This window comes from Cherax quadricarinatus, chromosome 38, assembly GCF_038502225.1.
Source record: "Cherax quadricarinatus isolate ZL_2023a chromosome 38, ASM3850222v1, whole genome shotgun sequence".
NCBI lineage: Eukaryota > Metazoa > Arthropoda > Malacostraca > Decapoda > Parastacidae > Cherax > Cherax quadricarinatus.
The window spans coordinates 20130071-20202159 of NC_091329.1; the positions used below are offsets into that span (position 1 = coordinate 20130071).

The window sequence follows — 72089 nt, forward strand, 5'->3', positions numbered from 1 at the left end:
TGTGAGAATCGTGAGAATGATGTACATAGCCTATGTTAGGTCCTTAATTGATTATGCTGCTCCCATGTTGATATTAGCTAGAGAAAGTCCCCTCCGACCCTTGGAGTTAATGCAAAATGAAGCTCTCAGGATTATTCTTGGCTGTCCCAGATCTACAAAAGTTCTTAACATGAGGAAGGAGCTTGGTATTTCTAGTATCAGTGATAGGATTGTTGAGATTAACACTGTACTCGGTATTAGAATGTTGAGAAACGTACCAGACACTGTCACAATGAATTTTACCAAGTGTCTAGAGGTAAATACACACAGATCTAAATGGATTGTGAAAACGTGCAATTGCATTAAGTTTTATAACCTGCATGAACTGTATCACTGTAGGCAACAAGAGCATTTCACCCCTCTGTGGAAGATGTGTTCATTTAATATCACATACCTGCAAGTCCCTCCCAAGAAGCTCATTGCTAGTAATCCCTTCCTTAAATCACTTGTTAGAGCAACTTAGAGAAACGTCGTCGTAAGCTTGTCTCTTTTATGTGCGGGTTATTTGTGTATCGTTCCAGTCACGGTATTGTGCCTTTTTTGTTATTTAAGAAATTTCTCACCTAGCTGGTAGTAATAAGTTATCACTATTGTCCACATCGCTCCTGGGCCGTGCGGACAGGCTGCGCAGTAGCTCCTGATTCAACTGATTTCTGCACAGTTTTCACAGACCACTACAAGTCACAAGATGGCGGACCGACAAGGCAGGAGAGTTAACACGGTCTGTGTTGCATTCACACAAGGCTCCCTCAGTGTTTCTACAATGCACACATTAATGCCAAGCATTATACGAGACGTCTACGGCATCCCCAATGAAGAATTATATGGCGTAGCTTTGAATGGGATGTCAGGGATATTTATAAAATTTGTGAATGCTGGCTTCTACAGCAAGATTGTGGAAACTTTTCAAGAAAGGAGAATGGTAGTGAATTCGGCTGTGGAAGTGTGTCTACATGACGTGTCGATGTATGTCACCTGGGTCAAGGTGAGAAATGTGCCTTTCAAGGTGGAGGAGTACGATCTGTGGGATGTTTTCGGCAGATACGGAACGGTGCATGCAGCGACCAAGGGAGTGTGGAGAGAGGGTCCGTACGAGGGGTTCCCGGAGGGCTCCTTCACCATCAAAATGACGCTCCACCAGTCGATTCCCTCTTATGTACGTCTGGAGAAATATAGGACTCAGGTGTTTGTTCATTACGCGGGCCAAAGGAAGACTTGCAGACTATGCAACTCTTTTGAGCATATGGCTGCCCAGTGCCCCCGTCGACTGGTTGGCCACTCCCGGGACCATTCATCTGTGGGCCTATGGGCTGAGGCTTTCGTGACTGAGCCTGGTACCTCAGCTGGGCAAGTTCCCAAGCTTTGGAGTGACGAGATGCAACAGGAGGACACGCAGTCTACGATGTGTGCCACCCTGTCTGTGGAAGCATCGACCGTGCCCACGCTTACAGTGGATCCTGTGGAGCCTGAGGTTTTGCCACAGGATAAGTTGCTGGAAGACGTGTTGCAGGACCTTCTAGATGGAACAGAACATGGTCCTGTTGTTTCGACGGTGTGTCGTGAGTTAACGACTGAGGAATCCCCTAACATGGAAATGCAGGATAAAACCACGTTCGTACGGACGCATGAGGTGGTGGTGGAGGTTCACCAGGAGGCTTCGTCTAGCGAGGAGATGCATGTGGATGGCAGCTCCCGCAAACGTTTGGCGGGAGCGTCGGATATGGACGACGTCTTGACACCAGGACAGTGCCCGGGGAGGAAATCGTGGGCGAAAGTGGCTGAGCTGCCTGTCACAGAAGGGATAGTTTCAAGGTCCCAGCATAAGGGTAGAGTACGGGGGGAGGGGGGTCTCGAGAAGCCGAATGACAAAGACGGGCAGTCTAATGTGAGAGTGGGAACAGGAAAGACCCCAAAACATAGAGGTAAGCCACCTTTTTTTGTAAATTCAAGTGTGTTACTATCAATGCCAATGGCTTAAGGACTGAAGTTAAAAAAGTGTGGATGGAGTGGTTTTTTGCGTCGTTACGATGTGGATGTATGTTTTATGCAAGAACATAATTATAAATTTGGTAGAGAGTTATGGTTGAAAGGCTACCGAATGTATGTGAGTAATTCTTTAAAATTAAAGGGTGGGGTGGCTATAGCGGTGAAGGAGTCCAGCCATTGGAGCGTCTTGGGATGGGAGGAGGGGGGAGATGGAAGGGTGGTAAGGGTGGATGGGTATTGGGGTGGGGTTAGAGTTTGTTTTATCAGAGTTTATATGCCAGCGGACAGTAACTCTAAAGTTAAAATAGACTTTGTGAGGGAGGCTTTAATGTTTCACATCCGGGGTTTACCTTTAATTTCGGTCTTAGGTGGGGATTGGAATTGCATTGTCCGCCATGGGGATGTTGAGCCAAGGGGGGCGGGGTGCGTTCTACCTGTCCTAAGAAATCTGCTGGGGGATGTAGGGATTTATGATGTAGTGGGGAGGGGTGGGTGGGGGTGGAACATATGTTTGTGCACAGAGGTTATGCGGCCTGACTGGATGGGATTTATGCAACACAAGGAATTCGAGTTGGGCACGTGCAGACCCTTGATCTGGGGTTTTTCGATCACCGTGCAGTGCTAGCGAACTTGGACTGGGATGGAATGATCAGGGTTTGTTCAGGGTATTGGAAACTGAATGGGCGGCTCTTGGAGGGGGAAAGGGATGGGTCTGCTTTTCAGGATTGGTGGAAAAATATCTGGGAAATGCGAAGGGCTGATGAATGTTTGTTGGAATGATGGGAAACACGTGCCAAACCCAGAATAGCGCGTTATTATAAGAAGCGGGGAAAGGAGGAGGCAAGGTGGAGGTTTGGGCTACAAAACTATTTGGAGGGGCAGCTTAATGATTACTATGTGGAGGGTGGAAGTAGTAGGTATGACGACATTGAACATCTTCGTAGTCGACTTGCAGAAATTCACAATGAACGTTTTAATGCAGTTCAAGTCAGAGCAGGTATGGAAGAAGTGCTCTGGGGTGACAAACCTTCCGGTCGTGTCTTGCGCAAGTTCAGGGTCAGACAACAGGTGACGTCCCTCTTGCAATTTGAAGTATGCACGGGTTTGGGTGGTTACCTGCCGGGTCAAGTACTCCTCACCACGGACAGCATGAGTTTTTATGCTGATCTATGGTTTGGGGAAAAGCTACGGCGGGGAGTAGGGGGGGTCCATGCAGGTGGACTGGTGGGGAGGGATTTCAGAAAAGTTATAAGTGACAGGGATAGAATGGTACTAGAAGGTAGAATTCGAGTGGAGGAGGTAGAGGAGGCGATTTTTAGTATGAGTAAAGGAAAGGCAACAGGTATAGATGGCATTTCGAATGATTTTTATAGGGCGCATTGGGGAAGTATAAAGCATTGTTTGGTTGATGTATTGAATTGCATGCTCACGGAGGGGAGGTTAGGTATGTCGCAAAGTACGGGGGTAAGATAAGATAAGATAAGATTTCGTTCGGATTTTTAACCCCGGACGGTTAGCCACCCAGGATAACCCAAGAAAGTCAGTGCATCATCGAGGACTGTCTAACTTATTTCCATTGGGGTCCTCAATCTTGTCCCCCAGGATGCGACCCACACCAGTCGACTAACACCCAGGTACCTATTTACTGCTAGGTGAACAGGACAACAGGTGTAAGGAAATGTGTCGAAATGTTTCCACCCGCCGGGAATCGAACCCGGGCCCTCCGTGTGTGAAGCGGGAGCTTTAGCCATCAGGCCACCGGTAGTTGTGTTGGTGCCCAAAAAAGGAGGGGGGAGGGGTCTGAGTGCATATAGAGCTATATCTCTTATGTGCTCGGACTATAAAATCTTTGCAAAAGTTTTAGGAAATAGAATGAGGAAGGTTATGGGGTCGGTTATTCACGAGGGACAGCTAGGCATACCAGGTAGGAGCATGAGGGATGGGCATGTACGTATTAGGGAATTTTTGGAGGAATGTCAAGGGGGGGGGTGTCCTCGGGCTTGACTGGCAAAATGTTTATGACTGTGTTGATAGAGATTTATTGAGGCTTATTTTATTGAAGCAGGGTTTTGGAGAGGAGATTGTAAGATGGGTTGATACCTTGTATGTCTCGGCTATGATACGCGTGCAGGTAAACGGTAAATTGGGGCAGCCGGTCCGTATGGAACAGGGTTTGAGGCAAGAGTGCTCCCTCTCCCAGCTGCTTTTTGCTTGTATGCAAAACCCCTTTTATGAGCTGGTGGATGGTGGTTTGAGGCATGGGACGCAGAGCAGTGACCATGCAGCGTGTGTGGTCGGGTACATAGATGATACCACGATTTTGTTTAAAGGGGAGGAGGATTTGCAGATCATGGGATGGATTGTTGAGTTTTTTGGGACAGAGTCTGGCATGTGCATCAATAAAGCAAAATCGAAATTATTGGAGGTGGGTACATGGGTGGGGGGGGGGCGAAAAGTATGGGTGGTCAGTCGTGGTGCAACTTAGAATATGTGGTATCGTGTACATGGCAGATGAGAGGGAGGGCCAAAGGGTGAACTCAGAATTGGTGGTTAATAAGGCTTTAGATCGACTTCGGGGGCTAAGAGCTGGGGATGTATCTTTGCAGCAGAGGAAAGTAGTGGTTAATACACTTGTTTATAGTAAAGTATGGGGTGTGGCTGAGGTGTACCCTTTAAGGGATGTGGATATTCAGGAACTGCAGAGAAGGGTCTTGCATTATGTTTGGGGTTTCGGGAGGGCTTGGTTAAGCCGGGAGGTTGTCATGACCCATGTTCACCGTGGGGGTTTAGGTCTCCTGGCTTTGGGGCCACGGGTGAAGGCCCTCTATGTTAAGCAGCGGTTCCTCAGGGCGGACGGTGAGAAGGGCAACCGGGTGGGTCGGGTAATGATCGACATGCGTAAATGGTGGAGTGGCAGGGGATTAATCGAGTGTGAGGACATGCTACGTTTGTTATTAAAGTTGAGAAATGCGCAACGGATTCGGGTGGGGCAAATGGTCAGCATATGTTGTCGTAGGGAAATTGTACAGGGATTGTCTGTTTTTCCACTGTATAACTGGGGGGAAATATGGGACGGATTTTGTAAACTTGAGTTGGCACCAAGGGTTCGTGAATTAGTGTACAGATTTGTCATGGGGATTTTAGCATCAAAATCGGTCTTAAATAGGATGGGTTTGGTAAGGGAGGCGGATTGCTTACGTTGCAGTCTCGAAGAAACAGCTTTTCATGCAGTCTACTTTTGTGATACCTTGGACAAAGTTCGTTCGTGGTTGGGGCGGGTTTTCGATTTTCTTAGTGGGGGAACTATCTCAACCTTACGAGCCTTAACATTAAACGTTAGCGGAGTATCAAGTGAGATACGAAGAGCAATAATGTACGTGGTGGCTGATTTTCTTCATATATCGTGGGGTATGCGGGAAACCGGGGGATCAGTTAGGATCAGAGCAATTGCGGCAGGTATCTACAGAACATATTGCAGAAATAAACTCATATATGGTAGAAGTTGGGATTATAGTTTTCCTGCAAACTATCGAAGTCTTACTGTTCAAAGGTTGCTGCAACTGGGGGTGGGGTAAAGCAACGGGGGGCTGGACTTCCCCCATGGTAGCACCAAACGGTGGGTTCGGGACTTCAGGGTAGAGGGCGGGTTTTGGGGAGTGACGTGTATGTATTATGAATGGTTCCGTGCGTCTGTGTGTGTGTGGTTGTGGCGTTGTGTGGAACTGAGATCTTGGATTAATCCTAATATGGTCATGCATCTTGATAATACAGATAAAAAGCAATATTTCAGTATATGTTCCAGCCTCTGCAAGGCTGAACCAGTTCCCGACTATGGCCGGGGCTTGGTGAAGTATGTTGGGTCTTTCCTGGGATTCCCGTTAGGTTTTGTTTAGTCATTTGTAAGCGGAAGCCTCGCTGATATCACCGCTAAAAGTACACGTTATACTGCCCTTTAAGGGGAATGTTCATAAGCAGACCTTTTGTGATGGTTGTAAACTTTTGATATAGGGCAAAAAGTTTCATTGGCCTAAGATTGTTTGAATATGTAGTAGAGGTCACCTATGTGAGAGTGGGGAGGGGGGGGCGAGATGTATAATGTCCTATATTGTAATCTTTGGGCTAAATATTTAAGTTCCTTGGGCAGCAGCTTTTGTGGGATATGTTGTTCTGTCACCCAGTGATATCACATGTATTTTTTTTATCATTTATGGTGCATATAGTCAGCTGATGTTCAATTAAGCACCTTTACTAATATCACTTTATACAAGTAAGGTTTTTTTTTTTGGGGGGGGGGGTTATAATTAGTTTGAGAAACTAAATAGGGGGTTGGTCGGGGTATTAGGTGTCTTAGTGTTTCCTCATATGTAATCATACATGTTAGATCTGTAAAAGTCTTATGTTGATTAATAAAGGCCTTTTGCATATTTTGATTCCTTTTTCAATACATGCAAAACCAAAAATAAAGAACACCATGTTTCAATTTCAAGAGTCATGTAGTTTTCTGATAGTTATTTTATATAACAATAGTACTAGTGAGTGTGCAATGTATTAGTTTATATGATATTGTTTTTGTATATAAAATTTTTATATATCCATAGTACCATTGAATGCGCAATGCATTAGTTTATATGACATTCTTTTGTATATAAAATTTCATACACAATATGAATAAGACTGTCAGGTTTGGTTATATATTTATTTGGTGTTTAAGATATGTTCCGGTAGTTCTCTGTTTAGTTATATATATTGTTGTTGTCTTACATAAAGTTTTCACGGTTCTTGTTTTAAAATAAATTTTGTATACCACACATGTGTACTGTGTTTTAAGTCAATTATGTATAACATACATGTATACTGTGTTTTTTAAATAAAAATATAAAAAAAATAAGTTATCATAAGTTATATACACTTATGGATCTAAACAGGAGTCTTCTGGCAGGGCTGCATCTGCTCTTGTTGCCACCTCCCTTGTTAAGAACGATAATAAATTTGTTGAGTTAGGCATAAGAATTAACAACTGGGCGTCTACACTGCAAACTGAATTGTTTGTAATCCTAATGGCGCTAAAGCTAACCTATGACACTGAGCTTGACTCTATCATCATTACTGATTCTATGTCATCATTGAAGGCTCTTGACTCATATAATGACTCCAACAACATGCTCATTGGAGAAGCCAGGTATAGATACTCAAAAATTAGGGACAAAGGAATTTTTTTTTTATATATTTTATTTAAAATACAATACATAGCTTAACATAAAAAACCCTTAAACAAGGGTTGATACACATTTAATATAAACACATTTTGAAACACAATCCCTCAGAACGTACAATAGCAAATAACAAACACAATATTAACAAACACAAGAGGTTACACAAATATACTAGAAAATATCGCTTGTGACAAAACATAACATTAAGAAAGATGGGTAATCTTAACCCTATTTACACAAGAACAACAACAAGAACATAACATGTAGGTGACCCTTGTAGCAGGTTCAATAATATAATTAAATCCATAATCCCTTCAGGTATACACTATTTACATAATATTACTGGGACATATTGCCAATGCACAATACAATACAATAAGAAGAATATTATGATAAATATATAAATATATCGGTTACTCACAACCAACACAAATAATCAATAAATGAAAGAACCTACATCACAATCTCATGATAAAACAAAGTACATACTCTTACTCACCTAACCCCCAAGTACATAAGTTCCCTACAGTCACACATACTCGCCTTACCAGAAGTCTTACGAGTTAGCCACAAAACTAGAAAAGCCATAAGCATTCCGCATTCATCTATAGGCTATACACATTATATAATATAGCAATAAAATGCTCAGTACAAACACATAAAACCCCGTTTGCCAGGCCATAGCCGAAAGGTATATCAAGTACTTCAACAAAGAAAGAAGGCAGTAGACTCTGACATAAGACATCTATAACACATAACTGCACCACTCACACTACCACATTTACCTTAACCACGCATTACACAGATACACACAGCAACACAGCCCTTGTGCATACCCAACCCCGGAGACAAGCCCGTTCCATCCCCTGAAATTCAATCCCCCCCCTTTCACAACGTTAACAATGCTCTCACACTCATATTATGGTACCCTGCTGAAAAAGCCTGGTCCCAGCGACTTCCATATATTTCCCGATTATAACACAATGTTCGATAAATGGTCCCCGCCAACACCCTTTTGCGCACCTCCCAATCCCTATTCCCTCTCATCGCCCAGGATACAAAAACAAAATCCGCAATTATATACGTGATTGCACGTTGCACAGGCGCCTCGACGCCTCCCACGTCCAAACTTAACGCCCTCAATACTGATATCCTCCCACTGTCCTCAGAACCTTACCCATCCATTCCCTGATACTCCCCAAATAATCACAAAAATACACTACATGAAACGCCGTCTCCTCATCCCCGCACACCCGACACGCGCCCTCCACCATCAACCCTCTTTCCTTAAGTGCAGCACCCGACGGCAGTATACCATGGAGAAAACAGAAAAATACCTCTCGCACATTTGGATGCATGCGCATCAACTGTAATCTCTCCCATATATCCTTCCACGCATACATAGGGTAGATACTCTCAGCCTTCGCGACTACGGTTGCCCTTACATCACGCTCTAAAACACCCACTCGAACTTTATTAGGGTCCCGTACATGCAGCAACGCCCGCAACACGTCTTCACACACCTTCATCTCTGACCCTCCCCACCACATTCGCACATCTTCATGCAAGCCATTCACGCCCCCCCCCTGCATGACCCCGCACATGGCGTAACCCCCACTTCAAATAAATACACTTGACTCTTAACCGTAAATCAATCAACCCCAATCCTCCTCTGTTGACCGGTAAAGTAACCACACTCCTACTCAACCATTCACACCCGGAACCCCAAAGAAAATGGAAAACCCTCTTTAACAGCCTCGTAACATCCGGACCTGCTAACGGATATACCGCAGCCACGTGCCAGACTTTACTGTATAACACATTCACAACAATCGCACGCTGATGTACTGTCAAATGAGTTGGTCTCAACCCATCCAATCGCCCCACCACTCGATCCACAACAAGTCCAGAATTAACCATCCTCGCCTCTCTCGCACTACTCATATTCACTATTCCACACACTTTTATCCTGTCCACCATATTCCAACATACATTCCTTCCCCAACTCACTCTTCCTACCCAATCTCCTAAGACCAGTAATTTTGATTTTTCCACATTAACTCTTAAACCGGTAACCCCCGCGAAATTATCAATAACATCTCCAACCGCACTTAAACTCCTCTGCGTTTGCACGAGTATTGTCGTGTCATCCACGTACCCTATTATTCCCTGCTCTCCACTTCCTACTTCCCAATCCACCTCCATATACGCTTCCACCTTTCTATAGAAAGGGTCTGTTAAACAGGCAAACAACAACTGAGAAGGGGACAACCCTGCCTAATACCCCGACCCATGGATACCCACTCCCCTAACTTCCCATTTACCTATACACACACTCCCACACCTGTATACAATGTCTCTGCCCAACGCACCACCTCCTCCCCAAAACCCTGCCTCCTTAATATGTACCACAACACCTCATGTTCTACACTATCATACGCCGCCTGCCAATCTAACGCTAAGACAACCCCCCCCTGCTCCCCTCCCGACCCTTCCACAAAATTCTTTATAATACTATGCCCGTCATACATCGTCCTCCCAGACACACCATATTGTCCTCTTGCAACCACTCTATCCACCACACTTCATCCTATTTCCTAAAATTTTTGCAAAAATCTTATAATCAGCACACAGCAATGATATTATCCTAAAGTCCCGCACCGTGTCTTGTCTCTTACCTTTTGGCACTAAAACCACAACCACAGTTCCTTGCAACCTGCCCATCCTCCCCTCCCTTTTCATTGTATTCATTAGTTCTACTAAGAAGGACTTCAACACATTCCAATGGCTCACATAAAACTCACAGGACAAGCCATCCAGACCTGGTGCCTTACCTCGTGCCATCCCCTCCAAAGCCCTCCACACCTCCCCTTCTTCAATATCCCCCCCCAACGCCATGCAATCATTGCCACTTAGCACACAAGATACATTCTCCCCCAACCTCCCGAAAGCCTCCACATCCACCCCGACACTCAGTAAATTTTTGCCAAACCACCTATCCATGTAATCACTCATTGCCTCCGTTGTTCTTAACTCATTTCCCGCCCTATATCCACCTAAGTCCTCATGTACCACCAGCCTATCAATTTCCATAGCCATACGGTGCTGCCTCTGCCCCCGTAACACACAGGCCGATGGGCGGTCACCCCACACCGCCTCTTCAATTCCACCCTGCACTCTCACCGCATCAAATTTGTCATTCTGCAAATCTCGAATCCTCCCTTTTAACAACTCGATTTCCTCCATGGGATACTGCCCTGCCTGCACGCCCCTCTCATAACAACTTTGCAACCTACCCTCGAAATACTGCTGCAACCCGTACGTCATCCAACCCTGGTACTTTCCCCATCGCACATAAAACCGCCAGATCCTCTCCTTAGCTACCCCATCCCACCACCCCAGCAAGTCACCCACATCCCTACCCTCTCCCCACAAATTCTCCCACATTGTCCTAAAATCTAACCCCGCCTCCTCCACCCCAAGAAGTCTCACATTTAACTTCCAATACCCTGGATACCTCTTAGGTAAGCTGGCCCAGGTCAAGTCCGTATAAACAGCTCTATGATCCGTGTATACAGCATCTACCGTACGCACACACATCACCTGCACACTTCTCGTCACATATAACCTATCGAGCCTGGCCGCGTATCCCTGTCTATGAAACGTATGCTCAACCATTATGTCCCCACCTCCAATAAAATCCCTTAACCCCACGCCCAGCAAAAGATCCCTTAGGCTAACCAAAAAACACCCTGCCCCCCATGGCTCCACATCCTTTCTACGTACTATACAATTCCAATCACCGCCCACGATTGTTACCGAGGGAAGAGATCTCAAATAATAAACCAAAACATCATGCACAAATTCATTCTTCACCCGTACATCACGCTCTGCCGGCGCATACACACAAACCACTGCCAGTCGCTCACCTCTCCACCATCCATCTACCCGGAGTACCCTACCCTCCTCCCCTCCCTCACATCTAATTACAACAAACGGGCTCGTCTCCCGAATCAGGATCCCAACCCCACCTTTCAAACGGTCCGAATATGCCACAAACACACGATATCCATCCACATTCAAATCCCGACCCGCCTTAAAGTTATGCTCCTGCATAAATACAATATCTATGGCATGACGCCTCAAAAACCCCTGGAGCCACAAATGCTTCACATTCACACACAACCCATTTACATTCACAGTCATACACCTGAAACCTTCTTGAAGGGTTTTACACGCTGCCCTGTAACTCCTTTCATAGACACGTCACCAGCCTTCCTACTTTTCCCACCACACTCACCACAGTGAGCTCTATTCCCTCCCCGGTCAAACACCTGACCGGACACACCTGTGGCGCCTCCACTCACCACGTCGGCCCACGGTTTCTTCCCCGGTCTCTGCACCGGGGTCAAGACATCATCGGAATCAGAGTGCGTTGCCGCCCTCTTCCGCCAAACACTCTCTGCATCCATGGTCTGGTCGGGGGATGCCTCACAATGCACTTCCGCCGCCACCTCGACCACGGTCACCATTCCCGTAGAAGTGGCACCTGCAGTCAGCTGGCTGTCTCTCCTCTCGTCCTCACTCTCCTCTGGTCCTACCACCAATTGTACATCATCCCCGGCTCTCTTCGTCTCCTCTGTTCGTTCTCCACCACTCAGTTTGGTCTCCCCTTCCACCAAAGCGGAGACTGTAGATCCTACAGGCATTGATGGGCTCGACCCCACCGTCGGAAACTCTCTCTCCACCTCCTCGCTCCAAGACGAACTATGGCCCTTTACAGGCGTCCCGCTGGCAGGCCCCGCCTTCGGGTCAGGCCCTCGCTCCGTCCTTCTGTCTGCATCCTGTCGTCGCTGCTGCCTCTCACACTGTGCTGCCATATGGTCATAAGTGCCACATAGCCTGCAAGTCTTGTGCTGCCCTGCATAATACACCATCAGTTGCATCCGGAAGTCGTCCAGGATGACAAACGACGGGATGGGATGCCTCAGCATCATCTTTAGGTTGAACGTACCCTCCGGCCAGCAGGCGTATGCCCCATCCACCCAGGTATCTGCCGTTGCCAGATGCACAGTACTGTAGCGTTCAAAAACGTTCCGTATATCTGCCTCGTCAGCTTCGAAAGGCACGTTACGTACCTTCACCCAAGTGTAGTGTCGCAACACATCAATTAAACGAACTCATATTGCCGAGTTTACGTCCACACAGCCATCTTGATACTGCTCCACCAGGCGCTCATACACTGCCGTCGGTCGTAGCTTAACGAATATTCGGTAAGCCCCGTTGAGTGATACTCCATACAAATCTTGATCAGCAATGCCGTATGTGTCGCGAATAATCAAAGGTAGAAGCACCTGTGCGGACTGAGGCGCAACTACACCCCGCACTAAATCAAAGCACACGGTGTTGACTCGCCTTCTTGTAGTCTGCGCCATATTGTGAAAATCAATCTGCGCAGGAAGGCCTCTCAACCAGGAGCATGTGCGCCATATTGTGAAAATCAATCTGCGCAGGAAGGCCTCTCAACCAGGAGCATGTGTGCAGCACAACCTCACGGCAATAAAGCGATGAGGTCAATGAGGAGCCAGGTATAGATACTCAAAAATTAGGGACAAAGGAATTAATGTACAATTACTATGGATCCCATCACACATTGGATTACTCCTTCATGATAAAGTTGATAGGTTAGCCAAGAAGAGTACCCAGAAGGAGAATGTAGAATATAACTTTGGTATAACTGTGTCTAGCATTAGGAATAATATTAGGAGAGAAGTAAATAATGAAAATGATTGTTATAGGAATGCAGTTAGAAGTCTGAGTAGATCTATAACCCACTATGATAACATGAACGTAGATAAATATGTTTATGGAGCAACGTGCAATGTGAACAGACTGACTGATGTTGTGGTGGCCAGGCTTAGGCTTGGTTACAAGTACCTCTGGCAGTTTGGGAGACACACAGATTATGATCAAACTAAATGTAAATTATGTGATCAGGCATATGGTCACTCTCTTGAACACTATGTGCTTAATTGTCCACTTATTGAGGAATACAGAGACAGACAGTATAATAACCTATGTGACATGTCAAGATATCTTATTAATGAAAATAAGATACCAGATATACTAAGCAAATTTCCTAAATTTGCTTGTAACAGATAAGTGAACTATAGATATGTAGATATAAATCCATATGTATTCCTGTTAACCTTTTGGGGCCTAGTTCCTAGGCCTTTTGTGTATCCATATGCTCTTGCGCTACTGTCCACAGGATGGATATGGGGTGCACAATAAACTAGCCACTTCGATGGCAAAATCTAAATCTAAAAAAACACCAGCTCTTCATCAAACATACTAGGTATAAGTAAGTTTATTTAGGCATAGGTACACATAAGTACAATTATCATACGTAGTGTAAATTACCAAGGATAAACCAAACAAGAGTCAAAGTGATTTATTTTCATAGGGGTTCTTGATTTATTTCCGTTTTCTATAATATTGAGTATCATTGAAATGTAACAGTCTCACTATAGTGTATATTCTTCCTGATGCTGAATGCACTTATAATCTCAAAACTTTCTGATATCGTTAACGCTGCAGTCATTGGTTTACTTGATATGGATCATTTACCTAGCTGATACAAAATAAGAATATAACTTCAAGATTTTATATATCAAGTGATTTACCATTTTATATAAGGTTGGTTTAGACATATCTCTAATGGTTATATTTCCATATGGTCTGAGAGGTAGTGTCGTGTGTATGTTTAATGTGTATTCTATAGGAACATAGACACATATTTCCGTTGGTTTCCCTGAGAAAAATTATTCCTCCCCGGCGGGGAATCGAACCCCGGTCTCCCGCGTGACAGGCGGGGATACTTACCACTATACTACCGAGGAATGTGAGGGTATGGGACGATTAGTAGTCCTTTAAGGTGAGTAAATCCGACCAAAGATGTTTTCAAGTAGCAGCGTCGATGTGGCTCCTGCAGGGATTGTTAACCAGGTGGTAAAAAGTCAGACCAAAGTATATTGTAGTATGTCACTGACGTCAGCTAGGCCTGTATACCTTATACACGTACTTATATATATATATATATATATATATATATATATATATATATATATATATATATATATATATATATATATATATATATATATATATATATATATATATATATATATATATATATATATATATATATATATACATATATATATATATTTACAAGTACATATACAAGGTATACAGTCCTAACTGACGTCAATGACATATGTACTACGCTTGTTATCCGGAACATTTCGGGCAAATTAGGTCAGTTATTGTCTTAGGATACGACCCACACCAGTCGACTAACGCCCAGGTACCAATTTTAAACTGATGGGTGAACATGGAAAGGATAAAAGCGCTTCAGGCAACTCGCTCGACTCACACTGAATATCTGTGGTTCAATCCTCTGCAAGGGTAGAAACGTTGGTCATGTTTCTGTACACCCGCTGTCCCTGTTCACTTAGCAGTAAGGTACCTTGGTGTGAGTTGACTGGTGTGGGTCGCATCCTGGGGGACATGATTGAAGGACCCCAGTAGAAATAAGACAGTCCTTTGATGACGCGACACACTGACTTTCTTGGGTTATCCTAGGTGGCTAACCCCTCCGGGTTAAAAATCCGAACAAATCTCATCTTCATATTAACTTTTCTTGGCGCTGTAAAGGAAATAATAGCTGAGCTTAGGGCCTTAGGCAAAAGACTAGGAAAAAACTTTTGGACTCATTCAACACACTCCCCTGCGTAAAGAATGGAAGAGTATTAACAATAGTTAGAAAGAAGAGCAGGCTACTCTCAAATCCACTCCATGAAGCAAATGAACCAATTACGAGTTAGTCACGGGTTTATAGTTATGATATGTCAATAAACAGGGAGAATTTAGAAAGAAAATTCAATGATGTGTAAAAAAATCTCTGATAATTTATGATTAACACATCATGAGGAGTGTGATAAACTCTTTCAAGAAGGAGAGACTGGCGAAATTCCCTGGGAGGAAATTTGGATGTTCCAGGCGAATAATGAAGAGATGAGGACAAAATGGCCAAGATAGCCTTTTTGATAGTTAAAGAGTAGTGGTAAAGGCGAGCAACTTCTGTGATTACATTAGATTTTGCCACTGAAGTGGCTAGTTTATTGTACGCCCCATATCCATCCTGTGGACGGTAGCGCAAGAGTATATGGATACACAAAAGACCTAGGAACTAGGCCCCAAAAGGGCTAACAGGTATACTTTTGGATTTATATCTACATATCTACAGTTCACTTATCTGTTACAAGCAAATTTAGGAAATTTGCTTAGTATATCTGGTATCTTATTTTCATTAATAAGATATCCTGAAATGCCACGTAAGTTATTATACTGTGTATGAGTGTGTTGGAAGAGGTAAGTGTGGAACATGAGGATGGTATCGGGTGACTGGTATGGATGTGTGGAGCGTGAGAGTGGTTTGTTGGTGTGGGTTTACCTGGAGAGAGTTCCGGGGGTCAACGCCCCCGCGGCCCGGTCTGTGACCAGGCCTCCTGGTGGATCAGAGCCTGATCAACCAGGCTGTTACTGCTGGCTGCACGCAAACCAACGTACGAGCCACAGCCCGGTTGGTCAGGAACCGACTTTAGGTGCTTGTCCAGTGCCAGCTTGAAGACTGCCAGGGGTCTGTTGGTAATCCCCCTTATGTATGCTGGGAGGCAGTTGAACAGTCTCGGGCCCCTGACACTTACTGTATGGTCTCTTAACGTGCTAGTGACACCCCTGCTTTTCATTGGGGGGATGTTGCATCGTCTGCCAAGTCTTTTGCTTTCGTAGTGAGTGATTTTCGTGTGCAAGTTCGGTACTAGTCCCTCTAGGATTTTCCAGGTGTATATAATCATGTATCTCTCCCGCCTGCGTTCCAGGGAATACAGGTTCAGGAACCTCAAGCGCTCCCAGTAATTGAGGTGTTTTATCTCCGTTATGCACGCCGTGAAGGTTCTCTGTACATTTTCTAGGTCAGCAATTTCACCTGCCTTGAAAGGTGTAGTATGATGATGTGGAGTATGATGATGGTTGGGAAAGACTGAGACTGGATGACAGTGGATCCATACAACAGACTTCATAGACTACTGTACATAGGTCATATGTAATTTCTCTGCATATAGCCAAGTATAAGAAGGCACATACAATTGGAGATATCCTGATCAAGCCATAAATCCTTGATAGTGCAAAACTTTTTCTCATTGATGATGCAGCTAACAAACTGAAGCAAATCTTGTTGTCTATAAACACCATTAAGTCACGGATAGATAAGGTGGCTCACAACCTTGGTGCCCCATGGCCTGGTGGCAAAAGCTCCCGCTACACCCGATGAGGTACCTGGGTGTTAGTCGACTGGTGTGGGTCGCATCCTGGGACAAAACTGACCTAATTTGCCCGAAATGCCCAGCATAACAAGCGGCTTTCTATACAGTATTATGTCATTGATGTCAGCTAGGCCTGTATACCTTGTACATGTACTTGTAGTATTTAAAAATATTATTATTATATTATTATTTAACTTTAAAGATCACGTGATGCCAAATCTTTCTCATCTTCCCGTTTCGGTCAGATATTTTTATGGTCGAGACGTCCAGGAGGATCTCTTGTTTTGTTGTCGATTGACACGACAACAAAGAGAGAGGAAATTATGGAAGTAATTTCAACTTTCATTGATAATGAAGGACTACTATGGGAAGATATAATCGAAGTGTGTACAGATGGTGCCCGCAATGATATGAGGCTCGATCGGTATGGGATGCATAATAAAGATATTAAACTGACTAATTAAACATATGAGCCCAAAACACGTTTTTTTTCTGTGAGCTGTGTGAAAACATAGATGCCGAACACCAAGCACTGTTGTTCCCCACTCAAGTCTGTGGCTGTCACAGAGCAAGATGCTCATTCAGTTCTACGATCTTTGTGAATCAGTGAAGACTTTCCTGGTCATTCACATTAAAGATAAGCTACTAATCAAGATAAGCATGACAGAATTTCAGGCACATTTTGCACACTTGGAAGACATCTCTGAAGCTCTAAATGAACTTAGCTGGAAATTGCAGGGCCGTCAGAACACATCAACGATCATGTAAACAATATCAATGCATTCATTGTAAAACTGCAGTTTTGGGAAAGGCGACCCAATTCCACCGACTTTCTGAAGTCATCAGAGAAAAGGACATTAGCCTGGTGCTCAAAGCTGAGATCACAGAGCACCTTAACTCCCCCATTAATGAGCATCATCAGCTCTAACATGGCATCCATTCAAATGCCATGTAGATGACATCAGATCCGGGAAGAAATTCTGAATTCAAACATAACTCTTCAGCGTTAGTTTAATGTCTTCATCATGCACCCCATACCTATCCTGTGGGCGGCAGTCAAAAGATTACAGAGGTACATAATGGGTCCTGGAACTGGGGCCCAAAGTCTTGATAGCTGAACACAGACCGGGCCGCGGGGGCGTTGACCCCCGAAACTCTCTCCAGGTAAACTCCAGATTTGCTGAGCTGGAGGACTTAGAGAGTACCGTCTTCAGATACATGATAGAACTGATGAATTGGCTAAGTTATATGCTTTCAAAGAGTAGATTACAACCTTGGCTTGTCAGTCAGCAGTTTGAGAACAATAATATGTAAAGAACTTCAACTCTTCAGCGAACGATAAATTCAACTTCTTGGGTCTAAGTAAATTCAAAGTGACATTTATCCTGGACTTGGCAATAACGTTTTTTGTGTACTGATCCTATTTTCTTCAGTATCAGTGCGAATCAAGCTTGTCTTCCCTTTCGACCGCCCACAGGATGGGTATGGGGTGCATAATAAACATATTAAACTAACTAACTTCCCTTCCGTCAGTGAAGTAAAAAAGTCGTAACAAACTTCAGGTTGAGTGTGATCTAAGGTGTGCTCTCCAGACCCACAAATAGCAGAGTCAGTAGCAAGAAAATAGGTGCAGGGAACACAGTGAGTTGTGTCACACACAGACATAGCCAGGGCATGAAGTGGTGCTGCCACATTTCACGACAATGTTGCAGTGACAATATTTGTTTGAAACGTAGCTGTCCAGTGCTTTCATTTACCCCTGAATTAATTTTTATCAACTTAGTCTTACATTCCCATTCTTTGAGTGTTATGACTCACTAATAAAATCATTATTGCCAAAATTTGTTTTAATTTAACCTTTTGTAAATAAATGAAAACACCATGGTTAAGAGTGACATTCATGGGGAGGGGAAATTTTTTGGCAAAAGTGGGAATGACCCGAAAAAGGTTGAGGACCCCAGAACCAGATGCAGCTCTCACCAAGAGCAAGACCGCTGCCTCTGAGAAAGACGGTATCACGAATGAATATGAGGTTCAATGATGTGAAAATTTGTCTAGACTGCCTCCATGTGAGTTGCTTACCCTAGCCAGCTCTGTTGACACCGAGCTCCGAGGTCGGCACCTCAGCCTCATAAGTGGCTTACCTAGAGAGAGTTCCGGGGGTCAACGCCCCCGCGGCCCGGTCTGTGACCAGGCCTCCTGGTGGATCAGAGCCTGATCAACCAGGCTGTTACTGCTGGCTGCATGCAATCCAACGTACGAGCCACAGCCCAGCTGGTCAGGTACCGACTTTAGGTGTTTATCCAGTGCCTGCTTGAAGACAGCCAGGGGTCTATTGGTAATCCCCCTTATGTATGCTGGGAGGCAGTTGAACAGTCTCGGGCCCCTGACACTTATTGTATTGTCTCTTAACGTGCTAGTGACACCCCTGCTTTTCATCGGGGGGATGTTGCATCGTCTGCCGAGTCTTTTGCTCTCGTTGTGAGTGATTTTCGTGTGCAAGTTCGGTACTAGTCCCTCTAGGATTTTCCAGGTGTATATAATCATGTATCTCTCCCGCCTGCGTTCCAGGGAGTACAGGTTCAGGAAATTCAAGCGCTCCCACCAATTGAGGTGTTTTATCTCCCTTATGCGCGCCGTGAAGGTTCTTTGTACATTTATATTACAGATTTCCACAAATGACTGATGTTGCAAGAAAATCTCGCCTACATTCACGAATAAAGGGCTAACTTACTTGGTGTTGGAGAATATATTCTGGTCTTCAACCTCCCTAAGCTTTAACCCCTCTGGACTTCCCCTCAGAACCACGTGCAACCAGGAGCCTTAATTCTTGCAATATTCAGTCGATATTAGTGACCTGCCTGCACATCAGAAATTCCTGTTTCCAAGGGGGTGTGTATCCCCTAGTATAACTATGCAGAAAGTGACACTAGCTTCTAAGGCTTTACCACGTGGCCCGGTGGCCTGGTGGCTAAAGCTCCCGCTTCACACACGGAGGGCCCAGGTTCGATTCCCGGCGGGTGGAAACATTTCGACACGTTTCCTTACACCTGTTGTCCTGTTCACCTAGCAGCAAATAGGTACCTGGGTGTTAGTCGACTGGTGTGGGTCGCATCCTGGGGGACAAGATTAAGGACCCCAATGGAAATAAGTTAGACAGTCCTCGATGACGCACTGACTTTCTTGGGTTATCCTGGGTGGCTAACCCTCCGGGGTTAAAAATCCGAACGAAATCTTATCTTATCTTATCACGAGGAGACACCGGCATGTACCGCTCATTGGCTGTCCAGCTGCACAAAGATCCACAGTTCAACTCGCTCGCAAATTCCCCCCAGAACTGGCCAGAAACTGAGAAAGAACGGGAGGTCTCGTCTTACTGTATGGGCCTGACAGAGGAGGACATCTACAGTACTTCAAAGTGTCTCCACCAGATTTCCCCAGGGTCTAGTATGTGTAGACACGTGGGGCGCCGCCCTGATGTTCACGGCACTTGTTACTTGGTTGGTGTCTGATCTTAGAAGAAAGGGCACTGCTGTTTCAAACCCGTGCCCCAGTATTCAAACTTGGGCTGCCAGTTCTCTCTGGCTAACATAACCTAGTGTTTGCCTACAATATCAGCCTATTACTACCTACATTAAGGTCTTAGGTCTACATTATCATCTACAGTTGCCTCAATAATCCTAATATTAGTGTACTAACAGTATAAACTACCTACTTCTTCCCTGAAGGGTAAATCTATCAATTAAAATGTACCTTCCAACCACCTTCGCCAACCCGGGTGTGTGTGTTTTGGGTGGGTGTAAGGGCCACCCGACCCAGCCGTTCATCCGTGTCATGTTGGGATCTTTGTACAACGTATCTGCCCTGTGGAACTTTAGGACTGAATAAATTTCCACAAATGAAGACAAATTTCATTTACTCCACTATGGAAACCTTGAGGAAATAAAAATTGTATCGGAGTATAAAACAAATTTCAGTCACACAATAGAGCAAAAAACTAATGTGAAAGACCTGGGAGTGATAATGTCAGAGGATCTCACTTTCAAAGACCATAACTTTGTATCTACCACATCTGCTACAAAAATGACAGGATGGATAATGAGAACGTTCAAAACTAGGGATGCCAAGCCCTTGATGACACTCTTCAGATCGCTTGTTCTATCTAGGCTGGAATAGTGCTGCACACTAACAGCGTTTTTCAAGGCAGGTGAAATTGCTGACCTAGAAAATATACAGAAAATCTTCACGGCACACACGAGTACGATAAAACACGTAAATTACTGGGAACATTTAAAGTTTCTCGACTTGTATTCCCCGGAATGCAGGCGGGAGAGATACATGATTATATTCACTTGGAAAATCCTTGAGGAATTAGTACCAAATTTGCACATGAAAATCGCCCCCTACGAAAGTAAAAGACTCGGCAGACAGTGCAACATCCCCCAAAAAGCAGGGGTGTCACTAGCGCTATAAGAGACAACTCAATAAGTGTCAGGGGCTCAAGACTGTTCAGTTGCCTCCCGGCATACATAAGGGGGATTACCAATAGACCCCTGACTGTCTGCAAGAAGGCTCTGGACAGGCACTTCAAGTCAGTACCTGATCGGCCGGGCTGTGGTTCGTACGTCGGTTTACGTGCGGCCAACAGTAACATCCTGGTTAATGAGGCCCTGATCCACTATGAAGCCTGGTCACGCACCGGGCCGCGGGGGCGCTGACCTCCGAAACCTTCTCCAGGTATACATAGTTTTTACGGTTTTAATTAGCAGCCAGTTACTTAAGTTAGGTGAGCTGCCATTCTGCTGGGGCTTGAGCAAGGGGAAGGGGAGGAAGTTCACCTGATGGTATTGGGAACTTCTAGTTTATATTTCTATTTGCACGTGAGACTCCTTTTTCCTGCTCTTTTATCTTCCAGTTTTGACAATAACAGAACGTGTTACGTTCACGAACCCCTATGAAAATAAGTCGCTTCGTCTGACTCTTTTGTGGGTTATCCTAGGTAATTTACACATGTTACTATGTATGAGAATTATAATCACCTAAATTAGTGTAATTGTATTATGTGTACCCATACCTAAATAAACTTACTTTGTTATATATGCCTAGTATTAAGTAGTCTGTTAAACATTAGGTTTAGTATGGCCGAAATGCCCCGGCATTATAGTGGCTTTCTTTGTACTTAACAAATCAAAATTGTAACTACACATTGTAAACTATGCAAGAAAATTCTTAATCCTTAACGTGATACGTCGAGAGCTGACAGTGACCCTTAACACCCCAACAACAACAACAACAACAACAACGGCTGGGAGTAACTGTGTTACTGCTATTTTGTGCTTTTTGTCATTTATTGCTGGGATTTTTTTTGATCATACCACAAAAATGACGGCTCCACCTGCTGCCCTCCTTAATAAAAACAAGAAAAACTTCATTGGCATGCCAGCGCCATTAGGATATGTTGCAGGTGTTGGCAGGGGGTGAGTAGCGCCTTCCTATAAACTAACAGTTTGTGATTATTACTTAAGAACACTGCAGTAGGCCTACTGGACCATGCTAGGTAGGTCCAACTCACACCCACTCATGTACCTTATTAACCTACATTGAGAGCTACCCATGGTTTTTGACCAAGTGGCGCTACCTGGTAGTTTGCCTCCCATTTCCCAGGCTATGTATGGCCCCCAGTGGGTTTAATGCTGCCCCCTAAATAAAATATATTAGTAATTGGTAATAGGACACTAGGTGACTTTAAATATAGGCTGGACAGGTGTATGAATTGGATCTGCCTAGCATGGACTAATAGGCCTACTGCATTCCTTCATTCTCATATTTGTATGTTTTTATAATAATAATCCACTTATCTATATCGCTGTTGCCAAACCAATTTTTCTCTATATCTTTCTAAATGTAAATTTTTCTTGAATCCATTGCTTGGAGGCCCATCATGGTTAAATATCATTTTTTGCATGTTATTTATATTCTCTTTATTTTTTCCTGCTTTCCATTTGTACACTTCAGTTATGTGCCCCCTAATTCTATGCCTCTCTGAAGTAAGTTTTTATTCAGGTCCAGGCACACATAAACGCAGTTACATAAATTATCATACATAGCAGCATGTGTGTAGATTACCAACAATAACCCAAAATGTCATTGGGGGTCCTTGAAGAGTGCAAATTCAGTGCCTTCAGTCCCATGACTCTGTTGGCAGCGCACTCACCTCGCATACTAAGTGTCCGTTGTTCAGTCCCTGGCATGGGTGGAAACGTTGGTCCCTGTTCATGTAGCAGTAAGTAGGTACCTGGGTGTTAGTCGATTGTTGTGGGTTACATCCTAGGGGACAAGATGTAAGGACCCCAGTGAAAATAATAGTCCCCAATGACACACTAACTTTATTGGGTTAGCTTGGTTGGCTAACCCTTCAGGTTAAAAATTTAAACAAATCTTATATTTGTAAAGAAAGGTTTTTGATACCTGGGTTCAACTTTGTTATTATCTGCATATTTTCCAGCACATTCATGTCCATTCTCTAATATGGAGAACAGAACTGAGTAACATAATCCAAATGAAGCCTTATTAAAAGCATAACACATGTAAAGTTGAAATATAACCTCTTCTTGATATGAAGCCAGCAATCCTATTAGCCTTATTGCAAACACTTATTCAGTTACCTTGGTTTTTAATTCCTGCTAACCAGTTCTCCATTTTTTTTACATTTAGCTTAAGAAAATATCTATGGCACTTATAAGCTTCATTATGTAGCTTATAAATGCCATGATTATTTTTTTTTTTAAATTAGAATTTTACATTTGTCCAGATCTGCTACTTTGTCAACCACAACATTAGCCTATCTAAGTCACCTCAGTAGAGTACAGCCTACCACTGTTTTCATGGAAAAAAGGAAATTGCATTACAGAATCTTACCCTATCTGGTCTGTCTTATGTGATCTACTTTGTGTAATCAACATTACCTAACTTCAAACTGCATTTGCCCAAAAAGTATTGCCAAGCACCCAGATTTTTCAGCTTTTTTGACAAGTCTAAAGCAAGTCTGCTGCTAGTGTTTGTTTAAAAAGTGAGATAGCTGCTGTAAAAGATACTATTACTAAATTCAATTTTATCTAGTCAGTTGTAGCCAAGCTATTGCTAAAATAAAGAGGAAAAAGATTTTGTTTATATAATTAGTCCAGAGGGTTAATAACATAGGATAATCCAATAAAGCCATGTCATCAGACTGCCTGGCTTCATTATACTGGGGTCCTTTAATCATCTTCCCCAGGATGTGACTTCAGTAAGCAGCTAACACCCAGGGACCTACTTACTTCTAGGTGAACAGGGCAGCATGTGTAAGAAAAAATGCCCAGTTTTTTCAGGTGTTCAGGCACTGAACCCTGGTGTGTGAGTTGAAGCCACTTTTATTGTCCATTCTCCAATATAGCAGAAAGTCTAGACTTTGGGTTAGTTTATAATCATTGTCATGTTGAATTCATCACTGTGATGACATGGTTAAAAATACTTAAACAAAAGCTTATGACATGTTAGTTTTGAAATGTTTTGGTCCTGGGTCCTTCTTCACTCCATGGAATGAACAAGGTCCCAGGACCAAATTATTTCCATAATAATATGTTCTAAGTGTTAGTTCATGTGTCTTTAACCACAACTTGTCAGTATTATGCACCAGGCTCCTCCACATCGCATCACTAGTCACTTAAAAAGACGTAACATTATTTGGATTATAGCCTTCATTGGAGGAAGTGGTGCATTGATGCTAGTGAAGTGCTCTTGATTCAAGGAACTGGAGCTGCCATCCCCTTTCTCAGGTCAAACCTGATTACATCCCATTTCCAACACAGCATGCCCCCTCTGGGTTTAATGCTTCATTATGACTATTTAATAATATCATAATAGTAATACAGTGGAACCTCTACTTGCGAGTGTGTCCACGTGCGAGTTTTTTCAAATACGAGCAGTAGATGGGTTGATTTTTTGCTTACTTACGCGAGCAAAATTTCCACAAGCGAGCAAACCTCAAGGCAGGTTCCTTGACACTGGTGAGGGACTTTTTGCTCTTGATCTCGGGAATTGTATTTCATTTGTTTGTTGGACAATCTTATTGAAACTTGGGCAATGTATGATGGGAAGATGCTTCTTAACGTACACCAAAAATGAAAGAAATCTAAGCATAAATAATGAAGTTCACTTCTTAGCAATTAGCCACCCCTTTGCGGTAATTTCGAATGGTTTTTATGGTTGTATTCTCATTCTTTTGGTCTTGTTTGATAGAATGGAGATATATTACAGAAATAGATATGATTTTAATCGCTTTCATGACGAAAAGTACCTTGAAATGGTCCATTGCTTGGCTGCTTCAAAGTAAACAAATGACGTCACTGTCCATTCCAATATGCAGCCGTGAATGGGTTGACATTATTTATACAATTATTGCAATAAGGAATAACAGTAAATCTTATATTTTTTGTGTGAATAAAAATTACAAATTATTTATATAATTATAATAATAATAATAAATATAATAATAATATGTAAAATAATAATACATATAATAATAATAGTATAATAACATAATACAATAATAATCATAATAATAATATAATATGTATAACTATACATATATAATAATCATCGGCACCATGCCCAGCCCTTTTAGGGTAGGGTAGGTGCCTGAGCCCGAGCTTGCAGCTCACAAGCCTGTCATTCCCGTTAGGCTCCTTGGGGCGGGGATGGCAGACCAGAGAGGCCTAGCTTGTGGCTAGGCCTGGGGACAGTTGGTCCTAAAGATGAGGAGATACTTGTGCCTCCGGCCACCAGGCCACCGGGCGGCTGGCCCGGTGGCCTGGTGGCTAAAGTTCCCACTTCACACACGGAGGGCCCGGGTTCAATTCCCGACGGGTGGAAACATTTCGACACGTTTCCTTACACCTGTTGTCCTGTTCACCTAGCAGCAAATAGGTACCTGGGTGTTAGTCGACTGGTGTGGGTCGCATCCTGGGGGACAAGATTAAGGACCCCAATGGAAATAAGTTAGACAGTCTCCGATGATGCACTGACTTTCTTGGGTTATCCTGGGTAGCTAACCCTCTTGGGTTAAAAATCCGAATGAAATCTTATCTTATCTGACACTCCCTAAAGAGGGAGCCAAGGCCCAGGCCGGGAGAATACCGGCGAATTTTTAATAATAAAATAATAAATATAATAATAATGTATACTACATATAATAATTATAATAATAGATGGCTTCAAAAGGCCGTCACTAGATGGCAGTGTTTACCACAACAAAGAGGGAGCGGTTGTGGCCACCTCCACCTGTTACATAATGACATATTTTATTCATTCTAGAGTATATATCATGTTTCTATGTTATTTATATTGTTTGTTATGTCATATTAGATGAACTGTGATACGTATATAAATAAGCCGTATACACCTACCATCCGACTTACGACCAAGCTTGGTTCCGACCAACCGGTCGTAAGTCAAAATGGACGTAAGTCGAACTTTTGAAAATTTCCGACATACTGGGTAGGGCATGTCGAACTTTTCCTATATAAACTACCTACATAATACTGTAATGTAATGTACAATCATTATTTAATTTTTTTTACGTAATTTACTTCTATTGTTATATTTTAATTATTTATTTACTGTATACATGTATAATGTATACATGGTAGTGAACTGTATTGTAAATTTTACATCGCATACAGTATCATATGTTACTGTTATCTTTATGTATTGTCGACACAGTGGAAAGGGAGAATACCACTGGTAGTGTCATCCTGCCAGAATGTAGTATAACCTATACCCTAAGTAAAGAGAAACAACTCTGGAACATGTGTAATACTTAGCTGGCTGGCTGGCCGGGTGGGTGATTGGCTGACTGAATGTGGCTCTCTCTCTCTCTCTCTCTCTGTATCTCTCTCTGTATCTCTCTCTGTATCTCTCTCTGTATCTCTCTCTGTATCTCTCTCTCTCTCTCTCTCTCATATATATATATATATATATATATATATATATATATATATATATATATATATATATATGCAATAAGATCACAGTAAACAGGTGATTTCAGAATATGCAAAACAACCACTCTGAAAGAATAGAGAAATTCCAAGCGCTTTCGTGACTACTCACATTATCAAGGAACTATGAAAGTAAGGCATCCAAGGAAGCTATATAAGGGGTCTGGCCGGCACCTCACTGTTCCTATGTCCACTATTATTCCTCGCATCAAGATAGAGTCAAACTGTCTGTTTTCTCATCAATGTTTTTGAGAGCTTTACGAATTTGTAGTCCTGAGTTCATAGATGAGGAAATATCCAAAATTTATGAAATAGGTAATGATTTAAAATACCCAAGAAATGTAATTGATAAATCTTTTAAAGTTGCTAGAAATACTTTTTACAATCCAAAAAGGGACAACCAGCCTTATTCAACTAAAAATATGTTGGTTCTCCCTTACCATGAAAACTTGGTTGATATGCCTTCTCTTCTTAAGACTTTTAATATTAAAGTTGTATTCAAAAATCTTGATACAGTAAAAAAACTTTTGATAAAGAATTCCCCCCAAAATGCTGATGGATGTGTGTATAAGATTCCTTGTAAAATTTGCGATAAAGTTTATTACGGTCAAACTGGTAAAAATCTCGAACTAAGATTAAAACAACATAAATATAGCATTAGAACTGGACAAGATTCCAATGCTCTATTTATTCATGTAAGGGATTTTAACCATCCAATTGATTTTCAAAAAGTTGAGAAAGTAGTATCAAGCAAGTCCATGGTCGACAGGAATATAATTGAATCTTGTTTCATAAAAAGCAGTTTTGACAATAATATGAATATTTCCTTTGGTTTATATAAATTAGATCCATTTATAATTGATAGAATTTGGGAAGAATTTAATAATACACTGGACAAATAATCTTTAAAATTTCTTATTTCTTGGGTAGAATAGTTTGTGGGGTGAGTTGTGCCAAGGACCTATCCAAGTTGGCTCGCCGCGCGTCACGTGTTTAACCGTTGTGGGATCTGATAGTGAGGTGCCGGCCAGACCCCTTATATAGCTTCCTTGGATGCCTTACTTTCATAGTTCCTTGATAATGTGAGTAGTCACGAAAGCGCTTGGAATTTCTCTATTCTTTCAGAGTGGTTGTTTTGCATATATATATATATATATATATATATATATATATATATATATATATATATATATATATACACATACATACATACATACATATACATATCTCACAGGTACACGTAAGTAATCATACATAGTATATATTACCTAGGATAGCCCAAATAATCCAGACAAAGTGCTATACAGTGGATCTGTGCTCCAGTGCCCTAAATTAATAATAATAATAATTATTATTATTATTACAATAATACATATATACTAATATTAATAATATTATTTTTAAACTATAATATAGAGACCATAACATTGTATCAATCGCATCTGCTAGAAAAATGACAGGATGGATAATGAGAACCTTCAAAACTAGGGAGGCCAAGCCCATGATGACACTCTTCAGGTCACTTGTTCTATCTAGGCTGGAATATTGCTGCACACTAACAGCACCTTTCAAGGCAGGTGAAATTGCCGACCTAGAAAATGTACAGAAAACTTTCACGGCGCGCATAACGGAGATAAAACACCTCAATTACTGGGAGCGCTTGAGGTTCCTAAACCTGTATTCCCTGGAATGCAGGAGGGAGAGATACATGATTATATACACCTGGAAAATCCTAGAGGGACTAGTACCGAACTTGCACACGAAAATCACTCACTACGAAAGCAAAAGACTTGGCAGACGATGCACCATCCCCCCAATGAAAAGCAGGGGTGTCACTAGCACGTTAAGAGACCATACAATAAGTGTCAGGGGCCCGAGACTGTTCAACTGCCTCCCAGCACACATAAGGGGGATTACCAACAGACCCCTGGCAGTCTTCAAGCTGGCACTGGACAAGCACCTAAAGTCAGTTCCTGATCAGCCGGGCTGTGGCTCGTACGTTGGTTTGCGTGCAGCCAGCAGCAACAGCCTGGTTGATCAGGCTCTGATCCACCAGGAGGCCTGGTCACAGACCGGGCCGCGAGGGCGTTGACCCCTGGAACTCTCTCCAGGTAAACTCCAGGTAATAATCGTGTCCACTCATTACTTACCTTAAAATATCTGTAGTCTTAATGTAAATTGAGAGGTGAGTAACAAGATTAAATGAATAAACAAATGAGTGTGTAGAAGGTTGGCGAGTTATGTAAACAAACGTTGTTGTTGTTACCAGCCCAGACACGAATGATTCGTGTTCACTCTGTCAAGCCGACCAGAAAAACATCTCGTATTTAGTAAGTAAGTAAGTAAGTTTATTCAGGTATACACAAATACAGTTACATAGAATTATCATACATAGCAGCATATGTGTTAATTTATATGTTTATATGTTATGTAGCATGTTTATTATATAATTTTGAAAAAGAAATCATAGATGGATTAAGCAAAATGTCTATATCAACGTTTTATACACATTTAATGCGCCTCAGTGATTATTATTGTTATTATCGTTATTAATATGGCATCTTCAAGACCAATTACACTCTTAATGAGTGGCTCTGAGACAGACAAGCAGACAGAAAGACACAGACACAGGTAGACATGACTCTTAGGTAGACAGACAGACACACAGGTAGACAGACACACACACACAGGTAGACAGACAGACACACACAGGTAGACATAAAGACACACACAAGCAGACACACAGGTAGACAGAAAGACACACACCGGTAGACAAACACACACAGGTAGACATAAAGACAGACACACAGGTAGACAGACAGACACACAGGTAGACAGACAGATAAACAGACACACAGAGATACACAGATATATAGGCAGACAGATACAGACAGGTTTATGTGCAACAGTGAAAAATAGAGAGTTCGAGAGTAAGAGCCTTTCTTGCCACAGACTTCATCTTATGGGCCATGGTGAAATTTACTGTCCAGTTAGTACAGTTAATACAGTATGATGCTGCTGAAAGGACAGGGTTACTCAAACTGATGCTGCCTGCATGACGCATTGCCGCCGCGAGTATTGTCAAATATTGTACAGTGGTGTGCATCAGCCGGCCCAGCCCAGCTGCCAGATGCACGGTCGTAAGTCGAGTGGACGTATGTTGAGCAGGTCGTAAGTCGGATGGTAGGTGTAGATGATATTAGCGAAATTATTCATGAAGTATTTTGCCCGGTCTCCTGACAAACTCTCGTCCACCGCCGACACTGCCCATTTCACTACATGAATGACATACGGTGGACCCCCGACATTTGATACTAATCCGTTCCTGAGAGCCATTGAATGTCGAAAATATTGAAAGTCGAATTAATTTTCCCCATAAGAAATAATGGAAATAAAATTAATCTGTGCAAGACACCCAAAAGTATGAAAAAAAAAAATTTACCACGTGAAATATTAAGTTTAATGCAATAGAATAATTACAATAACAACAATAACAATAGATTAATAACAATAGAATAATTGACACTTACCTTTAATGAACATCTGGTGATGATTGATGGGATGGGAGGAGGGGAGAGTGTGGATGGTGTTAGTGTTTAGAAGGGGAATCCCCTTCCATTAGGGCTTGAACTGGCAGCCTCACCATGCCTTACCACACTGTGTATGCCACTACGATTCTCAAACCAACCTTTGCTGGCCTTAAATTCACTCACATCACCACTAGTTGCATGCAATTTCTTTACCAAATCATCATGCAGCTGCCTAACCTTTTCACAAATGATCACTTGAGAGATGCTATCTCCTGCTATCTGTTTTTCATTTATCCACACCAATAACAGTCTCTCAACATCTAACACAAGCGATCTGTTTCGAAAACAAAGTTGCACCTTTTGCAACAACAGCTTCCTTGATTGCCGTTTTCCTGCTCACTATAGTAGAGATGGTTGATTGGGGTTTACTATACAACCTGGCCTGCTCTGACACACGCACTCCACTTTCGTACTTTGCAATTACTCTTTCTTCATTTCAATAGTCATTAGCACCTTTTTTCTCGAAGGCTTGGCACTAGAAGCTTTCTTGGGGCCCATGGTTACTTACTTTGCAGAAACAAGCACCAAAAACAGTGATAATATGGAATGTACCAAATGTATCCTTAGATGCGCGTACACTGGCTGGCTTGTAAACACTGGCACACACGGGACAGCTCAGGCCACACGTGGACACGTCTCGTACGAATCGTATCGAATATCGGGTTTTCCATTGAATGTCGAGGCGTTAAAATGCATCGAATGTCAGGGGTCCACTGTATGTATTTTATTCATTCTAGAGTATATATCATGTTTCTATGTTATTCATATTGTTTGTTATGTCATATTAGATGAACTGTGATATATAAATAGGCCGTATAAATGATATTAGCGAAATTATTCATGGAGTATTTTGCCCGGTCTGCAGACAAACTCTCGTCCACCGCCGACACTGCCCATACCCCTACATGAATGAAATATTTTAGTCATTTTAGAGTATATATCAGGTTTCTATGTTATTTATGTTGTTTATTATGTCATATTAGATGAAGTAAGATGGATAAATAAGCCAAAGAGTTGATATTGGCGAAATTATTGGAGTACAGAATTCCACTGGAACGGATTAATTGCATTTTGATTAATTTAAATGAGGAAAATTAACTCTGCAAACGAGCAAATCCAGTTGCAAGCAAGGTCATGGAATGGATTAAACTCGCAAGTAGAGGTTCCACTGTAGTACCATATGTAACACACATACAGTACATTATGTGCTAGATTTGAGTAATGGACAGTTTTGGTTTTGAAAAGCCTTGCATCCATATTTTAAGCTTTAACATTGATCTGGGGTAAATACCAAGGCACATAAGTCACTGTAAAGAATAAATTACAAAGTATAGTGTTTGGTGTTTACAGTATATACAGTGGACCCCCGGTATTCGATACTAATCCGTTCCTGAGAGCTCATCGAATACCGAAAATATTGAAAAGCGAATCAATTTTCCCCGTAAGAAATAATGGAAATCAAATTAATCCGTGCAAGACACCCAAAAGTATGAAAAAAAAAATTTTACCACATGAAATATTAAGTTTAATGCAATAAAATAATTACAATAAAAACAATAACAATAGAATAATTGACATTTACCTTTAATGAATGATCTTCTTAGTGTTTAGAAGGGGAATCCCCTTCCATTAGGACTTGAGGTAGCAAGTCCTTTTCCGGGGTTAAGAACATAAGAACATAAGAACATAAGAACGAAGGAACACTGCAGAAGGCCTACTGGCCCATGCGAGGCAGGTCCAAGTCCCTACCGGCTTAAGCCAATGCACCCAACCTAGTCAGGTCAGGTCACATTGACTCAAGGGAGGAACACGGCAACCGACCCGTTAGCACAAGCTATCAGGTCTAACTCACACCCACCCACATCTACTCATGTATTTATCCAACCTATTTTTAAAGCTACACAACGTTCTGGCCTCTATAACGGTACTTGGGAGTTTGTTCCACTCATCCACAACTCTATTACCAAACCAGTACTTTCCTATATCCCTCCTGAATCTGAATTTTTCCAACTTAAAACCATTGCTGCGAGTCCTGTCTAGGCTAGATATTATCAGCACACTATTTACATCCCCTTTATTTATTCCTGTCTTCCACTTATAAACCTCAATCATATCCCCCCTAATTCTACGTCTTTCTAGAGAGTGCAGTTTCAGGGCCCTTAGTCTATCCTCATAGGGAAGGTTTCTGATACATGGGATCATCTTTGTCATCCTCCTTTGTACATTTTCCAGAGAATTTATATCCATTCTGTAATACGGTGACCAAAACTGTGCAGCATAATCTAAATGAGGCCTAACCAAGGATGTATAGAGTTGAAGAACAACCTGAGGACTCCTATTATTTATGCTTCTTGATATGAAGCCAAGGATTCTATTAGCTTTATTGCGAACACTTATGCACTGTTGTCTTGGTTTCAGATTACTGCTAACCAGAACTCCTAAATCTTTTTCGCAATCCGTAATATTAAGATCTACATTATTTAGTTTATATGTGGCATGGTTATTGTCCTGTCCAACATTTAGAACTTTGCATTTGTCTATATTAAACTGCATCTGCCACTTCTCCGACCACTGCATCAGTCTATTCAAATCTTCCTGGAGTGCTCGAATGTCCTCGTCAGAATGAATTCGACGGCCTATTTTGGTGTCATCGGCAAACTTGCCGATGTCGCTCTTTATGCCCTCATCTATGTCGTTTATGTAGATTGTGAACAGCAGGGGGCCCAACACTGACCCCTGTGGAACACCGCTCGTGACGCTTCCCCACTCTGATTTCTCCCCATTTATGCAAACTCTCTGCTGCCTATTTGTCAACCATGCCTCTATCCAGGAAAAAATTTCTCCTCCTATTCCATGTGCTTTAATTTTCCTCAATAGTCTCTGATGTGGGACCCTGTCAAAAGCCTTACTGAAGTCCATATACACAATATCATATTCGTTACCATGATCTACCTCCTCAAATACCTTAGTGAAAAAAGTTAATAAATTCGTAAGGCAGGAACGTCCCTTTGTAAAACCATGCTGAGATTCGTTGATTAATTTATGCTTTTCAAGGTGGCTACGAACTGCCTCGGCAATTATTGATTCCATAAATTTTCCCACTATGGAGGTTAGGCTTATTGGTCTATAGTTCGAAGCTAAGGACCTGTCACCTGTTTTGAAAATAGGTATCACATTTGCCATTTTCCACTTATCTGGCACCATGCCAGTTTGTAGTGATATGTTGAAAAGATTAGCCAAAGGTGTGCTAAGCTCCTCTTTACATTCCTTTAGAACCCTTGCATACAGTTCATCAGGGCCTGGGGATTTGTTAGGTTTTAATTTATCTATTTGCCTAAGGACCATGTCACTTGTGACCCTAATAGTGCACAGTTTATTATCGTCCTGTTCTACATAATTTATCATTACTGGAATATCACTGGTATCCTCCTGTGTAAAAACTGAGAGGAAGTATGTGTTAAAAATTCTACACATTTCCTTATCACTGTCAGTGAGCTGACCCGAGGAACTTTTGAGTGGGCCTATCTTGTCCCTGATCTTACTTCTGTATACCTGAAAGAATCCTTTTGGGTTAGTCTTCGATTCTCTTGCAACTTTAACCTCATAATCTCTTTTTGCTTTTCTAATTCCCTTTTTTATTTCTCTCTTTAACTGAATATATCGATTTCTTAATTGCCCCTCTCCTCTTTTGATTTGCCTATATATGCCTCTCTTTTGACCAATCAGATATTTTAATCTATTGTTCATCCATTTAGGATCATTTTTGTTTGATCTGATTTCCCTATTTGGAACATAATTTGACTGAGCAGCTAGAACTATGCCCTGGAAAGCATCATATCGGCAACCATCACCACCTACCTGACCCCTAGTCAGGTCATTCCAGTTCAGCCCACCTAAGTAATTTTTCAGTCCTATGAAATCAGCCAAGCGAAAGTCAGGGACGGAGACTTGATTGCCATTATTAGGGGAATTCCATGATATGTTAAAACTGAGTGATTTGTGATCACTCTCCCCAAGCTCATCATTAACCTCAAGATTATTAATTAGTGTTTCCCTACTGGCAAGAACCAAGTCAAGGAGGTTATTTCCCCTAGTTGGCTCTGTCACAAACTGTTTTAAAAAACAATCCTGGATCGTATCAAGAAAGTCACCCGACTCTAAATTTCCTGTCAAATTGCTCCAGTCAATCTGTCTATAGTTGAAATCTCCCATTAGCACTTCCCTTCTTCTTTTAATGCCACTAGGACTAGCTTGAGAGTCACTGGACTTCTGTCGCACAACATATCTGTCCATAGAGGCCTGTACCTCCCATTCCTTTATGACATTCCTAAAGTGTTTCACAACATTGTCAGTGTAATAGTTGCCAGCATGGCTTGCAATAGCTGTGTTAGGGTGATTGTCATCAAAAAAGGTTTGCACTTTAAGCCACATTGCACACATTTCCTTAATCTTTGAAATAGGCAACTTCATCAATTTCTCTATCCCCTCCTCCGAAGCAGTTTCCTCAGGTCTGGCCTTTTGCTGTTGAAGATGATCTAGCAGCTCATCAGTGGTTAGTTCATCATTGTCCTCCTTCACCAACTCTTCCACATCCTCCCCATTAACCTCCAACCCCAAGGACTTCCCCAATGCCACAATGGATTCCTCAACTGGCATAGGCTTCTCAGGGTTAGCCTCAAATTCTTCAAAATCCCTTTTGTCTACACATTCTGGCCAGTTTTTTCCAAGCATAGTTCAAGGTCCTCTTAGTCACTCCCTCCCAAGCCGTACCTATAAGGTTTATACAATTGAGGATATTAAAGTGATCCTTCCAAAACTCTTTTAGAGTCAGTTGAGTTTCTGTGGTCACTACAAAGCACTTTTGAAACATAGCTTTTGTGTACAGTTTCTTGAAGTTGGAAATGACCTGCTGGTCCATGGGCTGCAGGAGAGGAGTAGTATTAGGAGGCAAAAACTTGACCTTAATGAAGCTCATGTCCCCAGAAAGTCGCTCTGCCAAGTCTGTAGGATGACCAGAGGCATTGTCTAATACCATGAGGCACTTAAGGTCTAATTTCTTTTCAATTAGGTAATTTTTCACAGTGGGGGCAAATGCATGGTGTAACCAGTCATAGAGAAAGTCCCTAGTGACCCATGCCTTACTGTTTGCCCTCCACAGCACACACAAATTAGCCTTGAGGACATTGTTTTCTTGAACACTCTGGGAGTTTCACAGTGATACACCAATAAAGGCTTCACTTTGCAGTCACCACTAGCATTGGCACACATCAACAGAGTAAGCCTGTCTTTCATAGGCTTATGTCCTGGGAGTGCCTTTTCCTCCTGAGTAATGTAGGTCCTGCTTGGCATTTTCTTCCAAAACAGGCCTGTTTTGTCCCAATTAAACACTTGTTCAGGTTTAAATTCTTCACTGTCTATGTAATCTTTGAATTCCTTCACATATTTTTCAGCTGCTTTTTGGTCCAAACTGGCAGCCTCACCATGCCTAATCACACTATGTATGCCACTACGATTCTTAAATCTTTCAAACCAACCTTTGCTGGCCTTAAATTCACTCGCATCAGCACTAGTTGCAGGCAATTTCTTTACCAAATCGTCATGCAACTTCCTAGCCTTTTCACAAATGATCGCTTGAGAGATGCTATCTCCTGCTATCTGTTTTTAATTTATCCACACCAATAACAGTCTCTCAACATTTTCTAACGCTTGCAGTCGCTGTTTCATAATCACAGTTGCACCTTTTGAAAGAACAGCTTCCTTGAGTGCCGTTTTCCTGGCCACTATAGTAAAGATGGTTGATTGGGGTTTACTATACAACCTGACCAGCTCCGACACACGCACTCCACTTTCGTACTTTGCAATTATCTCTTTCTTCATTTCAATAGTCATTAGCACTTTTTTCTCGAAGGGTTGGCACTAGAAGCTTTCTTGGGGCCCATGGCGACTTATTTTGTAGAACCAAGCACCAAAAACAGTGATAATATGGAATGTACCGAATGTATCCTTAGATGTGTGCACACTGGCTGGCTTGTAAGCACTGGCACACACGGGGGCAGTTCAGGCCACATGTGGACACGTCTCGTACAAATCGCATCGAATACCGGGTTTTTGATCGGATACTGAGGCGAAATTTTTGCGTTAAAATGCATCGAATACCGATGCCATCGAATACTGGGGGTCCACTGTACTGTGCTGTAATTATTTAGTTATTTATTTTGTACTTTTTAAATTCATATTGTAGTAAACTTTCCAAGTAAACAAGATGATGCAAACTACTTGTAGCTATGCAAAATTTACATTAATCATTTGAAACACAGATTTCATTTTTACATTATGACTATGCTAGTCGTACTTGGCAGGTGCAAATTTTAAGCTTATCACCAAGTAATAATTTTAGATCCCAAAATGAAATAGTACTGATCAAAACACTTGACATAGGGAGATTTAAAAAAAATACTTTTAAATAAAAGTCATTAGTTTATATTATACTGTATTATATATGTACCACATAAAGGAAGCTTAAGAGAGTGTGTATGTCAGAGATCAAATTAAGGAGTCTTTGGACACGCACGCACTCACGCACGCACGCACACAGTGAGATGGATTAAAAGAGGATGTAGTACATGCTACAACCATTTGAGATTTCATTAAAAAAATATGTTGTACAAATTATTGAAGATGGGATACCACAAAAATAGTTCAGCTCCCGTAGCTACAAATAAGTAATTGCATGCATGCCTGCAGAGTATATTGATAGGTAAACAAAATGGAAGAATGATCTATCATTAATGTCTTAAATGTCTGATATTATTCCTAAGTATAATGTTGTATCCCATTTCAGAGCAACAGGATTCACCACTCGTTCTGATATTGGTCCTGCACGTGATGCCAATGATGTCTCAGATGATCGACATGCACCACCTAGCAAGCGCAAGAAAAAAGATGATGATGATGATGAAGATCTCAATGATGCCAATTATGATGAGGTAAAATTACTTTATGACCATCACTTAAAACATTTAGTTGTTCAAAACTTCTTTTTAGCATGGTAGCTCTCTTATTATTTGCCTGTAAGATCCAGTTTGCCCTCCCCATCATGCCGTTTCATATTTAAAAGTGCATGAACCTTTGTTATTTATCCAATTAATATCTTCCAAGTGAGGTTTAATTTTTTAATACATACAGTAACCCTCGATATAATGGACTTTCGAAATTACGGGCAAAATCCACTAAGTAATTTGTACTTTTAACTCTTATTTTGAATGTTTATTGTAGTGTATCTATAAATTGAGTATCCACTACTATATTAGGTATACTGTAAAGTACTTTATGCATTTTTTTGCTTTTTTTAGACATTATTCTGACTAAATGGACGCTCAGACAATCCCTCCCTGTTGGTCCATTATATCAAGGGTTTACTGTAGCTATTTGTAGGTGTGTTGTTTGTGGTCTCAGTCCTTCATTTCTTTTGAAGTTTAAGATTAAGCCATTTCATACATCAGCATGTGCAGGGCTCTTACATATTTTCTTCATAAATACCTGATAAATACTAAACTAACTTAACCATTGCTGTAGTCATTTTCTTTTTCTTGTTTTTTTTCTTTAGAAATCTTTCTAGTTTCAGTCTTTAGAAATTTCTCTTTAAAATACCTGTACAGATATCAGAATATTTCCTCTTTGTTTATTATATTTATAAAATATGTAGAAATTAAATAGTACAGCCTCTCCTCACTTAATGACGGAGTTCCATTCCTGAATCCATGTCGTTAAACGAATTCGTCACTAAGTGAGGAGCGTACTATAATGGTACTGAGTTTGTGTCAACTATTTTTGATATTGTTTTAATGTCACCTTTGCACCATTTATAACATTTCTGGTATATTTTTGAATGTTTATACAGTAGTGTACTGTATATTGAAATAAACAGAATAGATGAAATCAGCTCTTATATACAGTGGACCCTCGACCAACGATGGCATCGATTAATGATAAATCCGACCAGCGATACATTTTAACACAAAAATTTTGCCTCGACTAGCGCTAAAAAACTCGACCAACACTATTCGTTCCGTCTGAGACGCGTCCACTTCTGGCCAGTGTTTACAAGCCAGCCAGCCACCGTGGTAGCTTCCAAGCATACAATTGGAACATTTCATATTATCACAGCCTTTTTAGTGATTGCACCTGCAAAATAAGTCACCATTGGCCCCAAGAAAGCTTCTAGTGCCAACCCTACAGCAAAAAGGGTGAGAATTACTATGGATATGAAGAAAGAGATCATTGCTAAGTTTGAAAGTGGAGTGCGTGTCTCCAAGCTGGCCAGGCTGTACACAAAACCCCAATCAACCATCGCTACTATTGTGGCCAAGAAAACGGCAATCAAGGAAGCTGTTCTTGCCAAAGGTGCAACTATGTTTTCGAAACTGAGATCGCAAGTGATAGAAGATGTTGAGAGACTGTTATTGGTGTGGATAAACGAGAAACAGATAGCAGGAGACAGCATCTCTCAAGCGATCATATGTGAAAAGGCTAGGAAGTTGCATAAAGATTTAATTACAAAAATGCCAGCAACTAGTGATGTGAGTGAATTTAAGGCCAGCAAAGGTTAGTTTGAGAGATTTAAGAAGCGTAGTGGCATTCATAGTGTGATAAGGCATGGTGAGGCTGCCAGTTCGGACCACAAATCGGCTGAAAAATATGTGCAGGACTTCAAGGAGTACATAGACAGTGAAGGACTGAAACCTGAACAAGTGTTTAATTGTGACGAAACAGGCCTGTATTGGAAGAAAATGCCAAGCAGGATGTACATTACTCAGGAGGAAAAGGCACTCCCAGGACATAAGCCTATGAAAGACAGGCTTACTCTGTTGATGTTTGCCAATGCTAGTGGTGATTGCAAAGTGAAGCCTTTATTGGTGTATCACTCTGAAACTCCCAGAGTGTTCAGGAAAAACAATGTCGTCAAGGCTAATTTGTGTGTGCTGTGGAGGGCAAACAGTAAGGCATGGGTCACTAGGGACCTTTTCTATGACTGGTTACACCATGCATTTGCCCCCAATGTGAAAAATTATTTTATTATCACACTGGCCGATTCCCACCAAGGCAGGGTGGCCCGAAAAAGAAAAACTTTCACCATCATTCACTCCATCACTGTCTTGCCAGAAGGGTGCTTTACACTACAGTTTTTAAACTGCAATATTAACACCCCTCCTTCAGAGTGCAGGCACTGTACTTCCCATCTCCAGGACTCAAGTCCGGCCTGCTGGTTTCCCTGAACCCCTTCATAAATGTTACTTTGCTCACACTCCAACAGCACGTCAAGTATTAAAAACCATTTGTCTCCATTCACTCCTATCAAATACGCTCACGCATGCCTGCTGGAAGTCCAAGCCCCTCGCACACAAAACCTCCTTTACCCCCTCCCTCCAACCTTTCCTAGGCCGACCCCTACCCTGCCTTTCTTCCACTACAGACTGATACACTCTTGAAGTTATTCTGTTTCGCTCCATTCTCTCCACATGTCCGAACCACCTCAACAACCCTTCCTCAGCCCTCTGGACAACAGTTTTGGTAATCCCGCACCTCCTCCTAACTTCCAAACTACGAATTCTCTGCATTATATTCACACCACACATTGCTCTCAGACATGACATCTCCACTGCCTCCAGCCTTCTCCTCGCTGCAACATTCATCACCCATGCTTCACACCCATATAAGAGCGTTGGTAGAACTATACTCTCATACATTCCCCTCTTTGCCTCCATGGACAAAGTTCTTTGTCTCCACAGACTCCTAAGTGCACCACTCACCCTTTTCCCCTCATCAATTCTATGATTCACCTCATCTTTCATAGACCCATCCGCTGACACGTCCACTCCCAAATATCTGAATACATTCACCTCCTCCTACCTAATTGAAAAGAAATTAGACCTTAAGTGCCTCCTGGTATTAGACAATGCTCCTGGTCATCCTTCAGACTTGGCAGAGCGACTTTCTAGGGACATGAGCTTCATTAAGGTGAAGTTTTTGCCTCCTAATACCACTCCTCTCCTGCAGCTCATGGACCAGCAGGTTATTTCCAACTTCAAGAAACTGTACACAAAAGCTATGTTTGAAAGGTGCTTTGTAGTGACCTCAGAAACTCAACTGACTCTAAGAGAGTTTTGGAAAGATCATTTTACCATCCTCAATTGTGTAAACATTATAGGTAAGGCTTGGGAGGAAGTGACTAAGAGGACATTGAACTCTGCTTGGAAAAAACTGTGGCCAGAATGTGTAGACAAAAGGGATTTTGAAGGGTTTGAGGCTAACCCTGAGAATCCTATGCCAGTTGAGGAATCCATTGTGGCATTGGGGAAGTCCTTGGGGTTGGAGGTTAGTGGGGAGGATGTGGAAGAGTTGGTAGAGGAGGACAGTGAAGAACTAACCACTGATGAGCTGCTAGATCATCTTGAACAGCAAGAGGGCAGACCTGAGGAAACTGCTTTGGAGGAGAGGGGAGAGAAATTGAAGAGGTTGCCTACTTCTAAGATAAAGGAAATGTGTGCATAGTGGCTTGAAGTGCAAACCTTTTTTGATGAAAATCACCCTGACACAGCTACTGCAAGCCGTGTTGGCAACCTGTACACTGACAATGTTGTGAACCACTTTAGGAAAGTCATAAAGGAACGAGAGGTACAGGTATCTATGGACAGATGTGTTGTGCGACAGAAGTCCAGTGACTCTGAAGCTGGTCCTAGTGGCATTAAAAGAACAAGGGAAGTAACCCCAGAAAAAGACTTGCTGCCTCAAGTGCTAATGGAAGGGGATTCCCCTTCTAAACACTAAGAAGATCAACGCTCTCCCCTCCTCCCATCCCATCAATCATCGCCAGATCTTCAATAAAGGTAAGTGTCATGTAACTGTGCATGTAATCTTCAGTTTGTGTGTATTAAAATTAATATTTCATGTGGTAAAAATTTTTTTTTTTCAATACTTTTGGGTGTCTTGCATTATTTCTTATGGAGAAAATTAACTTGACTAACGATAATTTTGACTAACGATGAGCTCTCAGGAACGGATTAATATCGCTGGTTGAGGGTCCACTGTACATTATTTAGGTATGAACACAGGTCAGAGAGCTCGTCATAAATCCGAGGCATCGGTAAACGAGTATGTCGCTGAGTGAGGAGAGGCTGTACTGTATAGTACATGATCAGAATTTCCTCTTTCTCTTGTCCTTTGCTTCGTATACTGTATAGAGTACTGTATTACCATATACTTTCTCTTGAGATACCTCATCCTTCTCATTTTCTTAATTCTACTCCTTTCATTACATCTAGTCATGAAAACCACCTGTCTTTAATCTGATCTAATGCATTCACAGAAACGTGTGGAATGCTCAAGCCTCTAGCCCTCAAAACCTTATTTACTTCTTCCCTCCAGCCCTTCCTGGAATGACTTCTATACAATTACAGTGATACCTCGCATATCTAGCCTGTCATTATCCAAACCTCGCCAATATCCAAACAGGCCCTGGGAAAGGGCAAAATTCTAAAATTATTACCAAAACATCCAAACAGCCGTTCGAATACAGCAGAAGGCTGAATCAAACTTGACGCACACTTTAGTGTACCAGTTGGCCACTAGGAACCATGCTCTTCGCCACCTCCACCACCCACTGTTCTCAGTCCCGCTATTGTCTTCTAACCGAACAGGTGCACATAATGGCAGTGCAGTCCAGAAGTGAGTTTGTGGCCTTCATGGGGGTTACATTCCTCCTTTTAGCATTACTACTACTGTGTTTTGTCCTAGCTGTCTTGTTTATGGCACCAAAGAGGGCCAGGAATGTGCTTACTCTAGAAAAAAGAGAGAAATATTGTCGCACGTGGATGCAGGTTGGTCCAACGCGCGACTTATGGCTTAGTATAATTTGGCAAAGTCGACTCTCTGTGATATCAAGAAGGCTCGTGATAAGATTATGAACTACACAAATGATTTTCTGCCATCTCAAAAACTGGAAAAAGGACTGAAAGAAAAGTGATGGCGAAGTCATAGAGCTTGGAACTCGATCAGTGTGTGATGAAGTGGTACCTACAGCAACGTGGTAGTGGTATGATGGTTCGGCACGCTGTCATTCGTAACCTCGCCCAGGCCTTGAATGATGTCCTGCCATCAACTCTTGCCAATTGCTGGAATTGGCTCCTTCACGGGATTGATTTCGATGGATTCAAGGCAAAAGATTTCCATTGCCAGTTACTCAAGGCTGGGGGAAAAACTACGAAAGGCGACATGCAAGACTGGCTAGAGTGTGACAAAGATGACCCTGGTGTGCAGTCTCTGACAGATACAGAGATTGCAGAATCAGTGTTGCAACCAGAACATTCCGAAAGTGACGACGACGACAGTAACCCAATACCTTCAAGACCAAGAACTTCAGCAGTGAGGGCAGGTGTCGAAACACTTTTGGAGTATTTGGAGCATCCACTGTCCACAGCCCATTTGAAAAGTTATGGTCCTGTGGTCCATGAAATCTGGGAGACAGTTATTCGAGCCCAGAGTGTCTGGTCCCACCACCAGATGACGTTGGACTCGTTTTTTAAACCTACAACGCTGTCACCTATGGCGATATGATTGGGTACAGATGGCGATATGATGGTACAGATGCACATTTTTTATCTCTCACGTATCTGGAAACTCCGTATTTCCAAACCAGTCTTGGCCCATGTAGTAGTTCGGATATGAGAAGTATCACTGTATACAGTCATTAAAAAAAAAAACCATACCACGGGCGGGGATAGAACCCGTGATCAGAGAGTCTCAAAACTCCAGACTGTTGCGTTAGCCACTGGACCAGCTAGCCACAATAAGATTCATCTGTAAAAACTTGCATTTGTGGTCACAGTGGTGCCTATGCTAACCTTCCTATTGTGTAGAAATATACCTAGTTGGATGACTCTTATTGTGGCTAGCTGGTCCATTGGCTAACGCGACGGTCTGGAGTTTTGAGACTCTCTGATCGCGGGTTCTATGCCCACCCATGATATGGTTTGTTTGCAATCGTGTCATTACGATTTCGTGAGTTAAGTACAGTCATTAATCCTGGATTTTATATCTCGGTTGCTCTTCAGCATACACTTGTTCAGTCTGGTGCTCACAGTTAAATATTATTACATTCAGTACTAAGCGCTAAACCCACAAGGATCATACTGTGTTGCTCATAGTTAAACAAGATAAGAAAAATCAGTAAATAAATATAAAAAGCAATAATTTTTTTACTGGCATAAATGTTCTAGCTTTGATGGAATTACCACTGTTATTGTTGTCATTTGTTTTCATTAATTTTGTGACTGACTCCTTTATTGTGACAAGCAATTCATTATTACTGTGACTTACTTAACCAACAGAGAATTGGAGCCCAGTCTTTGGACTTATTATGTGCCTCTAATCTTTTGAGCCTGTCACATAAGTGTAGGCAAGCTTTTTTTTTGTTGTTGTTTTTGTTTTCATTGCACTAAAAGATACTGAATATTCCTATTTGTTTTCTCTCTCTCACAGTTCAATGGATATGGAGGATCTCTATGTAGCAAAGATCCTTATGACAAAGATGATGAAGAGGCAGATGCCATTTATGATGAAATCGACAAACGCATGGATGAGAAGAGAAGAGAATATCGTGAACAGCGCTTGAAAGCAGAACTTGAGAATTATCGTCAGGAGCGCCCAAAGATCCAACAGATGTTCACTGACCTTAAACGAGAATTAGCAAATGTATCGGAAGATGAGTGGAGCACAATTCCAGAAGTAGGTGATGCCAGGAACAGGAAGCAGCGTAATCCAAGATCCGAAAGATTTACACCCCTACCTGATAGCGTTCTTTCTCATAACCTAGGAGGGGAGAATGTAACTACAATTGATCCAGGCTCAGGACTTGCTTCTATGATGCCAGGGACTTCAACCCCTGGAATGCTTACCCCAAGTGGTGACCTTGATTTACGTAAAATTGGTCAAGCACGAAACACTTTAATGGGAATGAGATTGAACCAAGTGTCAGATGCTGTTGGTGGTCAAACAGTAGTGGATCCCAAGGGTTATCTGACTGACCTTCAAAGTATGATCCCACAATATGGAGGTGATATAAATGATGTAAAGAAGGCAAGATTGCTGCTGAAATCTGTTCGAGAAACAAATCCTAACCATCCACCTGCTTGGATTGCTTCAGCACGTCTTGAAGAGGTGACAGGCAAGATTCAATCTGCTCGTAATCTCATTATGAAAGGGTGCGAAATGTGTCCGAAATCAGAAGATGTATGGCTGGAAGCAGCTCGACTGCAACCTCCAGATATGGCTCGGGCTGTGATTGCTCAAGCTGTCCAGACATTACCACACTCACCCAGAATATGGATTAAAGCCGCTGATCTGGAATTAGAGTTAAAGGCAAAGAAAAGAGTTTATCGAAAGGCTCTGGAACAGATCCCAAATTCTGAGCTTTTGTGGAAATTGGCTGTGGAACTGGAAGAGGAGGAGGATGCTAAGATTCTTTTAAGCAGAGCTGTTGAATGCTGCCCTACATCAGTAGATCTCTGGTTAGCTTTAGCCCGATTAGAAGTTTATGAAAATGCCAGGAAAGTCCTTAACAAAGCACGTGAAAATAACCCTAAAGATCGTCAAATTTGGATTACTGCAGCAAAGCTTGAGGAAGCAAATGGCAATAATACCTTAGTTGGCAAGATTATTGAGCGTGCTATCTCCACACTGCAAGCCAACATGGTTGATATTAATCGAGATTTTTGGATCAAGGATGCCATGGAAGCCGAGCATGCAGGGGCTGTCCTGACTTGCCAGTCAATCATCAAAAATATAATTGGTTATGGAGTTGAAGATGAAGATCGGAAGCACGCATGGATGGAAGATGCTGACAGCTGTGCTAGCCAGGGTGCCTTTGAGTGTGCCCGTGCCATATATAGCCATGCACTTTCTGTATACCCAAAGAAAAAATCTGTTTGGCTAGCTGCTGCTCACTTTGAGCGTAGCCATGGGACAAGGGAATCATTAGAAACACTACTGCAGCAGGCTGTAACACATTGTCCTCAAGAGGAAACACTCTGGCTTATGGGTGCTAAATCAAAATGGCTTGCTGGAGATGTTCCAGCAGCTCGGTCCATCCTTGCACTAGCATTCAAGGCTAATCCAAACTCTGAAGAAATTTGGTTGGCAGCTGTCAAACTGGAGTCTGAGAATAACGAATATGAACGTGCACGGCGTTTACTTTCGAAGGCTCGCTCACAGGCAGCCACTGCCAAGGTGATGATGAAGTCTGCTCATTTGGAATGGGCATTGGGTAATTTGGAATTAGCCAAAACATTGCTGGATGAAGGTATCAAAGAGGTAGGTGACTTTGCTAAATTATGGATGATGAAAGGTCAGATCTTAGAACAACAAGGTAAGAAAGATGTTGCATGGGAAGTTTATAGGGATGCTGTTAAACGATGCCAATCCTCAATTCCTCTCTGGAGGCTACTTGCAACTTTAGAGGAACAGCAAGGTAAATTAGTTACAGCAAGAGCCACGCTAGAGAAATCGAGAGTTCGTAATCCAATGAATGATGAGTTGTGGTTGATGGCAATTCGTCTAGAGCTTAGAGCTGGTCAGCGTGAGGTGAGTCGGTCATTAATAGCACGTGCGCTTCAAGAGTGTCCTTCATCTGGCATCCTGTGGGCCCAAGCTATATTCTTGGAGGACCCAGCACAGAGAAAGAGTCGCAGTGTAGATGCTTTGAAGCGTTGCCAGGATGATGCGCATGTTGTTCTAGCAGTTGCAAAAATGTTCTGGATAGAGGGTAAAAAGAACAAGGCCCGGGAATGGTTTAATAAAACAGTTAAAATTGATCCTGATCTGGGTGATGCTTGGGCATGGTATTACAAAATGGAACTATTATTTGGCTCAGAAGAGCAACAGCATGAAGTGAGGAAAAGGTGCATGGCAGCAGATCCACGCCATGGTGAGCATTGGTGCGCAGTTTCTAAACATATTTATAACTGGAGAAAAAAGACCCCAGAAATTCTTCAACTAGTAGCAGATAGACTTCCCATTCCTGTGACTAGCAGAGAAGTTTACTGAGATGAACTTTTTAAATAATATGTCACATTTTCTTTTATATAAATTTGGGTGATTTTTCCCTTTAAAATTGTACGGTGTGAGATTTTGTTATTCACCATTTCATTTTATCGCTTGTTTCACCTCATAATTAGTAAATTAAAACAGCGCTGTATGACCTTAGTGGGTTTAGCGCTTCTTTTCAATCATAATAATATTAAATTAATGACTTGTAAAGTTTTACATAGAGCAGTACATCCTCACTACATAAATTTGCATAATGTATCAAGTTTAACAGGTGGGGCTCAAACCCATGGCAAGTTAGTCTTCAACCGGGCAGGCCCAGTGTTCGCTGGCTCATGAATTTGAAGACTGGTTTGCCGTGGGTTCCAGCCCCACCCAGTCTGCAATATTTTTTGTCATGTTATTATGATTTTGAGTGTCAAGATTTCCATTATGTGTTGGTAAATAATAACTTGCGAAATTGTAGCGACACGATTGCAAACAAACCATACCACGGGTGGGGCTTGAACTTGCGGTCAGAGAGTTGTAAAACTCCAGACCAGCCAGTGGATAATGCGTCGGTCTGGAGTTTTAAGACTCTCTGACCGTAAGTTCAAGCCCCACCCGTGGTATGGTTTGGTAAATAATATTTTGGTAAAATAATAATCTTACTTAATTATGTTTTCTTTGTAATGCAGAATGAGCATTTATATGTGGAGCATCTTGTATAAACTAAGATAAAAATAAGTGACTTATGGAATTAAGAGATTTCTGGATTTATTAGTACCTGTGGTAAAAATTTTATTTTATGGTTATCAGTGATATCTTTTATACTAATTTATTTAAGGATTTGCTATACATACAGTATTTACTATACTGTACAGTACAGTACTTGTGATATAAAATACTTGATGCCTTTATACTTTGACTGTTAAAACTAATATGATACATTATCAAATATCTACTTATGCAGCCATCAGAGGAAACTTTTAAGCTCATTAGGTATACTATTTTTTTTATTATTATCACACTGGCCGATTCCCACCAAGGCAGGGTGGCCCGAAAAAGAAAAACTTTCACCATCATTCACTCCATCACTGTCTTGCCAGAAGGGTGCTTTACACTACAGTTTTTAAACTGCAACATTAACACCCCTCCTTCATGTACTAGTATATATTATTGTAATGGGAAAGTGATCAACTGGTAAAGGTCATACAGCACTTGAGGAATGGCAGGGTAGCTCTAGTTCTTTGTATCACGAGCCTTTCATCAGCAACAAGACACCTTCCTTGAAGGGTGCTTGCTGGTAGCAGGATATAGGTGTTATGGTTTTTGCCTTGTATGCCAGAGAGGCCCTAAAAATAGACAGTTTTGAGTTAGTGAGCACATTAAACAGATTGCAAGTGAAGTTAATTAAAAGTTTGATGCAGGTAGGTCAGCAGCCCTTGTACCTATGCTTTTAAACAATATTAAAAAAAAAAGATAGTCTTCTTCTTTCAACAAACCGGCCATATCCCACTGAGGCAGGGTGACCCAATAAGAAAAACGAAAGTTTCTCTTTTTAAATTTAGTAATTTATTCAAGAAAAGGCGTTACTAGCCCCTTGCTCCCGGCATTTTAGTCGCCTCTTACAACACGCATGGCTTACGGAGAAAGAATTCTGTTCCACTTCCACATGGAAATGAGAGGAAATAAACAAGAACAAGAACTAGAAAGAAAATAGAAGAAAACCCAAAGGGGTGTGTGTGTATATATATGCTTGTACATGTATGTATGCACCTGGAGAAGAGAGAAGTGTAGAGGAGAGAGAGAGATTCTGGGAAATGTTGAGTGAATGCATGGGGAGTTTTGAATCAAGTGTGAGAGTAATGGTGGTTGGGGATTTCAATGCTAAAGTGGGTAAAAATGTTATGGAGGGAGTAGTAGGTAAATTTGGGGTGCCAGGGGAAAATGTAAATGGGGAGCCTTTAATTGAGCTATGTGTAGAAAGAAATTTGGTAATAAGTAATACATATTTTATGAAAAAGAGGATAAATAAATATACAAGGTATGATGTAGCACGTAATGAAAGTAGTTTGTTAGATTATGTATTGGTGGATAAAAGGTTGATGGGTAGGCTCCAGGATGTACATGTTTATAGAGGGGCAACTGATATATCAGATCATTATTTAGTTGTAGCTACAGTTAGAGTAAGAGGTAGATGGGAAAAGAGGAAGGTGGCAACAACAAGTAAGAGGTAGATGGGAAAAGAGGAAGGTGGCAACAACAAGTAAGAGGGAGGTGAAAGTGTATAAACTAAGGGAGGAGGAAGTTCGGGCGAGATATAAGCGACTATTGGCAGAAAATTGGGCTAGTGCAAAGATGAGTAGTGGGGGGGTTGAAGAGGGTTGGAATAGTTTTAAAAATGCAGTATTAGAATGTGGGGCAGAAGTTTGTGGTTATAGGAGGGTGGGGGCAGGAGGAAAGAGGAGTGATTGGTGGAATGATGAAGTAAAGGGTGTGATAAAAGAGAAAAAGGTAGCTTACGAGAGGTTTTTACAAAGCAGAAGTGTTATAAGAAGAGCAGAGTATATGGAGAGTAAAAGAAAGGTGAAGAGAGTGGTGAGAGAGTGCAAAAGGAGAGCAGATGAAAGAGTGGGAGAGGCACTGTCAAGAAATTTTATTGAAAATAAGAAAAAATTTTGGAGTGAGTTAAACAAGTTAAGAAAGCCTAGGGAAAGTATGGATTTGTCCGTTAAAAACAGAGTAGGGGAGTTAGTAGATGGGGAGAGGGAGGTATTAGGTAGATGGCGAGAATATTTTGAGGAACTTTTAAATGTTGAGGAAGAAAGGGAGGCAGTAATTTCATGCACTGGCCAGGGAGGTATACCATCTTTTAGGAGTGAAGAAGAGCAGAATGTAAGTGTGGTGGAGGTACGTGAGGCATTACGTAGAATGAAAGGGGGTAAAGCAGCTGGAACTGATGGGATCATGACAGAAATGTTAAAAGCAGGGGGGGATATAGTGTTGGAGTGGTTGGTACTTTTGTTTAATAAATGTATGAAAGAGTGGAAGGTACCTAGGGATTGGCGGAGAGCGTGTATAGTTCCTTTATATAAAGGGAAAGGGGACAAAAGAGATTGTAAAAATTATAGAGGAATAAGTTTACTGAGTATACCAGGAAAAGTATACGGTAGAGTTATAATTGAAAGAATTAGAGGTAAGACAGAATGTAGAATTGCAGATGAGCAAGGAGGCTTCAGAGTGGGTAGGGGATGTGTAGATCAAGTGTTTACATTGAAACATATGTGAACAGTATTTAGATAAAGGTAGGGAAGTTTTTATTGCATTTATGGATTTAGAAAAGGCATATGATAGAGTGGATAGGGGAGCAATGTGGCAGATGTTGCAAGTTTATGGAATAGGTGGTAAGTTACTAAATGCTGTAAAGAGCTTTTATGAGGATAGTGAGGCTCAGGTTAGGGTGTGTAGAAGAGAGGGAGACTACTTCCCGGTAAAAGTAGGTCTTAGACAGGGATGTGTAATGTCACCATGGTTGTTTAATATATTTATAGATGGGGTTGTAAAAGAAGTAAATGCTAGGGTGTTCGGGAGAGGGGTGGGATTAAATTATGGGGAATCAAATTCAAAATGGGAATTGACACAGTTACTTTTTGCTGATGATACTGTGCTTATGGGAGATTCTAAAGAAAAATTGCAAAGGTTAGTGGATGAGTTTGAGAATGTGTGTAAAGGTAGAAAGTTGAAAGTGAACATAGAAAAGAGTAAAGTGATGAGGGTATCAAATGATTTAAAGAAAAATTGGATATCAAATTGGGGAGGAGAAGTATGGAAGAAGTGAATGTTTTCAGATACTTGGGAGTTGACGTGTCGGCGGATGGATTTATGAAGGATGAGGTTAATCATAGAATTGATGAGGGAAAAAAGGTGAGTGGTGCGTTGAGGTATATGTGGAGTCAAAAAACGTTATCTATGGAGGCAAAGAAGGGAATGTATGAAAGTATAGTAGTACCAACACTCTTATATGGATGTGAAGCTTGGGTGGTAAATGCAGCAGCGAGGAGACGGTTGGAGGCAGTGGAGATGTCCTGTCTAAGGGCAATGTGTGGTGTAAGTATTATGCAGAAAATTCGGAGTGTGGAAATTAGGAGAAGGTGTGGAGTTAATAAAAGCATTAGTCAGAGGGCATAAGAGGGGTTGTTGAGGTGGTTTGGTCATTTAGAGAGAATGGATCAAAGTAGAATGACATGGAAAGCATATAAATCTGTAGGGGAAGGAAAGAGGGGTAGGGGTCGTCCTCGAAAGGGTTGGAAAGAGGGGGTAAAGGAGGTTTTGTGGGCGAGGGGCTTGGACTTCCAGCAAGCGTGCATGAGCGTGTTAGATAGGAGTGAATGGAGACGAATGGTATTTGGGACCTGACGATCTGTTGGAGTGTGAGCAGGGTAATATTTAGGGAAGGGATTCAGGGAAACCAGTTATTTTCATATAGCCGGACTTGAGTCCTGGAAATGGGAAGTACAATGCCTGCACTTTAAAGGAGGGGTTTGGGATATTGGCAGTTTGGAGGGATATGTTGTGTATCTTTATACGTATATGCTTCTAAACTGTTGTATTCTGAGCACCTCTGCAAAAGCAGTGATAATGTGTGAGTGTGGTGAAAGTGTTGAATGATGATGAAAGTATTTTCTTTTTGGGGATTTTCTTTCTTTTTTGGGTCACCCTGCCTCGGTGGGAGACGACCAACTTGATGAAAAAAAAATAAAAAAAACATGTATGTGTAGTGTGACCTAAGTGTAAGTAGAAGTATCAAGACATACCTGAAATCTTGCATTTTTATGAGACAGAAAAAAAAGACACCAGCAATCCTACCATCATGTAAAACAATTACAGGCTTTCGTTTTACACTCACTTGGCAGAACGGTAGTACCTCCCTGGGTGGTTGCTGTTTACCAACCTACTACCTATTTATATACATATATATATATATATATATATATATATATATATATATATATATATATATATATATATATATATATATATATATATATATATATAATTTTTTTTTTTTTTTTTTTTTCTCTCTCTCAACAAGTTGGTCGTCTCCCACCGAGGCAGGGTGACCCAAAAAAGAAAGAAAATCCCCAAAAAGAAAATACTTTCATCATCATTCAACACTTTCACCACACTCACACATTATCACTGCTTTTGCAGAGGTGCTCAGAATACAACAGTTTAGAAGCATATATGTATAAAGATACACAACATATCCCTCCAAACTGCCAATATCCCAAAACCCCTCCTTTAAAGTGCAGGCATTGTACTTCCCATTTCCAGGACTCAAGTCCGACTATAAGAAAATAACTGGTTTCCCTGAATCCCTTCACTAAATATTACCCTGCTCACACTCCAACAGATCGTCAGGTCCCAAGTATCATTCGTCTCCATTCACTCCTATCTAACACGCTCATGCACGCTTGCTGGAAGTCCAAGCCCCTCGCCCACAAAACCTCCTTTACCCCCTCTTTCCAACCCTTTCGAGGACGACCCCTACCCCTCTTTCCTTCCCCTATAGATTTATATGCTTTCCATGTCATTCTACTTTGATCCATTCTCTCTAAATGACTAAACCACCTCAACAACCCCTCTTCTGCCCTCTGACTAATGCTTTTATTAACTCCACACCTTCTCCTAATTTCCACACTCCGAATTTTCTGCATAATATTTACACCACACATTGCATACATACATACATACATACATACATACATACATACATACATACATACATACATACATACATATATATATATGTGTATATATATATATATATATATATATATATATATATATATATATATATATATATATATATATATGTGTATATATATATATATATATATATATATATATATACAGTGGACCCCTGCATAACGATTACCTCCAAATGCGACCAATTATGTAAGTGTATTTATGTAAGTGCGTTTGTACGTGTATGTTTGGGGGTCTGAAAGGAATAATCTACTTCACAATATTCCTTATGGGAATAAATTCGGTCAGTACTGGCACCTGAACATACTTATGGAGTGAAAAAACATCGTTAACCGGGGGTCCACTGTATATACATGTATATATATATTTATTTATTTATTTTTTTATTTATCTATTTATTTATTTATTTATTTATTTAACAAGTCGGCCATATTGTTTCCTGACCAGCAATCCAGAACTCACATGGAGATAATACTCCAGCTAACTTATACAGTATTGACTGTTTAATGAACATTCAGCAGGGGGACCTGTTTTTCAACATAAGGTCAGAGAGGTGTCACCAATGGGTTTAGCACTGTGACAGTAATAGCAAGAAGGGGTGTTCTGCCCATACTATTGGTGTTAATGAGAACAATGATTTTCCATCTTTCTCTGTTTATGTTTTAATAATGTAAGTATTTTTTACAGTTTTTGTTTAAGTTCAGCAGGCTTGCAATCTTTATTTACAGAAATGTGAATTCAACATTGATATATACATAGGATCTGGCTTATATTTTATTTATGGTTGTCTTACAAATAGTTAAATGCAGTTAAATGCAGAAAGGTATCGGTTATGAAGCTTATATTATTCATAATTTATGAAGCTTAAACTATTTTGTTATAATCACCTGTACAGTACAATAAACTCTTACACAACACAGAAATTGTGTTCCTGAAAATTAATGTGCAGTGTAAATAGAAAACATGGGGTTAAGCTCCCAAAATCTTCAGGGTACAGCCACTAAGTTTCGAGAATTTATAATACAGTAATGTACAATTGATCTCACGGTTTGGCAGCCTTCTCAGTTCAGCAGGGTAACCTTCAGCAACTACATGGCCAGTGATGCACTTCTGAAAATTTAATATTGTGGAAGCACTGAATGACTATGTGGGTTTACCGTTTTCTTTTGTGACTATCATAATACTCAAAATTAAAACTAGAATTTGTTGTGCTTAAAATTGTCAAGCCACCCAGTACTAAAGCCACTAAGAGCAGTACTTTTTTTTTTCTTCAGTCAAGATAACTGACAGACATTTCCGTGTTCGAGTCAATATTGTTCTTTCCCCGGACTTTGTCCAAGCTGAAGGTGTCCCTCAGGGATGTGTTCTAAGCACAACACTTTTTCTCCTTGCTATAAATGATTTGGCCTCTGTTCTTCCACCCAATATTTGGTCATCACTCTATGTTGATGACTTCGCTATTGCTTGTGCAGGCGCTGACTGTCACCTTATTGCAGTTTCTCTCCAGCATGTGGTCAACCGTGTTTCCACTTGGGCCACCACGCATGGGTTTAAATTTTCAAGTACCAAAACTCACCAAATTACTTTCACTAGACGCTCTGTTATCTCCGATCATCCTTTGTATCTCTATGGCTCCCGTATCCCCGAACGTGATACAGTCAGGTTTCTAGGCCTTCTCTTTGACCGTCGGTTATCCTGGAAACCTCACATTACCTCTCTGAAGGCAACTTGTCACAGCCGGCTAAACCTTCTTAAAACCCTTGCTCATCTTTCCTGGGGAGCTGATCGTCGAACTCTGCTTCGCCTACATTCAGCCCTCGTTTTATCAAAACTCGATTATGGTGACCAGATTTATTCCGCGGCCTCTCCTGCTACTCTCTCTAGCCTTAACTCTATCCATCACCAAGGATTACGTTTATGCCTTGGTGCTTTTCGCTCTTCCCCTGTTGAGAGCCTCTATACAGAAGCAAATGTTCCATCCTTGTCTGATCGCCGTGATGCCCATTGCCTTCGCTACTATGTACGCTCTCACGATCTACACAATCCTTCCATTTATAGAATGGTCACCGATATTAGTAGACATTCTTTATTCGTTCGCCGCCCCTGTTTGCTCCGTCCCTTTTCTCTTCGCCTACATTCACTCTTGTCTTCCCTTCAGTTACCACCTTTATATGTTCATGTATTATTATTATTATAATAAAAAAGAAGCGCTAAGCCACAAGGGCTATACAGCGCTGCAGGGTAGGGAAGGAAGCAAGGGAATTGGATGGCAGAAGGGAGGGGGGATGATCAGCAGGTTACAGAAAACAGCGGGGCAGGGGATAGTACGGGGGTAGAGGGTAGCAAGAGATTCAAGTAGAAAGGGCTGAAAGTATCAGAATTTGTGAAGTAAGTCAGTCGTTGTCAAAAAGTCAATGAGAGAGTCCGGATGAAAGGTGGGTCCATCAGCGAGAAGGGAAGGTAAAGAGAGAGCAGCGGGGCGAAGACGACGACAGAGGTAAATTCTGCGTGCTCGTTGATAAAGTGGGCAGTCCAACAGAATGTGGCTGACTGATAATGGAGCTTGGCAATTCTCACAGAGAGGAGCAAGACGCCTCTCCATGAGATATCCATGAGTAAGACGAGTATGGCCAATGCGAAGACGGGAGAGAGTAGTCTCCCAACCTCGACACTGGTGATAAGAAGACGGCCAGTAACCTATACTCGGTTTAATAGACTGAAGTTTGTTGCCGAGCATAGTAGACCAACGTTGTTGCCAACGGGTGTGAAGGTGGGAAGATATTACAGCAAAATAGTCCGTACATGGAATACCTCTATAAGAAACTGGTAGGTCATGTACTGCTGACCGCGCAGCAGTGTCTGCCTGTTCATTGCCCTGTACGTCAACATGACCAGGGACCCAACAAAAAACAATATCTTTATGCTTGGTAAAGATGCGGCGTAGCCAAAGTTGGATACGGAGGACTAAGGGGTGAGGTGTATCAAATTTTTGTATAGCCTGTAAAGCACTAAGGGAGTCTGAGACAACCACAAATGATGACACAGGCATAGATGCAATACGGATAAGTGCTGTAAGGATGGCATATAATTCAGCAGTAAAAATATTAGCCGAAGATAGTAAATGCCCTTGTACGACGCTGTCCGGAAACACTGCTGCGAATCCTACGCCGTCAGAAGACTTAGAGCCATCTGTGTACACAGCAATGGCATGAGAATGAGAGTGAAAGTGGTCAAGAAAAAGAGAGCGGGAAGCGACCGTAGACAGTTGGGCTTTCGAGCAAGGGAGGGAGAAAGAACAGACTCGAACAGCTGGAACTTCCCAGGGGGGTAGGGAAAAGTGAGATGCTACATGTACATAGAAAGGTGGTAGTTGAAGAGAAGACAAGAGCGAATGAAGGCGAAGAGAGAAGGGACGGAGTAAGCAGGGGCGGCGAACAAATAAAGAATGTCTACTAATATCAGTGACCATTCTATAAATGGAAGGATTGCGGAGATCATGAGAGCGTACATAGTAGCGCAGGCAATGGGCATCACGGCGATCGGATAAGGATGGAACGTTCGCTTCTGCATAGAGGCTTTCGACAGGGGAAGAGCGAAAAGCACCAAGGCATAAACGTAATCCTTGGTGATGAATGGGGTTAAGGCTAGAGAGAGTAGCAGGAGATGCCGCTGAATAGATCTGGTCACCATAATCAAGTTTCGATAAAATAAGGGTGGAATGTAGGTGAAGGAGGGTTCGACGATCAGCTCCCCACGAAAGATGAGCAAGGGTTTTAAGAAGGTTCAGCCGGCTGTGACAAGTTGCCTTCAGAGAGGTAATGTGAGGTTTCCAGGATAACCTACGATCAAAGAGGAGGCCCAGAAACTTGACTGTATCACGTTCAGGGATACGGGAGCCATAGAGGTACAAAGGATGATCGGAGATGACAGAGCGTCTAGTGAAAGTGATTTGGTGGGTTTTAGTGCTGGAAAATTTAAACCCATGCGTGGTGGCCCAATTGGAAACACGGTCGACTGCATGCTGGAGAGAAACTGTAAGGAGGTGACAGTCAGCGCCTGCACAGGCAATAGCGAAGTCATCAACATAGAGTGATGACCAAATATTTGATGGAAGACTAGAGGCCAAATCATTAATAGCAAGGAGAAAAAGTGTTGTGCTCAGAACACATCCCTGGGGGACACCTTCAGCTTGGATAAAGTCCGGGGAGAGCACAGTATTAACCCGAACACGGAAATGCCTGTCAGTTAAAAAGTTCTTAAGGAAGGATGGTAGATTGCCTCGAAGGCCTAAGGAGTGGGCTTGGGCTAAAATATTATACCTCCAAGTTGTGTCATATGCCTTCTCAAGGTCAAAAAATATGGCAATAACTGAGTGGTTATTCGCAAAGGCATTATGAACATACGTATCCAAGCGCAGTAAGGGGTCTATGGTAGAATGTCCCTTACGAAAGCCATATTGACGAGTGGAGAGACTGTTGTGTGTCTCTAAATACCACACTAAACGTCTATTTACTAGACGTTCCATTACTTTGCAAACTGCACTGGTAAGAGCAATGGGACGATAGTGGGAGGTTTCATGTCCCGTAGTGCCTGGTTTGCGGAAAGGGAGAACAATGGCAGATTTCCACAGCTGTGGAAGAACTCCTTGTGACCAAATAAGATTGTAAAGGCGTAATAGGACTGCAAGGGCTGACTGATGTAAATGTTGTAGCATACGAATATGAATGTCGTCGGGCCCAGCTGCCGATGATCGACAAGCTGAGAGTGTTGCCTCCAGTTCTTGAAGTGTAAAAGGCACATTATACTGTTCTTCTCTGAGAGAAGAAAAGTCCAAGGGTGCTAACTCTCTGGCAGACTTTGAGGAAAGAAATGAGGGGCATAGATGGAGTCCCTGAGAAATACGGACCAGATGATTGCCAATTTCATTGGCAACATCTAGTGGGTTTGCTATATCAACACCGGCAACCCGCAGAACAGGAGCCGGGTCAGGAGAATATTTACCACTCAGTTTTCATACTTTTTTCCAGACTGCACTCATAGAGGAAGCAGAGGTGATGGTGGAGACATAATCTCGCCAGCAAGTGCGTTTAGCGTCACGGATGACACGGCGAGCGATCGCACACTTCTGTTTAAAATCAAGGAGTCGCTCTGTGGTTCTATTGTACCGGTACCTGCCCCATGCAGCGCGTTTCAAACGTACTGCACGAGCACAAGCAGGAGACCACCAAGGCACGCATTTCTGAGAATGCCTGCCCGAAGTTTGGGGTATAGAATGAGAAGCTGCGGTGAAAACGGAGGACGAGAAGAGGTGTAAAAGCTCATCGATGGAGGACGAAGAAGGAACCTCTTTAAAAACAGTCAGGTGTGAGTAAAGGTTCCAATTTGCCCGATTAAATTGCCAGCGTGGGGTGCGAAGAGGTGGCGAATATGAAGGGGAAGTAAGAATGATTGGGAAATGATCACTGTCATGTAAGTCCGGGAGAACAGACCAAGTGAAGTCTAATGCGGCGGAGGAAGAGCAAACTGAGAGATCGATGCAAGAGAGAGTATGAGTCCAAGGATCAAAATGGGTGTGAGTACCTGTATTTAAAACATGGAAGGGGTGGGTGGCAAGAAAAGCCTCTAACTGAATTCCACGGGAATCACAGTGAGACCCCCCCAGAGGAAATGGTGGGCATTAAAATCACCAAGTAACAGAATCGGTGGCGGTAATGACGAAACAAGGAAGGCAAAATCCGGAATAGATAATGCCCGAGAAGGAGAGAGATACATGTATAAAGAACAGAGCGTATACCACCTATGTAAGTGGATACGGGCTGCTGTGTAATGCAGCGAAGTATGAACAAATAGCTGATGGTACGGAATATCAGTGCGGAGAAGAAGGGCACTTTCATTAAAGGTCCCATCAGGAAAAGGATCTGAAGAATACAATAAATTATAGCCTGAGATGTGAGAAATAACAGCATAGTGTAATTTTGGTTCCTGTAAGCAAACACCAACAGGGGCAAACTGGGAGAGTAACATCTGAAGCTCACCCCGATTACCCCTGAGGCCGCGTATATTCCACTGTAAAAAGGCCATGATTGGCAATGATAAAGATACTTGAAATCCGCAGGTAAGGGTTCCTACGGACTAGAAGGGTTAGAAAAGTCCACATGCGGAGGCAGTGGAAAATGTTCAAGCAGCGAAGGAACGGTGCGCTGTGAAGAAAGGAGTTGCGCAGATGGAGCAGAGGAGAGAGAAAGAGCGGAAGGTGGATCAGTGTCCATTGATGGTTTGGTCTCTGCAATATATTCAGAGATTGCTTCAAGTGTTTCGGAATTCAGAGATGTCGTATGGGAGACAATATTGGGAATGGTAGGGGGAGGATGAGTAAAGATTGGAACTGTATTGGACTGTACCAAGGTAGGGGGGGGCGAAAGGGTGGAGGGAACTGGAGAAGCGTGGCAGGGGACAGAAGAGACAGGAACCTGGGAGGTGGCAGAAGAGGAAGAAACTTGGGAGGGAACAGGGGAGGAAGGTACATTACGAGGAGGAGGGTGAACCTCTGCATTTGTAACTGAGCCAGTGAGAGGGGAAGAACTAGGGACAGAGACAGGGAGGGTAAAATGAGGAGGTGGAAGATGGGTAGGAGGTGTTACCGGACCTTTTTTTGACTTTTGAGAAGTAGAGGGACGATTGGGAAGAGGTGTCGTACGAGGTCTCGTCGATACTGAGGCTTGTAAGAGAGAACTCGAAGAAGCGAGATTAGACTGAGGCGTTGAAGTAGGGACGTCTGAGCCGAGGACAGCAAAAGGATTAGATACAGGAGTGATTATGGGAGAGGTAACCACAGAGGTGGGTGTAGAAGATGGGATACCAGAAGTGGGGGGACGTTTTGAAACACGGGAATAAGAAACACGTGGGAGTCTCCCTTGGAGGCGGAGATGAGAAACTGCCATGGCATAAGGGAGACCTTCTGTCTCTTTGAGGTAACGGATTTCCCGCTCGTTTAAATAGACCTGACAACGGCGAGAGTACGAAGGGTGAGCCTCATGACAGTTAAGGCAAGAGGGAGATCGATTGCAAGACGTATTAGAATGGTCATCGGCACCACAGACTGGGCATTCGGCGATAGATCTGCAATATTTCGCTGGATGGCCAAATCGCCAGCAATTTCTACACTGTTGTGGTGTAGGGATCACCTTTCGAACTTGTAACCGATGTCCTGCTATATAAACTGAGGATGGGAGTTCTCGGCTTTCAAAAGTTAAACGAGCCACATTGCTAGGGTATCATCTCCGCCCACGGGCAGGAAGAACGTAAGTGTCTACCTTGAGGATTGGGAGATCTTGGAGTTCCAGCTGTTCTAGAATGTCGGTGCCACATGTCTGGAAATTTTGTTGAACTATGGTATGGGGCAGAATGACGGTACCACTACAAGAATTGAGGGAATGATGTTTTTCAAGGGTGACAGGAACAGTATCTATATGGGAAAGACGAGAGAGCTCACGAGCCTGGGTAGCATTCTGTACGGTAATGATGCGCGTACCGCTCTTAAGAGCATGAAAAGAAATATCTTTACCAACATGGCGTAGGAGTGCCTTGCCAATACTATGGTCAGAAAGATAGGCAGTAGAGGAAGTTGGTCGTAAAGTGAAGAATTTAGTCCACTGTTCAGTCTGAAACTGAGCGTGGAAAGGTAGTGAAGGACGTGTCGATCGTTTCTGAGAAGAACGAGAAGGTGAAGGTGGAGAAGTATCATCAGCAGGTAATTGTCGTTGACGTTTAGGCGTGGGACCAGAGTTGGTCCGACGTGGAACGGGTCGGCGATTTGAAAATTGCCGCACCGTAGAGGGAGAGGCCGGAAGCATAGTCAGAGGAGAGCGAAGGTCTGATAAATCGAAGGAGTCAGTCGAGGCCTCAGTACCTGAAGCGGGTGAGGAAACAGCACCGGCAATAGGTACAGAGGTATGAGGAATGTCTGAAGAGTGGTCCAAAGACGAGGCGGGGTCAGAACGGGGTGCGGTATCAAGAAGGGGCCCGGGGGTACCAGGTTCATGGACTAGGGCTGCCATGGTTAGGTTACTTCTTTCTTTTTGTTTTTAAGAAAAAAAAAGAAAGAAGAAAAGAAAATAAAAAGAAAAAAAAAGGGGGGACCGGGGAGGGATAGGTCCTAGGAGGAATGAAAGGGCCAGAAATCTCCCTCCACGCCCAAGAGGACCTCAGCACCGCAAGTAGCGCAGATGCAGCATGGAACCCGTGCCATACCCTACCCATCATGCTAGTAAACTAACAATCCGGGATAGCAACCTCACATCTGCCGAGCTACCTCGGTGGACAAAAGAGAGGGCGGCCGGATATCCGCCACAAAGCATACCTCCTTCGGCCACCACCCCCGGAATCCGAAAGGTGGCTTCCAGAGATACACTCGTCGCCCGAAAGACACCCAAAGCTACTCCGGGATACCGGAGAGGGATCGGGACATCCCCAGGCAATCCAGATTCCACGGCAAACTACGCCACCGCTAAGAACCTCAACGGAATGGGATGGACCCCGGTATCCTTTCTCCTACCCAGGAACTAGCGCGCCTGTGGGAGAAATCCCAAAGGACAAAAAGAGGAAGGGCAAAAGGGAGGAGTGGGGAGGGGGAGGAGGAAAGGAAAAAGGGGAGGATGGGATAGGGGAGGGGAGATTGGGGGGTAATTAGGTTCGGTCTGAGGAAGAAGACCGATAGGTCTAATTCCTCAGACCAAGAGCCTCTTCACCACGCCAAGGAGCCCCCCTTGAAGAGGATATGTTCATGTAGCTTCTCACTTTTCCCTACCCCCCTGGGAAGTTCCAGCTGTTCGGGTCTGTTCTTTCTCACTCCCTTGCTCGAAAGCTCAACTGCCTACGGTGGCTTCCCGCTCTCTTTTTCTTGATCACTTCCACTCCCATTCTCATGCCATCGCTGTGTACACAGATGGCTCTAAGTCTTCAGACGGCGTCGGATTCACAGCAGTGTTTCCGGACAGCGTCGTGCGGGGGCATTTACTATCTTCAGCTAGCATTTTTACTGCTGAACTGTATGCCATTCTTGCAGCACTTATTCGTATCGCATCTATGCCTGTGTCATCATTTGTAGTAGTCTCAGACTCCCTTAGTGCTCTACAGGCTATATGAAAATTTGATATATCTCATCCCCTAGTTCTCCATATCCAACTATGGCTACGCCGTATCTCTACCAAACATAAAGGTATTGTTTTTTGTTGGGTCCCTGGTCATGTCGACGTACAGGGCAATGAACAGGCAGACACTGCTGCGCGGTCAGCAGTACATGACCTACCGATTTCCTATTGAGGTGTTCCATTTCTGGACTATTTTGCTGCAATAGCTACCCACCTTCGCACCCGTTGGCAACAACGTTGGTCAATTCTGCTCGGTAACAAACTTCATTCTATTAAACCGAGCATAGGTTACTGGCCGTCTTCTTGTCATCAGTGCCGAGGTTGGGAGACCACTCCCGCCTTCGCATTGGCCACACTCGTCTTACTCATGGGTATCTCATGGAGAGGCACCCTGTTCCTTTCTGTGAGCAGTGTCAAGTTCCAGTATCGATTAGCCACATTCTGTTAGACTGCCCTCTCTATCAACGAGCACGCAGAATTTACCTCCAACGTCGTCTTCGTTCTACTACTCTCTCTTTACCTTCCCTTCTTGCTGATGGACCCTCCTTTAATCCTGACTCTCTCATTGACTTCTTGACAACGACTGATTTACTCCACAAACTCTGATGATACTTTTCGCACTCCCCTCAGCCCTTTCTAGTTCAGTCTCTTGCTGCCCTTTACCCTTTCACCATCCACTACCCCGCTGTTATCCGTAACCTATTACTCATCCATCTCCCTTTTTCCATCTGATGCCCTCGCTTCCTTCCTGCCCTGCAGCGCTGTATAGTCCTTGTGGCTTAGCGCTTCTTTTTGATTATAATAATAATAATAATTCAGTCAAGATATTCAACAACAATTCTGTCTTATTAAGCTGCACAGGCACAGCTGTACATTCTTTGAACAATTTCCTACTGTACTATAAAGTGCTTAGCTCATAGGCATCTTGGAGAATGGGAGCAGTCAGGGTAGCTCTATCCCCTTGGATCAAGATCCCTTCAGCATCAGAGCACTGAGTGTCCAGTGCCACTCTGTGAAGATTATCAAATCATCCTGACAAGCCAACATCTTTTGGTTGATCATGACATTCTTTATGAATTAATTTCAAATGCCACCTTCAGTCTCACCTTTATTGCATACTGTCCCCTCGAGGCAAGTTTCTTGATGCTGGTGAGGGGTTCTTGATCCAAGAAATTGAACCTGCCCATTCCTTCCTTGGATTGAGCCCCAGTGCCTTCCATTTCCCCAGACACTGTGACCCCTACAAGTTTAGTGCTTCCCATGAATGTAATAATTGTAGACTGATTTCTTAACCAGCACCAATTTGCTACATCAGTTGTGACCCCCCATTCTTTCAGCTGATGTCCTTTCCTTAGCAACCCTTCTGCCACACCACCATCTCTCTGAACCCTTGCTGTGCAGCATTGAATGATCATAACCCACTGAGAAGGCATGGTGAATAATACGGCAATGCCAGTACAGTACCTAGAATTTGAGTGTGTTGAAGTGCTTGTAACCACTTAACCAAAGATAACAAAAAAAAGGCACAATACCGTGACTGGAATAATACACAAATAACCTGCACATAGAAGAGAGGAGCTTACGATGACGTTTCGGTTATTTGTGTAACTTAACCAAAGAGTGGTAGCATCATACCTAATGAGATTTATCTGAGGTACAGCACCGAAATAACCCTTATGGATTTAGCACTTTTTATGAATACTGTACAATAGTAATATTTTAATATAATTAGCTATCAGTACTGTACTGAACATAAAACAGTGAGGGCAAAAATACTTCGAGAAAACCTGCAGTACAGTAGGACCTCTGAATCTGCAGGGGATGGGTTCCAAGTCGCTACTGTGGATACCTGAAACTGTGGATAGCAGCAAATCCTGTACTATTTAAATAATTTTTCATTTTCATACATACCTATGATAAAGTTTAATTGATAAATTATGCACAATAAGTCGAGAGTTACCACTTTTTCACTGATGGGAAGCACTTCATGACTTCTCTTGGGCTTTGAATTTGAAGAACTGTTACCATCACTACTTTTGCACTTTGATGTCATTGTTAAGCAAAATTAAGGGTTATTTTCAGGGTAAACCGCGGAAACTAGACCTTCGGATACGGTGGTCCTACTGTATATTCATTTTCTCTATTGTACAGGGTTCCAAATTACAGTATGTATTTGCTTAAAATTGCCATATACAATACAGGAACAGCACCAAAGTAAAATACATAGCCAACATTTCTTAATAAACTCACTGAAAAATAAGTCAGGAAACTTAGCTATGGTTCAAAAGAGCAGCTAGTGCACTTTCATCACCATTGCAATACTGTTCAAATCATTAGAAACCAACTCATTCCCGAGATAGCAGGGGTTACCCCAGTGTAAAGAGGAGGACACCCAACCAATGCAAATAACTACAGACCTATGTCTAACCTGCTGTTATCTAAAATTTTTGAAAAATTAATCCATAAGAGATTATACTCTTTTATTGTGGCAATAAAAAGTTCTCCAGGAGCTTTGTCAAGCCATTACTATTTTCTAGCATCACTCAGCATGCTCAACCTGCCAGTTTGGTTCCAGATCAAATAAAAGTACAAACGATGCAATTATAAAAATGCTAGACTTCAATTGTGCAGCTCTTGAGAATCATATCCACTAGGTCTCTTTATAGACCTTAGGAAAGCATTCAATACAGTAGACCACAACATCCTCCACCTTAAACTTGAACATTATAGCATATATAAAGTCCTACTTTAACAACAAACACCAATACCTCTCCATCAAGGGCATAACCTTGTGACATGACGTATCACTATAGGAGTGCCGTGCTCTGTATGACCTTTGTAGGTTTAGCGCTTCATTTTTTATTATAGGAGGTCATCAAGGCAGTGAAGACACTGCAAGAGTCCAGGACATCAACCAAATCTTTAAATGGGCTGCAGAAAACAATATGAAGCTCAATGATGAGAAATTCCAATTACTCCGATATGGAAAACATGAGGAAATTAAAATTTCATTGGAGTATAAAACAAATTCCAGCCACACAATAGAATGAAAAACTAATGTCAAAGACCTGGGTGTGATCATATCAGAAGATCTCGCCTTCAAGGACCATAACATTGTATCAATTGCATCTGCTAGAAAAATGACAGGATGGATAATGAGAACCTTCAAAACCAGGGATGCCAAGCCCATGATGACACTCTTCAGGTCGCTTGTTTTATCTAGGCCGGAATATTGCTGCACAATAACAGCACCTTTCAAGGCTGGTGAAATTGCTGACCTAGGAAATATACAGAGAACCTTCACGGCATGCATAACTGCGATAAACCACCTCAATTACTGGGAACGCTTGAAGTTCCTAAATTTCTACTCCCTAGAATGCAGGAGGGAGAGATACATGATTATATACACCTGGAAAATCCTAGAGGGACTAGTACCAAACTTGCACACGAAAATCACTCCCTATAAAAGCAAAAGACTCAGGAGACAGTGCAACATTCCCCCAGTGAAAAGCAGGGGTGCCACTAGCACGATAAGAGACAACACAATAAGTGATATGGCCCCCAAGACTGTTCAACTTCTTCTCAGCATACATCAGGGGGATTACCAATAGACCCCTGGCTGTCTTCAAGCAGGCACTGGACAGGTCTCTAAAATCAGTACCTGACCAGCCAGGTTGTGGTTCGTACGTTGGATTATGTGCGGCCAGCAGTAACAGCCTGGTTGATCAGGCCCTGATCCATCATGAGGCCTGGTCACAGACCGGACCGCGGGGGCATTGACCCCCGGAACTGTCTCCAAATGTACTCGGCCCTCTACTTGTCCTCGTGTACATCATTGATCTTCTAAATGCATCTCAATAACCTAGACCTGTTCTGTTTGCAGATGATGCAATTTTTATCTCCCACCCATAACTGGACTTTCTCAGTAACACTGTTTATGAGGAGCTCATGAAGATCTCTACCTGAATGACTACCAACAAATTCACTCCAAACATTAACAAGACCTTTTACATAATGTTTGGGAACAGAGCTACAAAACTAAATGTTATGATCAACGGTTCTCTTATTGCAAGACAAAATATAAAATATAGACAGACAATGGTTATAAATGACCATAATTTTTAAAGGGGTGGACCGGTAAGCCAGCGGAAGGCCTCGGTCAGATGACCAAAAGCTCCAAAGGCGGGTCATCATCTGACTAAGACCCGCGTCAGGAAACATTTGTCCTGTTTCCTGACGAACCTTACCTAACCTAACCTAACCTGCAAGACAAAACGGAGGAACATTCTTAGATCTGTACCTTGACAGACACGATAACAAAAACAAGTATCCAAATCAGTTACCATGCTATTTATGATGTTTATATGTACCTCAAACAGCACTATATTATACTATGTACTATAAAGTGTCCCTACTTCATCTATGCTATTTGTGCCTGGCAATCCACTACAGCATATCACCTAAAGCCAACAATAACTCGACCAAAAGCAGCTGTATGAATGATCACCCAGTCTAATGCCAGACAACACACTGCCCCACTCTTCAAAGTCTAAACTCACTTAATATACATAAAATTCACTCATACTACTGTGCACACTACATATACAGGACAATCAATTCTAATATTAATCCTGCTCTGAAACTCTTATTTTTGATAGCTGTAACAGAACTCATGTGTATAGTACCATACACAAAAATATTTTAAGATATTAAATGTATGTATCTGTCTCAACCTGTGTAAAAACTCAATGTGCCTGAAGATTCCAGAGGCTCCCTGTCTGCCAACCACTTTAATAATAATAATAATAATAATATCCTTATTTCTACAAGTACATATACATGTACATGGTATACAGGCCTAGCTGACATCAACGACATACAGTTGACCCCCGGATATCAGCCGATGCGGATATCGGTCAAATGGGATTTTGGCTGCTTTTTTGGCTGAAATTCTATCCTGGATTTCGGCCAGCAACTCGGAAATCGGTCATATTTGACGAGTCTGACCGCCACGCCGCGTGCGCGAGTCATTCTGGCTGTGTCTCTTGGTGAGTGAGCAACACTTTACACATTCATCCAAACATTTCGTTATAATCCATTGTTTTTTGTGGTTGTTTATTGAGTGCGACTGCAAAATAAGCCACTATGGGCCCCAAGAAAGTTCCTAGTGCCAGCCCTTTGGTAAAGAAAGTGAGAAACACGATAGAATTCAGTGTTCAGTGACAAAACCTTGTCCCACTAAAGGCAAATTTTAAAGAGATACGAGAAACAGACCTCTGAATGATACACAAATAACCCGCACGTAGAAGAGAGGAGCTTATGACGACGTTTCGGTCCGACTTGGACCATTTACAAAGTCACACAGTGTGACTTTGTAAATGGTCCAAGTCGGACCGGAAAAGAATAACAGAGCGGCTAAAAGAGGTCAATATATCTGAAATGCGCAGGGAGACACTGGTCAGAGAAATAGCAAGCATCGAACTTAAGCTAAAAGAATCCTTTAGGAGTCAGGAATCGCGGGAAGAACTAAAAGCTATAAATGAAATCAAAAGAAACCCAAAGTATTTCTTCTCCTATGCCAAATCAAAATCGAGAACAACGCCCAGTATTGGGCCCCTACTTAAACAAGATGGGTCCTACACAGATGACAGCAAGGAAATGAGTGAGCTACTCAAGTCCCAATATGACTCAGTTTTTAGCAAGCCGCTAACCAGACTGAGAGTCGAAGATCAAAATGAATTTTTTATGAGAGAGCCACAAAATTTGATTAACACAAGCCTATCCGATGTTATCCTGACGCCAAATGACTTCGAACAGGCGATAAATGACATGCCCATGCACTCTGCCCCAGGGCCAGACTCATGGAACTCTGTGTTCATCAAGAACTGCAAGAAGCCCCTATCACGAGCCTTTTCCATCCTATGGAGAGGGAGCATGGACACGGGGGTCGTCCCTCAGTTACTAAAAACAACAGACATAGCCCCACTCCACAAAGGGGGCAGTAAAGCAACAGCAAAGAACTACAGACCAATAGCACTAACATCCCATATCATAAAAATCTTTGAAAGGGTCCTAAGAAGCAAGATCACCACCCATCTAGAAACCCATCAGTTACACAACCCAGGGCAACATGGGTTTAGAACAGGTCGCTCCTGTCTGTCTCAGCTACTGGATCACTACGACAAGGTCCTAAATGCACTAGAAGACAAAAAGAATGCAGATGTAATATATACAGACTTTGCAAAAGCCTTCGACAAGTGTGACCATGGCGTAATAGCGCACAAAATGCGCGCTAAAGGAATAACAGGAAAAGTCGGTCGATGGATCTATAATTTCCTCACTAACAGAACACAGAGAGTAGTCGTCAACAGAGTAAAGTCCGAGGCAGCTACGGTGAAAAGCTCTGTTCCACAAGGCACAGTACTAGCTCCCATCTTGTTCCTCATCCTCATATCCGACATAGACAAGGATGTCAGCCACAGCACCGTGTCTTCCTTTGCAGATGACACCCGAATCTGCATGACAGTGTCTTCCATTGCAGACACTGCAAGGCTCCAGGCGGACATCAACCAAATCTTTCAGTGGGCTGCAGAAAACAATATGAAGTTCAACGATGAGAAATTTCAATTACTCAGATATGGTAAACATGAGGAAATTAAATCTTCATCAGAGTACAAAACAAATTCTGGCCACGAAATAGAGCGAAACACCAACGTCAAAGACCTGGGAGTGATTATGTCGGAGGATCTCACCTTCAAGGACCATAACATTGTATCAATCGCATCTGCTAGAAAAATGACAGGATGGATAATGAGAACCTTCAAAACTAGGGAGGCCAAGCCCATGATGACACTCTTCAGGTCACTTGTTCTATCTAGGCTGGAATATTGCTGCACTCTAACAGCACCTTTCAAGGCAGGTGAAATTGCCGACCTAGAAAATGTACAGAGAACTTTCACGGCGCGCATAACGGAGATAAAACACCTCAATTACTGGGAGCGCTTGAGGTTTCTAAACCTGTATTCCCTGGAACGCAGGAGGGAGAGATACATGATTATATACACCTGGAAAATCCTAGAGGGACTAGTACCGAACTTGCACACGAAAATCACTCACTACGAAAGCAAAAGACTTGGCAGACGATGCACCATCCCCCCAATGAAAAGCAGGGGTGTCACTAGCACGTTAAGAGACCATACAATAAGTGTCAGGGGCCCGAGACTGTTCAACTGCCTCCCAGCACACATAAGGGGGATTACCAACAGACCCCTGGCAGTCTTCAAGCTGGCACTGGACAAGCACCTAAAGTCAGTTCCTGATCAGCCGGGCTGTGGCTCGTACGTTGGTTTGCGTGCAGCCAGCAGCAACAGCCTGGTTGATCAGGCGCTGATCCACCAGGAGGCCTGGTCACGGACCGGGCCGCGGGGGCGTTGACCCCCGAAACTCTCTCCAGGTAAACTCCAGGTCTTCTATGTGCGGGTTATTTGTGTATCGTTCCAGTCACGGTATTGTGCCTTTTTTTGTTATTTACTCTCTGAATGTTTTTTTTGTGCGACGGGTGCAGTGAATCTCAAGCTGGTCCAAGTGCCAGTAAAAGGCAAAGAAGGGAAGTAACCCCGGATAGGGATTTGATACCTGAAGTCATTATGGAGGGGGGATTCCCCTTCCAAACACTCCCATCACTATCCCAGAAAATGTCAAGGCTATTATGACCCAGCCTTCTCATAACAGGAAGTATGTACCATACTCTACATCTAAAAATAAGCCTAAGTCATCCCTGGCCCAGGGATCGCCCACCTCGCAAACCCAGGTTGCCAACTCCCCTCAACCCGATAAGTCAACAACTGAACATAACAATGCCCCAGAAATTGGCGCCTACTCTCCCGCTATAGAAGCTGATCCTGTTGAACAGGAACTTTCCCAAGGTAACTCACCTTGCCTACCTAATATTCCCTTGGAGCCTCCACAGTCTCCCATTAACTCTCACGAGCCTCTGCTTCCTGTAACTGGGAATAGCATACCTCAGTTTTCTGATGATGACTCTAACGATTCTAATGAGTCTGTTAATATTACTACCTCTAGTGAAGATGATGGCATTTTTAATACACAGGCACCCACGCAAAAGTTCCCTCTTCCCCTTGATGAGTCCAGCAGGGATAGTGTGGATACAACACGTGACTTTACTTGCAGGCGTTCAGACCGCAGTACACGAGCGAAGTGCAAGAAATAATGGGGATTACAATTTTCCAACTTAATGTTCAACATTTCTTTAATAACCGTTACCTTCTTGAGGTTGAACTACATAACTACAATCCCGATGTTATACTTTTGAACGAGACAGCTGCAAGAGTTGATCAACATATTAAATTACGTGGTTACTCTACTGTGGAGAAATCGAGAGGACCCTTTAGTGGTGTAGCCATCTTAGTTAAATTAGGCTATACATTTAAAAATATTCATGTTGATGAAGATAACATTCTTGCAATAGAAATGACAACGTCTCATGGACAACTAGTGATAGGAACTGGATATTTTCCCCCGAGACAACCATATATAGAGTCAATTCCTCTACATAGGATATTAAGCAGAAATATTCCAACAATTCTAGCGGGAGATTTTAATGCTCATCACCCTGCCCTCTTCAACTGTGGAGCTGGTGTTCCACTGGGTGACTTAAAAGGAAAACAACTCTTTAATATCATGACAGCTAGAAACTTGTCATTTCAAGGCCCATTCTTTAAATCGTACATTGGACCTCATCCAGGGACACCAGATATAGTACTGACAAACAGAGACTGTGACATTTTTCACTGTCGTATATCTCCTGGTGGAAATGTAGGATCTGACCATATCCCTGTTATAATAAAACTACAAACTTCTCCATTTAGAATACCTGTACCTCCTAAACCCAATCTTAACACCCTAGGATTTGACCCCTTCAGGGCATATCTGGGTGAGGATGAAATTGTGTCATTGGATAATCTACCTTCCAATGCAATTGATGATGCAATCAGGTCCCTGCATAATCGAATTATTGAAGCTACTAATGCAACTTGCCAATTAGCTTCCACAAAGATATACCAACAATATAAACCTACTAGGGAAATTAGAGACAATTTAAGAAATTATCAAGCAGAATGTCGAAGGCATCTTCAAACGCGACAACCACCAGCAGCTACACTGCACCGATTAAGGCACGAATTAATTAACATGATTAGTCAACACAAACGGGACATATGGAAATTTCTAGTTCTTCAAGCTAATCAGTATAAACGTGGACCAGCAAAATTTTGGAGTAAGATCCGGCAACTTTTAGGGGCAAAGCACAAGGGTCCTAACTACCTAGTTCATACCTAGTTCATGATGAAGATGTTGAAATTAAACTTGACGATCCACAGGACCAGGCTAATTTGATGGGTGATGTATGGGAGAAAATTCTCTCCCACAATAACAGTCGTCAATTTAATAATAATCATTATCAGTTGGTCAATGAATGGAGAGATGAGAACTTGGATGATCTACAACCACTACCTTCCATCGATACTTCAACTCTTGAAGATACCCACCCGCTTACTAGACCTATTACATTACTAGAGATAAATCAGGTTATTGGAAGAATGAGAAATAGAGCCCCTGGCCTCTCTGGAATAACAATGAAACAAATAAAGTACCTACCTAGAAATTGTAAACAGTCTTTGGTAAATATCTTTAATGCCATCTTGGCCTCAGGACATTTTCCAGTTGTTTTTAAGACTGCTACGATGATCTTTCTTGGTAAGCCCAATAAGGACATCCACCAACCTGGGAACTATAGACCTATATCTTTACCTGGAGTTTACCTGGAGAGAGTTTCGGGGGTCAATGCCCCCGCGGCCCGGTCTGTGACCAGGCCTCCTGGTGGATCAGCGCCTGATCAACCAGGCTGTTGCTGCTGGCTGCACGCAAACCAACGTACGAGCCACAGCCCGGCTGATCAGGAACTGACTTTAGGTGCTTGTCCAGTGCCAGCTTGAAGACTGCCAGGGGTCTGTTGGTAATCCCCCTTATGTGTGCTGGGAGGCAGTTGAACAGTCTCGGGCCCCTGACACTTATTGTATGGTCTCTTAACGTGCTAGTGACACCCCTGCTTTTCATTGGGGGGATGGTGCATCGTCTGCCAAGTCTTTTGCTTTCGTAGTGAGTGATTTTCGTGTGCAAGTTCGGTACTAGTCCCTCTAGGATTTTCCAGGTGTATATAATCATGTATCTCTCCCTCCTGCGTTCCAGGGACTACAGGTTTAGAAACCTCAAGCGCTCCCAGTAATTGAGGTGTTTTATCTCCGTTATGCGCGCCGTGAAAGTTCTCTGTACATTTTCTAGGTCGGCAATTTCACCTGCCTTGAAAGGTGCTGTTAGAGTGCAGCAATATTCCAGCCTAGATAGAACAAGTGACCTGAAGAGTGTCATCATGGGCTTGGCCTCCCTAGTTTTGAAGGTTCTCATTATCCATCCTGTCATTTTTCTAGCAGATGCGATTGATACAATGTTATGGTCCTTGAAGGTGAGATCCTCCGACATAATCACTCCCAGGTCTTTGACGTTGGTGTTTCGCTCTATTTTGTGGCCAGAATTTGTTTTGTACTCTGATGAAGATTTAATTTCCTCATGTTTACCATATCTGAGTAATTGAAATTTCTCATCGTTGAACTTCATATTGTTTTCTGCAGCCCACTGAAAGATTTGGTTGATGTCCGCCTGGAGCCTTGCAGTGTCTGCAATGGAAGACACTGTCATGCAGATTCGGGTGTCATCTGCAAAGGAAGACACGGTGCTGTGGCTGACATCCTTATCTATGTCG

The 72089-nt window shown here is 42.5% G+C and overlaps 1 protein-coding gene and 1 non-coding gene across 5 annotated transcripts; one reads left to right on the forward strand and one right to left on the reverse strand.

Moving 5' to 3' along the window:
• Positions 1-14068: 14068 nt before the first annotated feature.
• TRNAD-GUC (transfer RNA aspartic acid (anticodon GUC)) lies at positions 14069-14140 on the reverse strand. The gene has a single exon. It is a non-coding gene; the product is annotated as a tRNA-Asp (tRNA).
• A 7105-nt stretch (positions 14141-21245) lies between these two features.
• Prp6 (pre-mRNA processing factor 6) lies at positions 21246-48574 on the forward strand. 4 transcript variants are annotated; one of them, XM_053782518.2, is made up of 4 exons: positions 21949-22104; positions 23901-24019; positions 37096-37240; positions 43791-48574. In XM_053782518.2, the coding sequence occupies exons 2-4, from the start codon at positions 23964-23966 to the stop codon at positions 46350-46352; spliced, it is 2763 nt and encodes a 920-aa protein (XP_053638493.1). In that variant the 5' UTR covers positions 21949-22104; positions 23901-23963; the 3' UTR covers positions 46353-48574. The 4 variants fall into 4 exon arrangements, with proteins under 4 accessions (XP_053638495.1, XP_053638492.1, XP_053638493.1 ...); XM_053782519.2 differs by having other exon boundaries at positions 23901-23967; XM_053782520.2 differs by lacking the exons at positions 21949-22104; positions 23901-24019 and adding an exon at positions 21246-21364.
• Positions 48575-72089: the final 23515 nt, after the last annotated feature.

Coding starts and splice junctions, on each gene's coding strand:
- Prp6 (XM_053782517.2), top strand. CDS start 22,010: ATGACGGCTCCACCTGCTGCCCTCCTTAATAAAAACAAGAAAAACTTC. Junction 22,105..37,095: donor GTTGCAGGTGTTGGCAGGGG/GTGAGTAGCGCC, acceptor ATCCCATTTCAG/AGCAACAGGATTCACCACTC. Junction 37,241..43,790: donor ATGATGCCAATTATGATGAG/GTAAAATTACTT, acceptor TCTCTCTCACAG/TTCAATGGATATGGAGGATC.